The following is a 53,156-nucleotide window of genomic DNA, read 5'->3' as shown; positions in this document are numbered from 1 at the left end:
ATTCTATGTGGTGGTTAAAGATATAGTCATGAGCTTAGAGATTTTTAGGTGATCATAGATGTGCTCTTTGGCTTTCTTTTTGGATGCTCTTATGAGAGACTAATGGTATCACATAAACTCTGCTTGTGAGTGGAAACGAGGGTGTCCTTGTTTGTCACATTGATTTCTTCTATCCTGATATAATTCTTCATTGTTTGTTTGATACTTTGAAGACTCTAGTCAATGAGAGTTTATAACATTTCTCATAAGAAATAGTTATAGACTTTATTAATCAAGACTTATATGGAAATAGGCTCGATGAGTTTTTCATGTTGAACACCTCTTCGTTGAATCTTTGGAAAAAAGCCTTAATGCTCTCATCCTCTACTGTATGATAGCAAAAAGCTATGTTGTGATTTTTCTAGTTGGAATGCTTGAGCTTAAGTCGATGATGAGTTTAAATTTAAGATCATAAAAGTAGATAATAGAGTCAGACTTTAGATTGTGGTACCATGCTCATGCAAATTCATGAAATATTGTTGAAAGTTTTTTGCACATAACATCAATATCTTATATGATCAGTTCTATGATACTTTTCATATTTTATATGTGTTCTTGAGTGTCTGTAAGTACTTTGTAGTTGTCCAAGCTAGGTTTTACAAAGACTCAATCTTTAGAGAGTCGAGAGAGCAATTAACTATGACAAAGTACAGATTCTTCTACTTAGTAGGGGTTGTGTTCTTGTTCACGAATTCTAGAAGTTATAAAGCTTGTCTCACACCTAGATCTTTTTTTTTATCCATGAGTGAGACTCGAATGTAGATCAATGATGACTGTATTGTTTAGAGTGTCTCGTGTGACAATAATTTTTATAGCTCATTCTAAATGTAAGAGTATTAGTGTTACTTGCTTGCATGTAATTATACCTTGTCTTTTTAGGGAATTGGAGTTGCCATTGCACATTTACTGGTGTGTTGTTGTATAGAAGGAAGAGTAAGAAGATGCAGTTGTATCACTGTGACAACATAATTGAGCATCTGCTCCTAATGAGAAAGTTATTGAAGACATAAAGGAGATGGAGCACTTGTAGTAGGGAGATTAATTATTCTCCCTTGACTTGGAGTTTCTTCAGCCATGGAAAGAGTAATGAAAGAGAATGAATTGTTTTTTTATTTAGTTTCCAATAAACGACGTTAATAATGAAGTCAAGAAGAAATTCACAAATAAATTAGGTTTTTCATTTTTTGTTGGCCAGACGTGTGAGTTGAGCTTCAAGTTTGGACTTAGGTATTCCTAAAAAAATAAGTCTCTCATAGAACGACAAACTCTTTAATACTTAAGTTAGTAATGACATGAGAGAAACAATATAAAAAAAAACTTGAAAGTAAGTGTAATACAAAAAAAAAATTGAGTCTTATGACATCAAACAAAGTTGAGAGAACATGTAAAGAATAGTTGGGTAGAGATCTATGATCTGAGAAGAATATTTTTAACTAATGACCTAAGATATTTGTAGACTTGGGTCATATCGGCTCACCTCGAACATGAAGAGTGATGTTATGATTGATTGATGAAAATATTGGTGTTCATTTTTGATTGTAGTGTTTGACATTGTTATTAGTAGGATGATTAGTGAACGTTAGTAATATATTGACTAAAAATAGCTATTGATCAAGAAAAAAATTCCAACTATACATGGAGAGTGGTGAACACATGTATAACACGTGTCAAGAATTAACATTTAATTAAGCCGACATTTAATGGAAAAACTATATTATAGTATTTTTTTTCCAGCTAAACTAACTAAATAAATAAATATCAAAGATTGTTCGTTGATTTTATATAATTTTATTCTAAGATTGTGTTTAGTATGAGGTTAGGATCAAAGATGAATTATTAAAAAAAATAATCATTACTTTAGTAATTTTTAAAAATGTGAAGTTTTTTTGTCAATCTAAATTTAAGCATATGTATCATGGTATATTTATTATTACGCTTATTCTTTTAGATTGTTTAATGGAACACTACTTTCAAAAAAATTTTAATTGATTTTTTCAGTTTTAATGATAAAAGTACATTATTATTATGCGACTATTATATGATTTTATTTTTTATATCTTTTTTTTTTAAGTTTAAAGCACTTCTTTATATTATTTATCATTAAATCTTAATCTAAAGGAATCTAAAAACAATATGGTTCCTTTAATTTTATGATTGTAATTTTAAATTCATGGTGTTATCGCCTGTTGCCATTAAAGACTGTTTTCAAGCTTAAAATCCACACTAAAGATCCATTTATGGGCTTTTTTTATTTTTTGAATGTGCAGAATATCATCTTGGATTTCTCCTGTTTAGGAATTAAGAATTTCTCGTTTTTTTCCTTATTTTTTGTATTTATATTATTAATTTTGAATTTCTAGCCTATTTTATTTTCTAGTTATTTTCTAGTTTAGCCTTAACTAGAGTAACTATTTATTTTGTTCGTAGTCTTTTGGCCTCTATTATTATATTATTCAAAAACATTCAAATTTGGAGTTTTTTTATATATATAGTTTACTGTGTTTTATTTTGTAGAATCTTTGAATACTGAATAACCTGGTATCTTCCTATTCACTGCATCACAATCAATCATTGTTCAACTCACTAATTACTAGTTTACTGTGTGTTTGTAGCAGTTATTATTTAAAATATTTTTTATTTATAAATAGTTTAAAATAATTTTTTTTAAAAAAAATATTTTTAAAATTAACATATGAAAATAATCTAAAAATATATAATAAAATAATTAATTTTAAATAAAATAATTAAAATTTTAAAAATCACGATTTCAAAACATACTCGACCGCACATGGCGAGCCCTTGCAACTAAAGATTTATAGCTGCCGAGTATAGGGGAGCCCTTTGAAACTTCACAGCATACCCCTGGCTGGCCACTCAGTCGTCGGAACTCGGAAGGTACTCCTCGATATATAGTCATGGTTAAAAGAAATTTTTAACTTGTGACTGAATTATTTTCAATCAATATTTTAATTATTTTAAGTAATAAAATTTTTATACTATATTTTAAAAATATTAAAAAATAAATTATTTCTTATTAATTTTATAATAACTAACCAAGATTCAGAGGAGCAAAACATCTGGACAAAGATACAAGGATTTCAATTTTAAAGAGACTAAGGGGTGGTTCGGGATAGTTGTAATAATTATTTTTTAAAATATTTTTTATTTTAATATATATTAAAATAGTATTTTTTTATTTTTTTAAATTTATTTTAATATTAGCACTTCAAAATAATTTAAAATAATAAAAAATCAAAATTTGAAAAAAAATCAAAATTTTTTAACATTCCGGTTGAAAGAATCACATTCTATTTGTTTTTTTTTAAAAAAAAAAGCGAAAAATCATTTGTTGTCCTTTGCATGCTAATCTTTATCAACAAGACGTGTTGGGACGCTATTAGTGGTTAGCCCACCGACAAGAGAGGCTGTCGGCCACTACAAGCCACGCATGGCTTGGGTAGGCTCGCTGTCGCTGTTATTATCCTTCGTTTTTTTTAAAAACAATATTTTTTATTTAAAAATATATTAAAATAATATTTTTTTTATTTTTTTTAAAATAATTCTTAATATTACTATATCAATTTAAAAATATCAAAAAAATATTAATTTTAAATAAAAAATTTAAAATTATTTTTAAAATATAAAAATAGTTAAAAGAGGGTTTGGATTTATCATAAGCCCTCCCTCCCGTAATCATGCTTTTGTTGACATTACGCTTTCTCAAAAAAACCTCGTGGAGGGTTTGGATTTATCCAAGTATCGTAGCATACCTGATTTTTTTTTAATCCATTTTAGAGTTTTCCCTGCCTTTGGGCATATATAATTCTCTTAAATTAGTGGATAAGAGGACACTGTTCCATGGAGTTTTTCTAAACTTACTTTTTAAAATAGTATAAAATAAAAAAGTTGTCCATGCAGGATCAAATAAGCGTGAAGATTGTTAAAAATATTTTATAAAAACTATAATATAAATTGAAATTGTAAATTTGAATCATAAAATTGTAGGTAAATTTTTTAATTATTTTTATATTGACAATTTCAGTTGAGAAATTAAATTATATTAAAATTTGACAAAATTGATCAACAATATTATAATTAATGATTAGAAATAAAATAAAAGAAATAAAAAGTAGAGAAATAACACCCTAAATAATATTAAGTTTTGTTCTGAGATTTTTTGTTTTTCTATGTCATTAATTTATTGATTCATACTATCTCTCATTTTATTTCGAGCATTATTTAGTGATTCCTTTATATTGAAAAGTTTTATTCTGAAACTTTTTATTTCTCTATGTCATTAATTTATTGATTTATACTATCTCTATTCATTAAAACTTCTCAATATAAAAGAATCACATAATGGTAGGAAATACACATTAACTTTGTGACAACTTGGTTGTTGACTCACTTTATTAAATTTTAATGCAATTTAATTCAACTTGGTTGTTCCCATCATAATTAATCTTGATGGATCCTTTTTGCGCTGCAAGCTAATGAGCCTAAACTAGTAATTAACTACTATACATTCAATAATGAAATAACTCTCTAAACAATGTTTATTACGCTAGAAAAAAATTCAAATTCAAAATTAAATAAATAAATAAATAGAATAATAAAAAAAATCTTCATGTTAAAATTCTTCCATGTAGCTCGAATATCTAATTTCCGCATATTCTTGACAGATTTGAGTATTAATTTCAAATATGTCATTCTTTCTCATCTGGATGAATTACCGGGCCTATGATATATGGTTGGAAAGTTTTAAATGTCTAGTTTCCAGCTCAACTTTAATTGTAGTAAAATTCAACTGGTAGCTTCATATACATCCTAAACAATATACGAAGGTTTAGTTTGACAGATTTAACAAGATTCATCTACTAACTATGACCCTTTGAAATATTATATTCTCGAGCTTTATTTGACCTCAGCATTTACTACAATATATTTTCACGTGTATAATTTTTTCATGTAAAATTTCAGCTCTATCCAATGCACGGTTTGAAAGATATGTTCAATCTCGAAAAACTGATAAGCAAACATTTTAAGGCCAATTATATACCTAACTTGGTTTATATCATAAATTTAGTACACTCATAAAATCGGACAGATTTTATCAATTTTGCATGAGTTAAATTTGATTTTACTGGTTTTTGAGTTTTTAGTCTGATTTTACATGTTAGATACATGTTAACTCGTAAAATCATACGATTTTATGAGTTAACTCACGATTTTAATAATTATGATATGTGCAACCAATTATAAAAACTTGAAAAAATAGTATTTATTACCATAATTTTATGGTTGTACACAGGTCATGCAGGCATGGTCGTTTCATAAAATTATGCTATTTTAGAAAATAAATTTTTAATTGTTTTATTTTTTTATATATTTTTTACTAACCATGTTCTTTTTTGAAGAAAAAAAAACCTCTTGTCTCATGCTACATGAATTTAGTTTATTTGTGACATCATGGAATCATAATATGAAGACCATCGTTTGTTTGAATTGAATTCCTTATAGCATATCCTGCCTTGTAACTTGATTTTTACCTTTATTAATGTAACTCTTTTTACTGTTAAAAAAACCTTGGTACTGTGAGTATATAATTTTCGTGAAACCGTCATGATGATGAATCAAAATTTTATCGGTATATTTTTATAAAAAAAATATTAAATCAAGCAAAATATATGAATATAATTTTAATAAAATTTTGGGTGAGTTAGACTAGAACATGTTAGCACAAACACGTCCCGATGTAGATGTACTGGGTCTGATGCTAGCCTATGATTTATAATATCTAAATTATTTGATTTTGGTGAGTTAGAGTAGAGTGAAATAATACAAATATTACTCTTTTTTTAAGCACCTCTAGAAAATGCTCATCACATCTTAAATACCAAACGCTGTCATTTCATGGAGATGCTCTTATAACGGATGAAAAGATGCAGAAAACTCGTGGAAAAATAACATGATCAGAATAATAATTAGGGTTCGGGGAGAGAGTCTAATACCATAATAACAACAAAGAGAGTATCAAGAATTGTATGTATGTATTATGTCAAGGGTTACAGGGCTATCACTGATCAGATTAGCAGCAGTGATGTCCTGGAGCAGCCTCTTATCTCATTACAAGACACTTCGTGCTGGTGCCCCTTTGCACGCGAATGTCTAATCCAAGAGTTGCCTCATTCGATAGACTATCTCTCGATCAGGAAGATAATGATGCTTCAAATCTTCAATAAGACAAACCTAAAGCAATAAGAGCATCTTGGCATCTCGTAGCTAGGGCCTAGGAGACCTTGTATGGTGGCTGAAAATGCTTCAAGAGTCGAAACCAATGTGCTTGCTCCCTTTTTCTTTCTTTTGAACTGTGTGTGTACTCCTTGGTATGGCAATATAGTAGCTAGAGTGTGCGCACTACATGGAACAATAGTGAAAAAAACAGTATGTTTTAAGATTAAACCAAGTTATCCAGTAAACAGCAACAAAGAACACTGTGCTTCCCAGCAAAGATGCACAGTATAAAATATGTCAATAAACACAAAAAATAAAATCAGAATAATAGAAAAAAAACAAACACCAGAACAGTAAACATGCAGCAACCTTCAACCATTCTCAAATTAAATTCATTCTAGCTATTATCATTCTCGACATAAAAATACAATGATTAAGTAGTACATTCTAGAGCCAACAAAGCCAAAAAAAAATTCTTGTTTTCAAGAAACCCATCACCCAAATATATATAAAAGAAAAATTAATAACATGGGTAAGAAAACTAATATCCACATTAATAATTATTTACCTTTATCAACAATCAAACAAAACATTAATCTTTCATTTTTTTTAATTAATTTCAGCACAAAATCATCCATCAAAAGCATATGAAATATAGACTAATTTCTGAACCACCGAACATGACCAATACTCTCAACTAAAAATGATAGATTTAATTTTCAAGACAGAAAGAAATAACCAAACATAATCATAAAAAAAAAAAACCACTCTAACTTACCTCAACCATCTTCAAGACCAAAAAAATAATACATAATTTCATTAACTATGATGAAAAGGTGTAAAATTATATAGCAAACATAGCCATAAAATTGATCAAAGGACTTCTACAAAACTAACTATTCACTTTCATCAACAATCAAACCAAACCCCAATCCTTAATTATTATTATTTTAAGTGGTTTCGAGAAAAGATCATCCAACAAAAGCACATGAAAAAAAAACAAGCATCTGAATCACTAAACATGAGAAACAATATTTAAAAAAATTTGTAACTTAATCAACAAGAATAATCTATGAAAGCTGATGTGCAAACCAACCTCAAGAACCAAACACAAAAGGATTGTGAGAACCCAAGAAAAGAAATGTCAGTTGTAATCCATAACAACCAAGAAAAAAGAATGGTTGAATCCAAACTGTAATGCTTTATAACCTATAAGTATACAATATTTTTTCCTATACACTCTGCAATTACTCCTTTTTGTCAATTGATGTGGCTCATAAAAAGAAGGTATGGGTAGAAAAAAACTAGAACCAAAATGACAAAAAACAAATGTGACAAAAAAAACCACCACATGAAGATAAAAAAAAGAACCACCATCAAAAACCCACAATTAAACAAGCAAACCTTAAATACCCTTCATAAAGCATCTATGATCCAACACCCCAAAACAAACCAAAGGGCAAAACAACCTTTTCACAATTAAATTTATTGGACAATTAGAATTCACATGTGAAAGCTATTACATGCCAAAAAGCTCAATACTTGATCTCATACACCTGATAAGCCTTCAACCAACCAAAACAAAGGATAGAATAACTATTCAACTATTGAAATCTACAGTCAAAAGCTCTCACACGCTACAGTGCAGAGCTGATCTCCTTTAGTATATTACTAGTTACATGCCCCGCGCAATGCCGCGGGTCAATTATTTTTTGTATTTCATAAAAAGTTAAGATCTAAAAGTATTAGGTTTTTTTTGTAAAGTTATACCCAAGAGTCTTAGGTTTAGTTGCAACACCTAATTCAAAAGTAATATTTATAATATTAATAATAACATTAAACTTGCATGGCCTAAATTTAAGTGGGTTTGACTGCAATACCAGACCCAATAGCATTGGACATGGGTCTAGCTGCAAGGTCGTGTCATAAATATATGTTAATTAAATAGATTAGTTAAAAAGAAAAAAAAAAGAAAAAAAAACCAACAGGAAAATAAAAACTAATGAAGAAAAAAAAAATATGAATTAACTGGGTTAACCCTTCAAACCAGGTTAATTCGTCATACCTTGAATTCACATCGTGAAAGTTTGATAATTAAAAAGGAAAAAAAACAAACTAATGGGTTAACCCAGAATTAACTGGGCTAACTCGTCAAACCAGGTTAACCTGTCAAACCCGGAATCCGTGTCATGAAAGTTTGATAACTAAATAGAAAAAAAATTAACATTAACAATTTAAATTAAACAAAAAAAATTAATTAAAAAGAAAAAAAAACAAAAGGATGAGCCTTTTCACTATGGACTGCACTGTGCAGTCCACAGTCAAATGCATAAAAACAACAAAAACACAAAAAGAAAAACTAAAGGCATCAGCCGAGAACTACTTAGAAAAAAATTTAATATTAATAAACTAAATTAATTAAATAAAATTAATTAAAAATAAAAAATAAAAGAAAAAAAACCTCTAAGAAGAAAAAAAACTAAATAGAAATAAATTTAACATTAACAAACTAAACAAAACAAAAAAAATAATTAAAAAGAAAAAAAAAGCAAAAAAAAAATTACAGGTTAACTCGTCAAACCAGGTTAACCCGTTAAACCAGGGATCCGTGTCATGAATGTCTGGTAACTAAATAAAAAAGTGAACATTAACAAACTAAACTAAACGAAAAAAATTTAAAAAAATCCGGGTTAACTCGTCAAATCATATTAACCCGTTAAACCTAGGATCCGTTTCATGAAAGTCTGATAACTAAATAAAAAAAATTTAACATTAACAAACTAAATTAATCAAAAAAAATTATGAAAATAAAAAAACAAAAAAAAATTAACGGGTTAACCCATAATTAACTGGATTCACCCGTGAAACCAGGTTAACCTGTGAAACTCGAGATATGTGTCATGAAAGTCTGATAACTAAATAGAAAGAAATTTAACATTAACAAACTAAACTAAATGAAAAAAATTAATTAAAAAAAAGCAAAAAAAATATATTTCTAGGTTAACTTGTCAAATCAGGTTAACTTGTTAAATCCGAAAAACGTGTCATGAAAGTCTGATAACTAAATAAAAAAATTTAACATTAATAAACCAAATTAAACAAAAAACTTTTCTTAGAAGAAAAAAATAAAGAAAGAAGCAAAAAAAAATCCCGAAAGGCATAAAAAACAGCTAAAAAAATAAGACAACTTAAAAAAAAAAACCAAAAACGGATCAGTGTTTTACTATGGACTGCACTGTGCAGTCCACAGTAAAACACTGATCCGTTTTAGTATATGTTACAATTAATTAAAAAGAAAAGAAAAAAATTCGGGTTAACTCGTCAAATCAGGTTAACCCGTCAAACCCGGGATCCGTGTTATGAAAATTTAATAACTAAATAAAAAAATTAACATTAACAAACTAAATTAAACAAAAAAAATTCATTAAAAGAAAAATACACAAAGAAAAAAGCAAAAAAAAAACCAATAAAGGCAATAGAAAACCAAAAAAAATAAAAACAGAAAAAATAAAAAATAAAAAATAAAAACAGGAAAAAATGGGAAAAAAAAACAAAAGAAAAAGAAAAAGAAGAAGACAAAAAAATGGGAAAAAAATAAAAGCAGAAAAAAAATGGGAAAAAAAAACAAAAAAAAAAGAAGAGGACTGCTCAGCGTTTCACTGTGGACTTACACAGTGAAACACTAAGCAGTTTTAGTTTTTTCTTAATATATACTAGTTAATAATTGCTTCACTGTGGGTTGATAATTCTTTTAGTAAAAAATAAATATACAAAGTTTTTCAAACATGTTTTCGAATAAAAAAAAATCTCAATTATAAATAAAAAAACTTATACACCAATCTAATTAATTAAATTGATATTTAATTAAAAAAACTAAGATTAAGATATTTAATCTTGCAATACGAATATTAGGTCATGTTTAATAACTTTGTTTCTTATAATAATTCTTTTATTTAAGCAAACAATTATTCATGTTAATAAAAGGTAAAAAAAACAATTTATCAACAAAAAAAATTAGATAGAACTATGAAACTCAACTATAAAACAATTCAATATTGAATGAAAAACTAAAAATATAATAATTTAAAATCAATTTAATATTGCAGGATGGAATCGAAAAAAAATTAAAATTAAAAAATATGCCGAATTAAATTACAATAAAAAAACCAAGATAACTTGGATCATTTTCAAAATTAGTGAAACATTCTATAAAAAAAAATAAAAAAATAACAAAGATCAATCTCTAGTTGAATAAATACTGAAGTCTGAAATTAAAAAAAAAACAATAACTTTAAAAAAACAAGACAACCCGAGCAAATCTTCTAAACCTAGATTAATCTTTAAAACTCACAACTTATAAAATTCTAGACCCGAGCTCAATTCAAAAACTTAATTGCAAACCAATTTAATGTTGATGTATGAAATCGAAAAAAAATAAAGATCAAATTTGATCAAATATAGGAATCAAAAAGAATAAAGATCAAATTTGATAAAAAAAAAACATAAGGATGAAATTGTGAAAAAACAAATTTGAAAAATTATCCCAAACAAAACAAATAGTAATTAAAAAAATATGGACCAAACTTAAAAGATGAAAATAAAAGAACAAGATTGAAATTGAAAAAGAATTTCAATTTTATAAATTATTCTGAATAAAACAAATAGTAATAAAAATGAATAAAAACCAAATTCAATGGAATAACAAATTAAAGGATTTCTTTGAGATTTTGAAGAGACAGACATGAAAATTAAGGATAAAAGATAATATAAGAGGAAAAAGGTTGTTGATGCCAAACTAGATGTCCATTGGCCACACGCACCGCCACACCACGGAGATGACACCAAAATGATCCAAACACCGTTGCAAAATGCAGTATTTGGTGCATAGACAACCCCACATGCATCACCCGAATGATGCAATGATCACCCATGTGCTAAGGCACTATTTTTTTTAATAATATTTGTATATATTAAATTATAAATTTGTTCATAAACCAACTTGATAATATATATAAAAAATCATGAGTGCAAATACAAAAATACTCTCGAATATAAGCTATAAAAATTCAATTTTATTTTTAAAAGCATATAAGTCATTTTACTGTTCTTTAAATATGAAAAAGACAAAAAAGTCTTGCATGTAAGCTTTAAGAGAGTTTGCATCTTAGGGTATATTAATCATTTTACTATGTATTATAAAAGCAAAAGGATGTAATTGTCCCTTTTAAAGTTGACAATGATAAATGAATTATTGTAGAGTTACTAAATTACCCTTGATAACATGCTTTTGGTTTTGTTTTTTAAAGGAAAAATGAATATTTCACCCCTAAAGTCTCAAAAAACCACCTATTTTCTTTGTTTTTTTTTAACCTGTCTTTCAATCTTACCCTATCATGATAAATTAACGGCTTATAATTTAGTTTTATAATAAGCTAAATGAAAAAAATTAAAAAAAAAACACTTGTGAATAATGAGTACATCATATTTTATGAGGAGATATACAGTAATTAGTGTTTTACTTGATTAATATTAACGGCGTAGCATCCAATATCATCCACTCTCTTTTTCACTTCAGCAGAAATTAGCAGTCGAAGAGAGAATCCTATAAAGGCATCAACCTATTTCATATAGAGAACAATTATTCCGTGATAGTTGAAAGTGTTTTCTGTATAAAAATATATTAAAATAAATATTTTTAGTTTTTAAAAATTATTTTTAACATCAGCATATCTAAACAATCTAAAAGTATAAAAAAATATTTTATTTTAAATTAAAAAATTAAAATTTTTTAAAAATACAGTTTGCACCGCAATCCCAAATACATTTATGATTTTACATGCTCTGGAGTCCGGTAGTGCTCAATTGTTCTAAAGTTAAAATGGTATTTTTATTTTCTATTAATAATTTAATTATTAGAAACACTACGAAGCAATCTATCTAATTTTTTTTCTTTATTAGTCGATTTTTTTTAATAACAAGTCACTTGAATTGCCCTTTTTTTTTAAGGAAAAATATGAATGTCTATATGATGCTAGCACGTGTATTTGAAGTTATTATAGTATTGAATTATTACTTAGAATTCAATTATTATTTGATTTATTTTAAAAAAATGAAAGCAAGCACTAGTTATAAGTAAAAATTAGAGAGAATGAGTATTAATTTAAATAAAAATTATAAAAAAATATTAATTAAAACAAAAAAAATAAAAAAAATAAAAAAATTAGGTGTTGATGACTTGTTGGGCTAGTCTAGCAAGTGCTCTAGCCTATCTGTGGAGGGGGGGTCCTTTGATTCCTTAATTAGTAATGGGGTGCATGACATGTTGTTGACCACAATTTTGTTTTCGAAAAAGTTGAAGGCAAACAATGTTTCACTCATTTTTTTATATATTCTAACCATAACTATAGTGATGACTTGAGAACTAGGGTTGATGATTTTTTAATCTAATTTTTTTTTAACTCATTTGATTTTATTTAAAATATTTATAAAATACTTTAAAAACCTTGATAAAAATGATCCCATGTGGCATCACATTCCATTTATATTTTAAAAATTAAACTCTACACACTAGTATTTATATAGTTAATTTCACTTTACATATCCAGTGGTGAACTTATTCAATAAAAGAATTTGAATTATTACAAGTTTATCATATATATATAATATATACGTATGTGTATTTTATTAAAATCAATAATAGAAAAAATAATAAATTTAATTAAGATCTTATTCATTTTCTTCTTCTCCACCATATACCAAACCATTTCAACAATGTAAATTAATTTTAAATGGCATGCTTTTAAAAAACAGAAAAACCTCTAATGAGCAATTACCGAGACCCAACAACTAACATATTTGGATGAATAATATATCATTGATTCAGTAACAACAAGCAATAATGATTTTATAATTGAAATTAAATAAAAAAAATTCGGATAATTTCTACACAAATCACAAATCTCTTGTATTTGTATATCTCACTCTCATGCTTTAGAAAATAAATACAATAAGTCAAGTTTTAAGTTTGCTTTTTAAAAATTATAAATTCGAGTTTCATAAATCTTAGAATCATTAAAAATTTATATAATTATTAATTTTAAAATTTATAAAATTAATTAAAATACTTGAAAGTTAACTTTAATATTCATCTTCATTCAAAAAAAATAAAAAATAAAAAGAAAATGAGACAAGAAACCACGAGGTGAGGTGGATCATAACAGTATGACCTATTACACTCTCTCTCTCTCTCTCTCTCTCCCCCTCTCCCTCTCTCTCTCCCCCCTAAATCACAACTTTTTCTTCCACCAACACGACAACGGACGACCTTTTGAATCCAGCAGCCTCCCTAATGCCACACCAATAGCAACCATCACTGGACTGCAACTACATAACCATCTTTTCTACCATAAACAAGAAACGCGCATAAACCAAATTCCTCACCCCTCTATCCAATGTCGATTATCTCCCCCTTTCCATCACACCAACACCACCACATAGCACCAGCCACCACTAAACTGCCACCACACAACCATCTCCTTTGTCATAAACCTAGTAACACCCATAGAGCAAACCCTCACCCATGTCTCCCTCCGTTTTCTGTTGATCTTTCATTTTCCTCACACTAGCGCCCCCCATAAAGCCATTGACTGCTGAAAAGATTGGTCCGTCCCTTCCTATTCCAGAAGGCAATAACTGACCCACAACAGTGTTTTAATAGAAAAAAGTTGGAGAGCAGAAAGCATTTGTATTCATTGAATGTGTCGTTTGTTTATAAATGTAGTTTACAAAGTCAACTTTTGAACTATTAGTTAGAATATTAAAATAAGTGACCATTGTTTTCTAATTAATTTTTGTTAATATTAAATTGATGTTTATAAAAAAATAATATTTTTTCATATTCCTGTAAAATTTAAGGGCTACCCTTATAAAATATATATATATATATATATATATATATATATATATATATATATATATATATATATATAGATAAGTTGCAACAAAACATCTTGTCATTTCAGAGTAAAGTAGAATAAAGTTCTCTGTATTCAAGCTAACATAAAGTGGTACTAGATTACATCATGCTAGATTGCACAATCCTTGAGAGGCCCTACTGCATATATAAAGACCCGCAGCACTGAGGCCTCTGCGAATGGCTGTGAATTGATCGCTTGTGCTAGGTCAACTTTACACATACTATAGTTTCGTCTCCGGCCAGTTAATTAGTGCATTTCTGTCATATCCCACCTAAAAAAACCTTTGCGGCTTGAGATGATATCCTAAGATTTCATCCCTGATTCAATTAATCCGAATCCATGAATGATTATCAGATTATAATCTTTTCTCTTGTTGGACAAACCAGAAACCCAGATTATGGATTTTTCTTCTTTAGTCAAATCAGATCAGTGACAGACCAAAGAAATTGCAGACGACGTATGTGCAACGTTACTTTTACATGTTAGGTGGGGGCAATGCCTACTGCCTGCCTGAAGGTTGCATAAGGGGACATGTGTCTTGGCATCTATCTAAGAACCAAACTCCGTAATTCATGTGATTTGTGTCCATATATAAGCACAGGAAGTTCAAGCCAGGGCCTCGTCCTTTTCTTTTGCGTCCGTCTAAAAGTGGATGAGGATTGGAAACAGTGCATGCGCAGGTGAGACCGTAACAAGACAGGACATAGTTTTCGTGAGCTTGGCTTATCTAGGAGGGTTCAATTCAAAGGCATGCACCATCATCTGTACAGACACCATGTGATGTGAATTGCGTAGGTTTTCCTACCAGTCCCACCACAATAATTCTGCTGTGTCATTTACCTTCGGAAACCAAATTGACGTTGTATATGCACACAGCGAGCAACTCCGAATAACAATTTTTTTTACTTCCAATTGAAGCGCAGCAAACCAGCTAAACATAAATTTTCCTTTGATTATCTACATCTTCTTTTTCTAGTGAATGGATCTCTATATATATATTATGCATTATCATGCATATGGTCTTAGTTGATTAGTATTCAATAAAATTAATCCGCTAATTAATTGCCATGTATCTTTTATAGTTGAAAACTAAACAGGAGGCTTATGCTACGTTTGAGTCCGGGCTAAATTTTTTTAACATAAAAGATTAATGCTAAGGTGTCGCAAGAATTTTTAAAAAAACAAAGAAAAATCCAAGACTTGAATTATTTACGAGATTAAGTTTAATATGCTGGATTAATTTAATAACATGAATAAAATAAACACAATGATAATGAATAAAACTACAAACAAAATTGAAAGTGATCAATTCAAAAAATAAATGTTTTTCAATATCATAAAAATATATCATCCAAATATTTTTTTTAAATATCTCCGTGATTTTATTTGATAATAAAATAAAAATTAAACGAAAATATAAAAAAAAATGAGTAGTTTAAAAAAGTTAAATGTTGAAAAATAAAATAAAATAAAAAAATAATATAATTTTAAAAAGATAAGAAGAACTCAACCCGAACGCACCAAACTAGCATGTAAAATTCACAATCTAAAACAAGGACAAACCAAAATACCAAACAGAACTGTGCAAAAAAAAAGTTGGATTTAGACTACGCCTCGTGCACCAAAGCTCACTTAGTTACCTAACACCAGTAATGGATGGCTAATCACATATATAACACGAAGGAAGGCTCGGAGATGTCTGCCAGATGCTCGGATCAAATCCCACCGTCATGGGGTTCTAAGGATCGAGCGAAAGATTGCTAGGCGTATCACTGAACAAAAAGACGATGTTGAGGGAATAACAATGCTGCTGGTTACACGGATTAAATTGTATTTTATTCACAAGGTAGAATTTACAGTCTTGCACAGGGAAAAGCAGCATCTACAATACTTTCACAGTCTCACATATATGCCTTTCAAGTGTAGGAAACCAGCCACAAGGCCCCAGAATCCAATCTCCACAATTACAAAAACAAGGGTGCCCCACTTCTTTGAATGGAGCATGACTTGGAACAGCGATTCTGTATCATCAACCTGCAAGTCATATTTACTTGAAAGTCAGTCTATAAACTGTATTAAGCATCAAATCATTCAGGCCATAGACTATTGGTTCAGTAAGCCATACACCTTTATAAAAGTAACTTCGGCATGTTCTAATTTCCTTCAAGGACATACAAAGTCATATATATACATATATCCAGATAGTGAACGTGTATTAGCCATTAGATTGAAGAAAATTAATGGTTGAAAAATTGTGATAATAACAGTTTTAAGCATGTAAGCTGGTTCATCCTCTATCTGTGAGTGCGTGTGTGAGTGTGCCTCTGCGTGCGGGTTCACCAGCCGAGTTAGCACAGAAACTTGCACTAATAATCAGAAAGCGAGCCATTACACGAACAAATATTTATTTTGGGGAGGGATTCGGTGGAGAAGGAATAACACAGAACAGGGCTGGCAGCCAAATAGAAAACAGAGTCTTACCAAGTTGTTTTCTGGTGAACCCCAATAGAAACCTTGAATGGCTGCTGGGAAAAGGTCACAGGCAGCCAGCGCATAAATGATGAGTGCATTCATTCCCATCCACTGAAGTATCATCGTGGGCTTTCTAAAATGCTTGACATCAACCTGCATAAAATTGTTTGAATTGAAACAATTCTTTCACGCCATTCTCCTTTTAGTTTTCAATAACCTCTCAATTGCATACAATACACATCCCCCGAGCAGGGTCAAAATAGGAAAAGAAAAGGATGGGGATAACAAAACGAATAGGACTGAGAGTTGTAAAGTTCCAACATCTCCATGGCATGAAAAGCACGCCGTGTCATAAGAAAAGATTAAAACTCTGATATTGTCAACCACCCAAAAATGATCCAAGATTTAGCCAATCCCCTATAGCTGGCATGGAAATTCGCTACATCCTCATAAAGCTATTTCTTCCCCGATCTTAAAAGCCAAGATAATTCCAAAGCTCTACATGAGAATCAAATTTACCAAGTTCCATGAATTTGAGGATAGGAAGATGCCTAGAAATTATAACAAGAAAAATCAAGCTCTCTTGATCTACTTATGTTCCCTGTTGGTGGTGAGTTGATAAAAAGCCATGTCCATGTATCCAAAAAGAGTATTAAGAACACAGATAAAACTACACTAAAACTGAGTCAAAGCTTTCAGTCCATAGACATGACATGTCAAGAAGAAACTGCCTGTTTCTATTATCATAATTTCCTTGACTTTAACCCAATTAAATTATATGAATAGCTCAGGCTACGTGATTTGAGTCAATAAGATCTCCTCTTTTAACAAATGAAAGCAAGTAAATTGTATATCAATTTAATATCATGAGTTTTGCTGAACAACCAGAAAACCACCCAATGCAATGATAAAAGTCTTTTATTCATTATTTATCTGTATGTTTATTAGGTAGTACTCAAATGATAAACTTACTATATAAAAGATGATTGTTAAAGCCAAGCCTGATGCTCCAGCTGTAATGCACATATAGCTCAATGTATATAATGGTTTACAAAGAGGAACGCCTGAAATATTCACTAACATTATTTAGTGGAAACAGAGAGGATCCTGGAAGAAATCATTAGTGTTTAAAACAGTTAAAAATAGGAAATCTACCCAGAAGCTCAAAAACATATCCAGTAATTAGCATGATGAAAGAACACACAGACCACAAACACAGCCTTTGCATGTGGCCCTGCAGCAAAGAAGCAAGATAAACACAGATTGGTGTAAAAGACACGTAGTAAAGAACAAAAGGTAAACATCCATAAAAGCACTACAATGTGTCATACCTTGAAATGAACAAGGATATGACCAAACTGCAATCCAAGAAAACATGTAATAGCAGCCATCAAAGAACTGAAAAGGGTTGTAAACAAAAGAAATCAACACTATTCATCGTGGTTTCCTATGGTTAACAAGGTTGTTAAACAAAATAAATCGACATGATTAAAAAATTGGCAGAAAAAAAGTCAATGATATGCTGACATGTTAACAGATTTATCACCATTCTTTTGTACAGTGAAGCATTTGAAGGCGGTACTTGGCTTTAATGAGTGTTATTATAATGGAGCAATAATCTGTGATAATTCATAAATATGAGCAAGAGAAAGCGCTGCAGTTATCTGACCTCAAGATGCCCTCTGGGTCAAATGGAGCAAGGCACCACCCAGGTGAATTTGGTGGCAGAGGTCCATAGTCAGGAGAATTAACACTACAATGCTGTGAAACAATTAATGTCAAGATCCTTTCGGCCAAATGATTATGTGGAGAATTGAAGCCCTGATGAAGGAAAGAAAGCAATTGTTACTTGTTAGGGAGCAACATCACCTTTGTTCTTCTATACACAGGATGTTGATATAGATGATGTTCACCAAGAAAAAATCGGTCAATCAGACCAACTGCATTACAAGGAGGTTCAAGACTGCCCCTCACTCCACAATTCACCTATGAAACATGATACGGAGGTTTGAATCAGTTCCATAAACGAGAGGGAGAATAATAGAATTAAAGCTTGACATTAGCAAGAATTCCGTTAGAAAAAAATGGTAATAGCATGAAAGGGAAATAATTATTGCCATAGCATGTTACTTCACATTGATAAAACCATAAATACATTCTGATGAAAGAAAATCAGGTTTTAACTTGCATCTTTTGAAAATAGAGTTCAGTTCAATAGTCACCTGGTTATTAAACTTAACCATAAAGAAAGGGCAGTCAACTGAACACACCAGCTTAGCTGTCATGTCTAGTTTGACAGTTCTTCCTGATAACTTTCTTCATTGATTGCAGTTCAATATATTTAAAAGTTGTGACAGTGTTCAATAGATTCATGGGACTTGGTTTCATTTGGAGCAAAAAGCTGAAAGTAAAGAAGAGATGAAAGACCGTCACACTGATAACCAGAAATCAAATAAGACATCCATTATATATTTCAAGAAAATGGGTTCTCAACTATTTGATTGCTGTCTGGATTCCCTTGGAAAGAGAATCTTAAATGATATGTCAAAAAAAATATATGCAAACAGCGATGGAGAAAAAGGACATTGTTTGAGAAGAAAGTGGTTGTTAAATCAACAGAAATTAAACTTCCAGTGAAAAATGGCCCAGTAACAAAGTTTACCGAGCAAAGCCTAATCCCAGAAACAATAAAAACTAATCATTATGCGACAGATTGAAAAAAGAAAAATATCATGTCATCTCCTTTGCTGATATAACCAAACTTTTACTGGATAGTGCCGCGTTACATGGTAGATGAACTGCTAAAAAATGAACAACTCAACTCACAATTTTAGTACCGAATTCATATCCAAACAGATTTGTGCTTGGAACTTCGAATTGCCAGTCTGGAACATAAAGGCCATACAGCAAGCACATGTAAAATGTGCAAAATAAGAAAGCAACCATCCTGCAAAACAAAACAAAAAAAAAATTGAACACTCGCAGAAAATTAGAAGCGATGTACAAGACCTTTATCATCAAAATCATTAAAGTAACGATCTTTTTAACTAAATTTACTTTGCCACTGATATGTATAAAACTATCTTATCTAGCATTCAGATTATGGTTGGACAATAAGCTAAACCTTGAATTTAGGTATAATGATGCAAAAATGGAATTAAAATTCTTATAAAATCATGTTATTCTTGAAAACAACAGCATGATTATATTATAAAAAATCACAGAAGAAAATGCTCCTCTGATCCAGAAAGATCATGCCAGCATGGTATTGATGTAAAAAGGGAGAAAATTGGCAGTCTGATGCAGACAGAAAGACTTGTAAAAGGAATCTTGAACTTTTGGTCTAAATTTGACTTGAGCCCTATTAGGACTTCATATTTCCTCAACTGCTGGTTCAGAGTATTCGGAACAATTAAATAAAAGTTAAGACACTTAGTAATTTCAGATTCACCGGAAATAGGCAGTCTTGAGCACGCAAACTTATCCAAGGTCTACTGGTGCTAATGAGTGCTTGAACTTATTGTTGTTTAAATGAACAAACCAAGAAAAAGAGGCCAAGTGACTTGAACCAGAGGCATCAAGTCCCATTGCTTCTCATCTCTGCTAAGATCTAAGCTATTTTAAAAGGGGGTAATGCCTTATTCACTGATCTCTACAATTCTCTCTACCATAACCAGCTTGTGGCAGTAAGATGTCTATCTGCATTCAAATTTTCCTGTCTAGGAAGAGATGGGTAATCTATAAGCTTTATTTTAGATCAAGGGATGGTAATATAAGGAATTGTAGCACTATTATGTTCTTTCTTGTTCTCTTACCTAGATGTGATCGCTTATGAAAACCTAAAGAAGATTAACTGTATTTTACCTTTCTCCCTTATCTTTTCCTTTCTCTATCACTCAAACCGTTGCAAGATTCCTGCGCCTGTCACAGACCTCCATCTTTTCAATCCCAGTGCACAATTACTAAATGAGTTCTACCACATAAAATACTAAAATATTTATTATTTTTTCCCAATCAAGCTTGCCCTTGTTGTGTCAAAAGTCTTCTTGCACAAGAACAGCACGAGTATAGAAAATGGTATAGATCCTAGAAAGGGGAACCAACCATTGGATGTAGTATTTCTTCACAAAAGCCATAGGTGAGTCGACCGTGATACTGTCCACAAGCCAGATCTCTGACATTGCAGCAAAGAGATATCCAATGGATATCCTCTACAATTAACAAAAGGATGTCAAAGTTTAGTGACTGTATTGGAATATGAAGTCTGCAACAGTATACCAGTTATGAATTTGTCAACCATTACAAAAAGAAATTTTATTGAGGTGAAACAAGTGAGTCTTACAGGCTTCACAATCATATGATGAAATTCTTAGAAGTTACATAATACATGTCAAAGAATCATCCCAACCCAATAGCTTAAGGTATTGGGTTGAATTGATTTTTGAACATGGTATCAGAGCCTTGATGACCAAGTAGTTACAAGTTTGAATCTCACCATCCTCATTTGTTTAATAAAAAATTAAACACAAAGTAATATGGGCATGTGCAAGTTTCAAGCTCAAAGTGTTTTCACTTGACGGGGTGTGTTAGAGAATAATATAAATCATATCTTGAGACCCTCACCTAATAGCTTAAGCTATTGGGTTGAATTGGTTCTTTAACAATGCAGAACCAGCTATAACAGTCTATGATGGATGAAGTTCTATAAAATCAAAGTTCTCCTATTCATGCATGTTGAGCCGCTAATTCACGAACTCAAAAATCAGTAAGGTTTCCTTTAATCAATCCATCTTAATTTCTAATTCCAGTAGCCAATTCCACTGCAAATTTTGTGGATCTGAACATCTAACATGCCATATATGAATGGTGCTTGCATGCATGTTGGTATACAAGCATGTGCTGGCATAGCTATTCTAGGTAAACTGTGACATAATGCCAACATGTCGGTAGGGTCCAACGGAAGAATGTATGGTAGATGCCATGCAATAGAAGTTTGATAAAAAAAAAGTATTGCCTGATATCAATGCTTATTCAGGAAAACTACCTGTAGCACGCCCATCCAACGTATCTTGCCCACATCAACCCCGTATGTTAAATCGTGGCGTCCATGGAAATACCCACCTATGCAAATTTCCAAGAAGATATACACTATCAGTTCCTATTATCGAAACTACAAACTGGTTATCCACAATGCACGTGAAATATTCAAATGCCTATCAAATAGCAAACTGAAAATGCTAATTTCAGGAATTTAAGGAACGGGCATGGTAACATACCTTGCAACAATAATCCCAAAAGAAATAGTTTGATAGTCCTCAGTATGACTTTCTTTGTGGCCATTGGTTTGCTAGATACTTTCTGCTTGGTGACACAAATTACTCACGACTCAAAGATATAAAATAACTTATTTCTAAAAAAACAAATTGTTATGAAGTATACAGAACTACAACAAAGGAATGAAAGAGCAGAAAAGAAGCAAGGCAACAGTTGAAGAGACTTTTTGTTACCTTAAAAACTAAACTGATAGAGACACCAACAACAAAGAGGAAAAAAGGCATCACAAAATCGGCAAGCGTCACACCAAACCACGGAGAGTGATTAATACAAGGAAAAGCTCCACCAGCATCATCAACTAAAATCATGAGCTGTCGAACAACTTAATCATCAAATATATACAAATGAAACAAAAATTGTTAAAATGGAAATGAGAAATTGAGCTTAATTACAGCGACGGTAAGGCCACGGAAAACGTCGAGAGAAAGGAGACGTTGAGTTGGTGGTGGCGATGCGTTGGATGATGAGGTTGAAGGCGTGTTGGTGATCTCTTCTTCTTCTTCATTGGAAAGCGAACGGGGATTGTGTAGAAGGGGTTCTCGTTGTCGTTCATCTAATTGTGTTGTCGTAACTGCGATCATACTAGACATTAATTCTTCCCTTTCTGCTGTTGTTTTTTGTTTTTGCGTGTTCGATCGGTTCCAGTCGAATCACTTGAAGAGCTGCTGCTGTTGACCGCTGGAATTTAACAATTCGACTGGAGTGTGTTATAAAATGACCTGACACGTGTCAGACAGCAGGAAATGCTTGCCCTGAATAACCAGGGGGCAACTTAAGTGACAGCAAAAACCTGAAAATTATATAAGCCAGCTAGGAAATGCTTCGTGGTCTATCGATTTTTTTTTCCGTAAAAAAATGGGCAGGTATTTTCAATATATATTTTTTTTAATAGTAAAAAAAAATTATTTGTTAATTTAAAATTTAATATATATATATATATATATATATTTGGATTTCTTATTAGGATTATTTTATATTTTTTTTAGAAATTTTTATTTAGCAGGTTATAAATCTTGATTGTTTTAAAATTTTAATATTTATAATTAAATTTTTTTCCGCACTTACTTTTGAATAATTTGTAAATGTCACATTCCTTCCTCCTTCAACTCTCTCTCTCTCTCTCTCTCTCTCTCTCTCTCTCTCTCTCTCTATATATATATATATATATATATATATATATATATATATATAGATTTTTTGTCCCATTTTCTTCAGCTTTTCACATTATATCGGGTAAAATAATTTATTAATATTTTATTTTTTAAAATTTATTAAAATAATAAAAAAACAAATCTTAAAAATTAAAAAGTTGAATGAGAATGAAATTAAAAAAATTTTAATTTTGTAAAGAATTTCAAATAAAATAAATAATAATCAAAATAATAAAGATCAAATATAACAGATAAAAAAATAAAAAGATGATGAAATTAAAATAATAATAATAATAATAATTTCATAAATTATTTCAAATAAAATAAGTAACAATAAAAAAAATAGGGACCAAATTTGATAGATAAAAAATTTTAATTAAAAAAATGATAAGAAAAAAGCAAATAAAAATCATAAAATTAAGGACCAAAGTTAATATAAAAATCAAATTTTAAAGGATAAAATTGAAAAAAAAGATTCAAAATAAAATATATAGCAATCAAAAGTTTGAGGATCAAATTTGATATATTAAGCAAATAATATAACATTTCTAAAATTTTTACAACTTTTGAAAAGTGTTTTCCGCTCAAAATAAAAGAAAAACACTTTCCTGAAAATCAAACTAAATTTTTCTTTGACTGAAAAGTGTTTTCCATTGACTAGATTGTCTAATAACAAATAAACACAAAAAAATTTAAAAAGTGATTTTCAGAGAATCAATTTTCGTAAAAACAAACGGGGGCTTTGTTTCACATCATTAACTCTCTAATTAAAACCTCTCAATCTTATAAACATGCTCAATTGTTTTATGACAATTTTTGCCATAACATCTATCATTTTTTAGACAACATCTTCTCATAATTATAAATGCAAGTTGTAATTAGAAAAATAATATTCTAATATTTTTTACATGAATATATTAAAAAACACAAGAATAATATTTCAATAATATATAGTTTACGAGTTGCCATGGAAAATTCTTTGACAGTATCATTAAACTTAATTCAGTCTGGCGGGTCAAGCTGGAGACCCCTACACATCTCTTTATTTATCTCAAGTTTTAAATTAAATCATGTGAAAGTTAACTCAATTAATTTGATGATTCCAAACACGACTCAATCAATCTGGTCAAAACCCAGTTCACTTTTAAAAAAATTTCAAGTCGTCATTGTTTTATTTTTTTAAAATATTAAAACAATAATATTCTGATCAAGATAAGTCTTCAAGATACCATTGTATTAGATGTTTAAAAAAATATTAAAAAGACTATTTTTTATCAATGCAGGTTAATCTACCATTATTGCAACTCAGTTCATGAATCTAATTAAGTTTGATAACTTTATTTTTTTTTTCAAACTATTTTTTATTTAATTATATGATAATAAAAAAAAACATATACACTAGAGCCACCTAAATAAATTTTTAAAAAATATTCACGATGAGGTATACAAAAATAGCGTTGGCTAATATTTTTTAAAAAATGTTATAATCTTATTCAAAACAAAGTAAGAATTAAATGTATTTAATAAACAAATATATTTATGATTAATTTAATGATTTTATATTAAAATTGATGGAAAATATAAAAACCAATACATAAAGACCAAAAAAAGATCAAATGCTTGGGCTTGGTTGGATTCGACCCGAGGACATTTACAATTCCTATCTAACCTGGTTAAATAATGACAACAAGCTTCCTTGGAGATCCGAATCGGGGGGGGTTGGGAGGTATTTAGTTGGGACAACGAGCTTGCTGGTGCCCAGTTGCTTCCGAGCCGAGTGAGAATTTTCTTGGACTTCGGTTATCCACATGAAGAGATGCTGAGCACATTTCAAAGGCACGTAGAAAACATAATGTGCTCGTACTCACCAGTTTTCCAAACCTTCAATAGAACAAAGGGAAGGTTGATTAAATTAAACCGTGGAAGACCACGGCCTCTTCAACAAATGGAGAAAGCGGCTTTCATGGCTACGAAATACAACGAGTCTCTCGAAGGTAAAATGCCGCCAGGATGGCATTGCAGATCTAAATTTCACTCAAATGAAGCTTTGTGAAATCTTGCAAGGAGTCAGATTGATTACATCCTAAGCAAAACCCCTTATAGCATGAGCTATCTTGTAGGCTTTGTGATCATTTCTCATAGAGGCTCTTCAATTCCAAAAAACACGGTCAAGTATGGATGCAAAGGACGGAAATGAAGGGACAGTCCTGATTCCTAAACCAAATCCAAATACTATTGTTGGAGCCATGGTTGCTGTCCCCTGATAACTGGAATGGTTTCCAGGATGTCCGCTCCAATAATTATACGGAGCCAGCCATTGCAGGAAATGCAGGTTTGGCAGCTGCACTGGTGGCCTTGTCTGGTGGAAGCACTTCCAAGCTTGACAGGAACACCACATTCTATGCAACCCATCCATTGTAAACATATGATATGGACCCCCAACACCAGCACCTTGGACACAATGATCAGATTGCTTCTGAACACATCTCTCAAGCACGAAAAAAAAAGTAACTATGATAAGATGAATTTTTTTCAATTGTCTGATAAGATGACAGACAGTGAGTCTTCACCATTTGAAAGAATACTTCCCCATACCAACACTTTCGTAGGACTTCGATTAGTTAAAATATAAAATTAGCCTGATCGTCATTCACAATAGGTCCACAAAAGTTACATTGCCTCCCGGTAACTTTAGATCCATGGAACATCATGCATTCTTCCCACCAATGACACCCCCCATAGCATCTGAAAGCTCAGCAAGTTTTTGTGCTGCAGCAGCCAATGTAGCACTGCTTTTACAAAAAGCAAACCTGATGTATCTCTCCTGGTAACTGCAACCTACCCGAGATAATTTCTCTGTAGACAAAGTTGTGTGAAAAAATCCACAACCTGGTACTGCCACCACCCCTGCTTGTTTTATTAATTCCTTGACATATTCTACCTGAAACAATCCAAATGGAAGATTAACACTTCATAGGATAACAGATGGGAGAACACCACTTACAAATATTTGCTCATGTGAGGCCTACGAGTAATGGACACTCACAAAGAACTTACTAAAAAGAAAGAGCGAGTGAAGAGTGCACTTACATCAGAAAGCAAGTAATTTTCAGGAAGTTCTGCAAATAAAAAGACTGCACCCCGAGGCTTAAACTTAATCTGAAAACCAATTCCTGCAATCAAGTGAACAATGTAGTCTCTTTTTGATTCGTATTCCTGTGCGTCAAAAGATATGTTTTGTCAGCATAAATTACAATAAATAGAAAAATCCATATGCTAACATTCTTGTACTGAAAACTTAGCGGTTGCGGGAACCACTTTCATGAAACCAGGTGTAACAGAAGCTTGTAAGGGACCACTCTTTGGATTTATTCAAACAGATATTGTGGCACTCATTTCACCAGAACCAAGTACAGTTAAAGCTTGTAAGTACCCACCCTTCTCAATTTTTCAAAGTATTCTGGGGGGCTTCTCAAAGCAGTCAAGGCAGCTTCTTGGAAAGGCGCTGGAGCAGAATCTGTAATTTTAATATGAATGTTTCTTATTGCAGAGGCAAAGAAAGCTGGAGCAATTGCCCAACCCACTCTCCATCCTAATAAACAGCATACAGAAGTAAGAGTGCAAATCTATGACATAATTGAACTTGATGTAGAGAGCACAGAGGACGATAAATAAAATGAGATGTTTTTAATCCTACACATATTAAAGAATTGGATATTCCAGCATGAACTAATTCTGAGGATAACTTAATTGAGTAGGATGGCAGCTTTGACCTGTGACACTGAAAGTTTTTGATAAGGAAGATGTAATGATAGTCCGCTCTTGCATTCCTGGAAGAGAGGCAAGGGACATATGCTTTATGTTGTCATATGTAATATGCTCATATACCTGCAGGAGACAAACAATCCTTCTGACATAGGAGGAACAATGCATTCTTGCTTCTAGTCGTTTTGACTAACACTAGCAGCAAAATACAATGATAATTTAAGAGAAAAACTTCTGAACTTTTCAAAACATGTTGAACGTCATATGCATAGTTAACATATGTCTTGAACATTTTTAGCTTCAAGCATAGTTAACATATGTCTTGAACATTTTTAGCTTCAAGAACCTTAACATCCTCAACAAATCAAAGCCTGTTCAAATGTCTACAAGGGTCAAGATGATAAATCATGCCGTAGCTTCATATATTAGCCAAAAGGCCCAAAACCACACCTGTTCAAACAAGTTCAAATCACTATTATAAACAAGGCAAAATAGTAACCTAAAAGGCAATGCTATCTCCTCCTTTTTGCATCAGTCTCATAATTACGGAAGGGGAAGAGATATGGAAAAAAAAAAGCATTGCCAGAGATACAAAACCTTTACATGTTTTATTACTTAAAGATTATGCAAGGGATCAAATCAACTGGGGGGAAGAACTGTGCAAATTGGGTTTTCACAGAGATGGTGAAGGAGCAGGAACTAGTAGCACCAATTAATGAATGACTATCCTATAGCCAATCAATTTAATTTTCCCAGGAATAAGCAAAAGGATTATCATACTTCATCTGTTATAGCCATGCAATCCCTTCTGCAGCAAGCTCCAGCAATAGTCTCAAGCTCATCTTTAGTGAAAACTTTGCCAGTTGGATTATGAGGGCTGTGCCACTTCATGTTAGTAAGTCTCTAAATCCGAAAGTATTGTAACTTGAAATAAATGGTGAACAAATTAAATAATCACACGTTTAACACGCTAAAATTTTGATTGAGTTTCTTTATAGCTAAATATCAATTGTGAGGTTATAACAATAGTTATGGACTCAAAGTGTGCTATTGATCAAGCAATTTCTTGGGTGATCTATCAAATAATCCAAGAGAACTTTTTTCCATCTGTGACTTTGCAAGCAATTAATGTGAGGTTTTTGGGCAGAGCATTTGCCTGGATTTCATTCAGTTAGGCCAATTGTTGTCCTGGCATTGTCTATCACTTTTCAATTTATATCTCTCTTGATTTCGCTCTTATTCTCATCATGGTAACAAACAACGCATTCAAATATGCAAGACAGACAACTTTTCAGACAGTAAGAAATTCTTTCGAGGAATAGTTTACGAGAATATGACCAACTTTTTTACTCAAAATCAATGAAAAGTTGCCAATTGAACCTCCATTTTGAAACAAATAGACCCTTTTAAAAAATAAAAAGACAATATTGTCCCCTTGATTGGAATTTCTAACCTGTTTAATATTACAGCTTTTGTTCTTGCAGTAAAAGAATTGATGAATCTGTCAGGATCCAATGTCCAATGAGGTGGTTCAAGTGCAACATACACCTGCGAATAATTTTCAATTATTCAAAACTCTTTAACCATGATAATACAGTTCAGAACCAATTTATTTTTTTAAAAAAAAAAAACACTTACAGGTATTCCCCCAGCCATCCTAATGCATCCCTCGTATGTTTCATATGAAGGGTCAAATAGCACAACCTCATCGCCCGGGTCTATTACTGTCCAAACAGAACAATAATTTAGTAAGCGAAACATCTGGATAAGTTACTACCATTTACAAAGAATTAGAGTGCACAACATACTAGCAAACACTGCGGCTGCAAATGCCTCGGTTTGTCCACAGCAAATAGCCATATCAGTCCGAGGATCAAAATCTAAACCATGCATTTCCTTCATAATATTCGCCAAGTGGTCACAAATTCCTTGCACATGCCTTAATTCACAAAACAGCTAGGCTCTCTCGGTTGATATTACCAAGAAATAAAAAAATCTTCCAGAAAATTGAAAAAGCAATCACCTGTACTGGTTGAAGTCAGAATTGATGGCGGAAATTGCAGCGTTTTTTAGGTGGGAAGGAGCAGGGAAGTCAGGGAATCCTTCTGCGAGGTTGATAGCGTTGCTTCTCTGAGCTAAATGCGAGAGTTCTTGAATTGGTGAAGGAGTAAAAGTCTTCGCCACTGAGGACAACTTCTGCTCCATTGCCTTGATTTTGTACCCCCTCTCTTATCTTCTCTTGTCTTCTGCTATTCTAGTTCTCCGATTTATCTTCTGTGCTCTCCCGGTTAAATGTAACGTAAGATTTTGGGGCTAGGCAACTGGCATGGGCTTAATTCAGGTCGAACGTGGGCCCATTTAAAATAGTTCGATCCAATCAGGATGCGCGTTCACCACTTCCACGGTTGCTCCTGGAGTTATCATAACTTGGTCATTGTTTTAGTTAGTCCTTGCGGTTTCAAAAGAATTTATGGTTAATCCTTGTAGTGTTAAATTTATTTGTAACCTACTTCGTTTCATCAATTTCTTTCATTCATGTTATGTTCTAGTTCATTTTTTTTTAATAGTGAAGAAAAAAGATAGGAAAATTAGGGAATTTTATTGAATTTAATAAGAAAAGGAAGGCATTTTGGAATAATCAATTACTAAAATAGGATGTGAATTGTTGGTCAAGGGACTAATTTATAATTTTTTATATTTTACGGGACAATTAAATTGATTTGTATAAACTAAGGGAGTGCGATACATTTTACTCCATCTCTTGAGAGTTTCCAGGTAGGGATAGTTTGAGTATCTTTGGCAACGCGTTGTCGTGTTTTTTGAAAAAACAAATTGAAATTAATTATATATATATATATATATATTAAATAGTTTTGATACACTATATTAAAAATAAATTTTAAAAATAAAAAATATTATTTTTACATATTTTAAAATAAAAAATATTTTAGAAAACAACCGTTATTACAATACTAAACAACCTCATATCACATGACAAGGCTAACACGAACCTAGGCTGTAAAATCTACAATTATCATTTTATTTTGCATTGTGTCTAACTAGAGTTCTTTGTTTATTTTTAGAAAATAATATAAATTATATATTGAGATTTTATTCAACAGCTTGAGCTACTGAGATAATTTTTTGACATAGTATCAGAGTTTTAATGACCAAACGATTGCGAGTTCGAATCTTACAATTCTTGTTTATTTAATAAAAATTAAGCACAATATAATATGAGTCTGGACAAGTTTCAAGTTTAAAGAACTTTCACTTTAAAAGGTGTGTTGGAAAATAATATAAATTATATATTAGAATTTCATCTAACAACTTAAACTATTAGGTTGAGAATTGAGATGGTTCTTTGATATTTACCAATATAATCACTCAACCTGTTATTTAAAAAAATATCATTAATGAAAATCACATAAAATTATATCCCAAAATAATAAAACATGAAATTAATAAATCTCATCCATGAATCACAAGAACAAAAATAAAATCTGAAATGCAAAACATAACATACAAATTTTTATGTGAATAAACATATTAGGTTATGACTGTTTGAAGTCTTTTTAATTTAGATTTAAGTGTTTGTTTGAAAGTGCAGTTAATACTATTTTTTAAAATATTTTTTACTTAAAATGTATTAAAATATATTTTTTAAAATATTTTTGATATTAATATATCAAAAAAAAATGATATAAAAAAATTTAATTTAAAGTATTTTTTTTCTTTGTTGAAACTCAATGCAAACGCAACTCCAAGTATTTTAACCACTGAATATAGATTGTCATTTCAACTATTAACTTTTCTTTTAAAAAATTAAATAAAATATTAGCATCTCATGATTCAGAGTCCAAAACAATTCCACATCTTTTTAAATGGTAATTATGATATTATTGTGTGGCAGATACACAACCGATTCTTTGATAAATAGGTTGCCATTGAGATGTTATATTTATTATCGAAGAGAACTTATCACTTAATCTATAACAATCAACAAAAAAATAAAATAAAAAATAAATCACGTGTATAACATGATTCAAATCTTACCATGATGTTCATATGTTTTGTATTTTTTTTATCGATTACGTGTAGCAAAACAATTTGATTTCATAATCTCCTATAATATTCAAAACGTAACAAAATCAGAAAAAAAATTAATTGTCGTGTCCATTGTAAGTAATATGATTGAATTTTAAAATCCTTGGTTTACCTTCCTTTTACATTTTATAAATTTATACTTTTTAAATTTATGAGATATTTAAATGACAGTGTAAGGATAAATCCAATTAAAATTAATAAAGATATTTTTAAGAGGTGTTTGAAGGCGTGATAACGATTGTTAATTATCGTGTTTAACGGGAATAATATGGTTGAATTCTAAAATCCTTGGTTTACCTTCCTTTTACATTTTATAAATTTATAATTTTTAAATTTATGAGATATTTAATTGATGATGTCAAGATAATTCCAATTAAAATTGACTAAGATATCCTTAAGGAATGTTTGAGAGTGTAGTAACGATTGTTTTTTAAAGTATTTTTTATTCAAAAATGTATCGAAATAATATTTTTTTTAAAAAAATTATTTTTGACACTAACACATCTAAACGATATAAAAATATTAAAAAAAAATATTTGAAATAAATAAAAAATTTAATTTAAAAAAAAACACTTCTTGAAACAAAAAAAACAAAAAAAAAACTTTAATATTCATTTATACAAACCCTTGTTCAACCCCAACTTTGACATGTGAGGCAAAAGGTTAATGCAAGATTTTTTAATTTAAAGTAATCATAATTATATCATTACCAATAAGAACAAGATTCCTCGACAGAAATTGAAACTTGTTAGGATGATCAATTAACCACCAAAAGTGTATTTGTTTTTACAATAAAAAAAATATGTTTTTGAATATTTTTATTTTTTTTGTTTTAATTTTATTTTTTCTATATATTTAGATTACTTTTACATATTTTTTTTTCTTATAATTTTTTAATAAATAATGGTTGGTCGTATAAATATAAAAATGTGAAATTTTAAAAGTATCGTCAAAAATATTTTCCAATTTATTTGTTTATTTGCTGCCAATTCTTAAAATTTTTTTTTTGAATAAAAATACACGACTTAAGCTATATTGGATTTATTTTTTATCTTTAACTATTTTGAAATTTAGTAACGAACACAATACTTAATTAAAATCCAATTTCCCTTTAAATGCATCTCTCTCCATCTCTATTGAAATATCATAGATTACTCCTACTGATTTAATTTGTCCACCCATTTTATTTTAATTTCATTTTCTTTTCACATACTATTTTTATCGTATACAAAATTAATAAAATATAATATTATTACAGGGGCAGAAAAGGAATAAAGATTGACGGCGGCGGAGGTCCGTTAGAGCTCCCTCTCCTTCAAATTCGAAAAAACCAATGGTGGTCTCGTTAATAAGAACAAAATCCAAGCCCTGTTTCCCAAGCGTCGGTAGTTGAAAAACCTCTATAATAGCACCACCCTTCTGGCTCCAAGTCCATTCAAATAGAAATCCCAAAACCCCCCCTCCACATTCCTCACTTTTACCACTCCTCTTCTTCCCTTCCCTTCGCTTCCCTCACTGTAACATCCACATTACAGTGCTAATCAAAACGACATGTCGTTGAGGCCGAACGCGAGAGTGGAGGTGAGGAGGAACAAGTACAAGGTGGCGGTGGATGCAGATGAAGGGAGGAGAAGAAGGGAAGACAACCTGGTGGAGATCCGAAAGAATAAGAGGGAAGAAAGCTTGCTTAAGAAGCGACGTGAGGGACTTCAGGCCCAGCAGCAACAGCAACAAGTTACCTCTTCTCTTAACATTTCCGCTTCTGATAAGCCGGTATTCTTTGTTTCTTTACTTTACCTTTTTTTCATTAATTTTTGTGGATAGTTAGGTTGAATTGCTCCCTGATTTAATAATTTGTTGGATCAATCCTGAATCATCATTTGTTACCGATAATTATTAAATAAAAAAAATATTTTTTTAATGGAGCTGATGGTTTTGTTAAATTAATCTGATGGCAGCTAGAAACTCTTCCAGCAATGATTGCTGGTGTTTGGTCAGATGACAAGAATATACAGTTTGAGGGAACAACTCATTTCCGAAAGCTGCTCTCAATAGAACGCAGTCCTCCCATCAATGAAGTTATACAATCAGGGGTTGTCCCCCGCTTCATCGAGTTTCTTGCAAGGGATGATTTTCCACAGCTTCAGGTTTGGATTCGTGCTAGATCTTTGTTGCTTTATGTTTTCGACAGGGCTTCATTATAGCTGCTGCTGTATCTATTATACCTGCCGGTTTAGTTTTTTTCTTTTCTTTTTAATTGTCGTGTTGTATATTTTTTTAATGTTATATTTTAGTTCGAGGCGGCTTGGGCGCTCACGAATATTGCTTCTGGGACATCAGAAAACACCAGGGTTGTAATTGACCATGGGGCAATCCCGATTTTTGTCAAACTTTTAAGTTCTCCAGCTGAAGATGTCAGGGAACAGGTAGATGTTATTATTATTTTATGTAATCTATTTTTCTTTCAAGTAATGTCAAGGGGCCATCGTAATTATTTCTTGATTGGTTCGATAATGGCAAACTTACATTTTGCTGGGATTATAGGCTGTTTGGGCATTAGGAAATGTTGCTGGTGACTCACCAAAATGCCGTGATCTAGTCCTTGGTCATGGGGCTTTGATGCCTTTGCTTGCACAATTCAATGAACATGCAAAGCTTTCTATGTTAAGAAATGCAACTTGGACATTATCGAACTTCTGCAGGGGCAAGCCCCAACCTTTGTTTGACCAGGTTTGACTTTCAAGATAGACTGTTTAAATGCAGTTCCAGTACTTTATTCCCCAATTTGTTAATTGCTGCTAGTGTATGTGCTGTTGAAATTCAATGAGCAGACAAAACCTGCTCTCCCAGCTCTTGAGCGTCTTATACATTCAAATGACAACGAAGTCCTCACAGATGCATGCTGGGCACTGTCATATCTCTCAGATGGATCCAATGAGAAAATCCAAGCTGTTATTGAGGCTGGGGTCTGCCCCCGTCTCGTTGAACTTTTACGGTGAGTTATAAACTCTGTTTGCTCTTCATATGTGTCAGATGATTCTTTTTCCTGGCATTTGCTTCTGAAAGTTGAAACGCTCTGTACATTTTCTGTTTTCAGTCATCAATCTCCAACAGTGCTCATCCCTGCGCTACGTGCAGTTGGAAATATTGTTACTGGAGATGACATGCAGACTCAGGTATTGGTTATACTTATACCTTTATTTTTCTAATTACCCCAAACCCCTCCTATTTATTTATCTTACTGCTTAATTTCTCTTCCCCTGGTTTTAGTCATGAGTTCATAACTGGCATGGTTTTGTTTATTTTAAAACCAATCACATACTCCTCCGACAGTTTTGTACTGATCTTGGAAGATGGAAATACTTGTACGTGCCTGCATTGCTCATTTTAGATGCACAGGTTGAAAATATAGATGGACATGCTTTTTTTTCTTTAATGCTTTAATATTCTAGAATATTTGGCATTTTCTATACAATTTCACAACTTATCATTACAACCTGGCATGCTGTTTTGCACTAATTCTGATAGCATGTAATGGGTTTGTTTCAGCTGTTGCTTATGGTTTTCTGGTTTTGAAATCAATACTTGTCACATTTTATAGTTTTCAAGTCAATACTTGTCATGTATTCATATTTGATGGCTATTGATAAGGATGGGTCTAAAGGTTCTATGGTGTCTACACCCACAACCACCCTCCTCCAGCTTTTGACTAGCCATTTAATAGATGAGATTCCAAACAGTACAGAGTAGGGTTTTTTTTTTCATTGACTTGAGTCTGAGTGAAACTTCCTGTACGTGAAGGTCTCAATTGGATGGAGACCAACTTGAGAGATTTGATAAAATTTCCAAATTTACAAAACATCAGATGGTTTCCTTCCCCAACAATGTGGACATGCTTCAGACAAACTTTAATTTTAGCTGTGAAGTGGAAGAATTAGTATAAACTCATGACTAGGAAAGATTATGAAATCAATCTTTTTTCTAATCTCTCGATTGAGTATGTAGTCTAATTCTTGTTAGGAGGTTATTTTATGGTGTTATGGAATTCATGTCTCGCTTTTGTTTTGAGATGTGTGCAGACATGCCTTAATTTTTTAGGAAGTGACTATTTGTTTCTGTTTTCTGAAAGAAACATGCTTGAACGAGTAGTGGTTTTTGGTTGAGATGAAGTCTGCATTTATGTCTTGGCAGAGCTAATGATCTTGCATGTTAACTAGGAAAAAAAAATTGGAACCCATTCAGAAATGAAATTCTAGAGATTTGAAAAGCTCAAAGGCGTGTAACATTCCCCAACTGCCTGCTTGCCAAATGGCACTATGAAATGAGACAACTCAAATAAACTTATCCAAAAATATCCCAGAGGAGAAAAAGGGCTCAATAATTTTTTTTTTTTGAGAATTACTTAGATGATATCATTTATAATTTTCAGCATACCTCGATTAATCATCTGATGATATCTACAGCGTGTCTTAGTGGTCTGATATGTTGCATGTATGACATGTTTGCATGACTTGAAAATATGTTGGCTTCTGAGCCAATGATGTAATGCTTTGTGTCATTCCTAATTTCAGTGTATGATAAACCATCAAGCTCTCCCATGTCTTTTGAACTTGCTGACAAATAATTACAAGAAAAGCATCAAGAAGGAAGCATGCTGGACAATTTCAAACGTCACAGCTGGAAATGCAAATCAGATACAGGTGAGCAAGACTACTCATTAAATATCATCAGTGGATCCCTGGTTTGGATGAAAATTAGTATGTCCTTAAATTTTGTCACAATGTCTGTAATCTTCTGATTATTTAAAGCTTAGATATTTTGTGGGATACAGGAATTTACAGAAAGTTTTTTGGAGCTATTTTGTTGTTTTCTAGCCCATCTGGTAAAATGGAGTTATTTGTCCCCCGTCTCAATTGCTTTAAAATTCTGAGTTGATGATGGTTTTATGTACCCTCAGTTTGTTTACATCCAATGATTGTTTTGAAGTGAGGATATCTTGAGGATGGCTACAGATAATCTACCAAAAAAAAGACTTTCAACTCTGTATTAGATGTTTTTATCGCCTATTTGTTGTAATGTTCATTGCATGAGACTTGCATTTGCAAATTGCGCAGGCTGTACTTGAAGCAGGTATTATTGGCCCTCTTGTCCAATTGCTTCAAAATGCTGAATTTGAGATCAAGAAAGAGGCTGCTTGGGCAATTTCAAATGCAACTTCTGGTGGAAGCCATGAACAAATCAAGTATGTTTTTTCTCTTTCATGACATTCTTCTCCATTAATTGGTTAATTTGATTTATGTGTAAGTTAAAAGATTCAATTCTATTTGCGCATTGTAGGTTTCTGGTGGACCAGGGGTGCATCAAGCCATTATGTGATCTTTTGATTTGTCCTGACCCAAGAATTGTCACGGTTTGCTTAGAAGGGCTAGAGAACATTCTAAAGGTTGGGGAAGCTAAAAAGAATTTGGGCAACACAGGAAATGCAAATCTGTATACCCAAATGATTGAAGATGTTGAGGGCTTAGAAAAGATTGAGAACCTTCAGAGTCATGACAACAATGAAATATATGAGAAAGCAGTGAAGATTCTTGAGACATATTGGGTGGAAGATGGTGATGACTTTGAGGCATTTCCTCCAGGTGATGCTTCCCAATCTGGATTTCAGTTTGGTGGGACCGAAGTTCCTGTTTCCTCTAATGGATTTAAATTCACTTAAGGTATGCAACTTCTCTCACCTAGTTCGTAAGTTCGAGGTACAATTTCTCTTTACAAGTGACAAAGGCACCTCCTGGACAGTTAACTTTCACACCGAGGCTGAGCAATTCCTGTTTAATAGGGATTGCTTGTTTGTGCTTGTTTTTCTATCGATATTCTTGCAAAGATCGAGGTCTGGCATTTCCCAATTAGTTGGCTGGGAATGTGTAAGTTTGTGGATATTAGTTCTGAATTTACCTGTCTTGTGCTCTCATTTGTTTAGTTTCTACACATGCGGGGGGATGCCTTCAACTTTTTACCCTGTGTTAACTGAACTAATAGAAGTCACATGTGAAACTACATACCTGTTTTGATATCCGATTGAAATGAAAAATCTATAGATAGTCTTGATATTTGCAGTTGATTGCTTCTCTATATTTCGTAAAACATCATCATAGAGAGTAAATTATCATTTTATAAAGCTCTACAATTTATTGTAACTTTACCGCGTTCTTCCAATTTTATTGTAGTCTTGGGATTATTTCCTTAATCACTTTTTTATACACACTAATTTATGGCAAAGGTTAATTTGTACTGTCACTTTTTCTGTGCCAGACATTTGCAGCACCTAAAGTTCATGGTGGAATGAAGCTGAGTGTCCAGGTTTAAATCAATGATTGTTATTTTTGGATAGGGAAGTCACATGCCATAGGATCGTTCTCTGGCTATGCGGTTCAAAAGATGCTCTGTTACAGAGATGCTTTATGTTTGTGAAGAGTCGAGAATTGCCATTGCTGGTGGAATCTACAGAAAGTTTCGAGTCTTTTTTTTACTTTTTCTCATTTTTATTTTGCTGGGCATTATTTTGTCATGCCTTGGATGAAGCTGCTCATCACAGCTTGCATCCGTCTGTCGGGTTTACAAGTTAGAGCGATGATTGGAAGGATACGCGTTGCTATATGTTCTTCTTCTTAAGGTCAGAACAGTTTGGAATCTAAGGATTGCCTTTCTATTAGAAAATGTTTCTATTTTCAGTTTTGAGGGGGCAATTTTTGTTGTCCGTGAAACAAAAACAAGAATTTATGATATAAAATTTACCATTATTGCATTCTGATTCGCGGCAAAACTTGATTTATCCTTCTGCATGGTTTTCTTTTCTCTGAAGAAAGATGATATCCCTTGCGCACTGTGCTCATTTTGCTTGTGCTTGTGGTCATTTTAACACACGCCAGTAGGCATGTGTTTAACATATGCACACAAGCGCATTTGAGAGAACCAGGAAGTACATTTTTCGAAATTAGCCTAATCCGCATGGCTGCTTAATTATTGACAGAATCCTTGCAAGAATCTAAAATGGCAAAGGCATGTGCGAAACCACTAAATGTGCAGGAAGAGCTTTGGTTGAATATGGATTACAAGCCACGTGTTAAGCTGAAAGCGACATGATTGATTGGACAAGAGAAGGAACGTCCATCCTGTGACCGTCTGCTATGTATATAACGTCCAAGTTTTTATCTAGACGTAGCGCTGTAGCAGTACGCTGCCCATTCCCTAGCATTACAGGGTCGTTGCCTCGTTGGGACTAAAATACCTTCCTATCCAGCAAGTCTGATGGTATTGAACGGCAGGAACGTGGGTATTTCGGTAATATGGGATGCCATTTCTCAAGCTGCTCCACCACAAGTGCCAGAAAGTCTGGAAATAGCCCTTCGCAACAGCCAACTAGTGGAAAACCCGTGAGCAAAATAGTACTCATTTGGACACACAAAGCCTTGTGGTAGAAAATTCCCTTGTCCCTTTGATTCGTATCTCTCTTTTGCAATAGAGCCTTCATGGTAGAAAGATCAAACTGTTCAATTTCAAAAGTCCAAAATAAAATAAAATTACTGCCACCTTTTTCGCTGAAGTTGAGTCCCAAAGACATGAAGAGTCAGCTCTCTTCCAATGATGAAGATGAGTGCCAATTGTCAAGACTGGGCTACTGTTGGTGGAGATCGGCAGCAAAGTTCGATGAATGTGTTAGGCTTAAGCTTGACCTCCCTCACATCGCAAGCCTTACACCAAGAGTCAGAGTTCTTAAAGAGTTGGAGAGACTGGCTTTGATTGCTCATGAAGGACTCAATGAGCTCAGATACAAGCTACAAATGTATCGTTCAGGTGATTTCTGGGTGCCCACAGGAGGTCTCAAGAAGGAAGAGATGGACATTCCACCTGTAATCACTATTCTCTTGGTGGGTTTCTCTGGCTCTGGCAAGAGCTCACTTGTGAACCTTATGTACAGTGTTTTTGGTCGGTCTGGACTCATACCTTTTGCTCGAACTTCATCTGGTAAGTTTATTGTGCAGAGCATAGCACAGCCATGAGTTTGCATTTATACTCCAAAGAGTTGCAAAACTGTGGAGTATGAAACATTTCTGGCAGCACAACTATTAATTTGATTTTGTATTTGTAGGCGGTGCTACCAAATACACCACCATGTACATGGAAGAGCACAATGTAATGAGATCAATGCAAGGTGGGTTTTGTGTGTACGATTCTAGGGGGTTTAATTATGGTAAAATTGGTGATGCTCTCGAGGAATTGTCAAGTTGGATGAGTGATGGGATTCACCATAACCAGCTGTGCCTGAGATCAGGTGATGATGTATTGCTGGAAGCCGACACAGAAACTGTTGATTTGAGGTCATCTTCAAAGTTTGTACACAGGACAGTAAATATTCCTATGGTGGTGGTTAACATAGCAGAGGTCCATAAAGCCTCAAAAGCTAGTGATTCGAAGCCATTAGAAGCCACAAGAGAACTCTTCCTCTCCCCTGCTTTGAGAAAATGCAGTAAGTAAGCTTTAGTCTTTACCATCAATTGTTCGTTTAAGGTGCTATACTGCTATCATTTTGACATTCAGCCACGACAGCTCGGAGTTTTTTTTAATTCCTGTCATTATAATAAATGGACCAATACACATAGACTCGTGAAGCATCAAACATCATATCAAAGCTTTTTTGTACATGCACTTTACGCTACTGTACTTCCTAGAGCTATTGTAATTATTAATCTGCACTAAGCTTCGACTGCTGCAGCTCATGATGGTCTTGAAATTTACATCATAGCAGAAAGAGAACTTAGTTTTTTCTTTCAATTTCAGTACATTTAATTACCTATCTATTTGAGTACATGGTGTGGATTGTCAAACATGTTTTAATCAGTTTTTTCTTCTTTTTTTACTGGTCTTGACTCAGAAGAGTTTGAATTCATTCTGCAGTTTGCCTTGCCCCTACCTGCTTGCACCATAGCTTTAATACTCTCTGCTGCATTTATTTCTTATCCCGTTACTGTTTGAGTGAATTTTCAATCATACTTAAACATAACCATGCTGCTCAAAATAAAGCATTGCCACAGACACAGAAGTAGGCTCATTTGGTTGTGCGTAAAATTAAATATAAATTCTAAGCCTTTTGTGACAGTACAATTAAGCAAGAACGAACAACTTCATATGGGAATGCTTAACATGCAAAATAACGCAAGTAATTGGCTCCATTTTGCTCGCAGACGAGAATCCTATCTTGATCCTGACACATGGTGACTTGTTGACAACCGAAGAGAGGATCGACATGAGGCTCAGATTATGCGAGCGTCTAGGAATATCAGAGACTAATGGAGTGTATGACATTGTTTGCCTCACAGAATATGGATTTCTCGCAGAAGAATCTGATCCGGTTACAGCGTATGCCTTAGCTGAAGCTGTATACAGGGCATTGCTCATCTCAGACAGGGGGCATTCTCCAAAGAAAAACCTCCAGGACTGGGCATTGTTCGTATTGTCATGGTTAATGTGCTTCATGGGTGCTCTCTTCTCCTTCCTCGCTGATCTTTGCTCAAAACTTGGACAGAGGGATAGGTTGAAGCACTGAAAGCAAGAAGCGTCTAATTTGCTCAATCTGTTGTGTATCACTCTAACTAGTACAGATTTTATTTTATTTTATTTTGCACCCAAGACTCTCTCCATGAGACTTTAGATGGCCTGACTAAAATATTTGATGTAAATTACTAATGACAGAGGCTGAAGCAGTGAGCTGATCTTTTAATTTAGTTTTGCAGCCATTAATTAGTATTTCACTCTTACATTCCAAAAGAGAGTCCATACAATTTGAACACAGTAGAGGACAATACCACTGCTCATAAATTTCTTAAGAATTTGAATTTCAAAAGAGAAGTGTTCCTGTTTGCCATCCACAATACAACAAAGGACAGTAGCAAGTGTTTGGTCCCTTATGCAAGAAGAACAAGTATTTTGCACATCCTAGTGATCTATGCTACCGTTCATGTTATTTCCGAAGGCGGAACTCAATGAAATGGTTGCAGACATGGTTCCGTGTTATCGAGGAGCATGCAGCTTTCTGCCGCGACACAAACACCGTTTCGGCCTTTTGCATGGCTTGTGGACTCGTGATACTTCGAAGGACAGTTCTTTTTCCGCAGTATGAGTGGGAGTTCAATGTCGTGACTCAATCATTCAATTATTATCGGTAAAGCCAATAATTATTTAGGCATCTCATAGAGAAAAATCAGCAATAGCATCAACATACAGCGACGTTTGGTATTGACATTATATATATATATATATATATATATATATATATATATATATATATATATATATGTGTGTGTGTTTAATATTGTGATAATGATTGTTTTTTTAAAATTTTAATTTAAAAATATATTGAAATAATATATATATATTTTTTAAAAAATTATTTTTGATATTAAAATATAAAAAATATTTAAAAATACCAAAAATCAGGAATCTCATAAAGAAAAATCAGCAATAACATCAACATACCGCGGCGTGTTTGGAATTGTTATGTTATATGTTATGTTGATATTGCGATAACGGTTGTTTTTTAAAGTATTTTTTATTTACAAATATATTGAAATAATATATTTTTTTTAAAAAAATTATTTTTAACATTAATATATCAAAACGATATAAAAATACTAAAAAATATTAATTTTAAGTAAAAAAAATTAATATTTTTTCAAAAACATTTTTGAAACATAAAAACAAATAATTAAGCTCTCATTCTGTGACGATTTCATTTTTATATTAAGGTGAGCTGTGATATAAAAACAGTATTTACTGAATGACTGGTTATTGTATTATACTTATAAATAATTAATTAGTACTTGGTTAAATTTTATTATTATTAATTTTGATAAATGAAATGACCAGCAAGAACTGTACTGATTATTTAAACAAATACATTTAATTTATATTAAATATTTTACGACTTCTTAAACTTATACAGCATATGAACATGTTTTTTTATAAAAGTAATTCTTAAGTTTCAACACAAAAGAAATAAATAGGATGACAATATTTATAGGCATATCATTTTAATATAATGACTAATATATAAAAAATGAAATATAATTATGTAAAACACTAGCATAATTGGTATGTATAATAAAAAAAAATGACGGAGAAATTTTTATTTTAATTAAAAAAATCCTTTTTTGTTAAAAAAAGATAAAAATGTTTATTTTTAAAGGGACAACTGCTTCTATTTCAAAGCAAGATATTATATTGATCAAACATCTTAAGATAAAAAAAAAACAATTATTTTTATTTATTTATCTCATCCCTGACTAAGTACATATTTATTCTTATTAAATATATTTTTGTGGTATAAGACACGAATAAAACCAAGCGGCTAGCGCAATCTAAAAAACCATCAATAGCAAACAATCACAGGATGTTCCTTCCTTTCGTTTTATCAAGCTAAGGACAAAAACGATGAAGGCATGGCTGGCTGGCTGCGTCTGGTCCAGAATCGGTGCCCTGGGTTTTTGTCTCTTCTTCCATCGTTATCTCTTCATTACAACCTCAAGCTTTGCCATAACCTTTTCTTTTCCCTCCCACTGCTCATCTACAACTGCTAAGAAACAAAGGTGGCATCTTGTCTTGATTCTGCTTCATCTCACTGTCTCTGTCACAGCCCATTTACCAAAATGTCCATCTACACCTTTCGCTTGGAGCCATGGGCATTTCTTGCTTTCAATCCTTAATTCCTTCTGTGCAGTGATTTGATAGTGTGGTCTGTGCTTTATTCATCGAAGTTCAAGCGTCTCTTGATTTTGGCATTTGGGGTCCCAATACAAAAAAAAAAAAAAAAACTGTGTGATCAGTGCAGAAGGGTATCATTCTTGTTGCACAAAATCGAGTATTTTAATGGAAAACAAAGCAAAATAGAACTTATTTCTTTGCTGTAATATTCTTCCTTCAACTTCACGTTCACCTCCGAATTGTATCTTTATTGGAAAATTTTTCTTTTTCGCATTTAGGGAAAATATTAACTGAGAAATAATCACCAAATCATTTCTTAAAAGTTTTCAAATATTGAATTTATAAATCTATTAATGGAATCTATCATTTTATGAGATTTTCTCAAGAGAAAAAAAATCATATATATGTATATATATTAAAAATACATGTCGTGAATGATAAATGGGTAATTGTAGACATTAAAGTTATTAAATGATAAATCAACGCTAAAAAAACAATAATTTCCACGTTATTTCATATGAAATGCACAACATTGCTCAAAAAAAACTATTTTGAAAACAACTATTATCAAAAGGGTAGAAGAAAATCTTTGGATTATGGAGGGTGACTAAACTTTCTGTTACTGATTGTGATCATAAAATGTTTGTAATTGTTATAATAATTATTTTTTAAAATATTTTTTATTTGAAAATATATTAAGATAATATATATTTATTTTTTAAATATTATTTTTAATATCAGTACTGATTATAAAAAAAATTTAACAATTTAAAAAATAATTTTAAATAATGTTTTTAAAAATTTTCATGAAATGTTATTTAGAATACAATTTTTTTAATTAATGAATTCTAAACTTGTCATAAAAAAACGTTATGGTCCTGGAATCAACCACATATGGGTATTTTAGTCTATTAAAGAAAATTTGAATTAGGGTTTCTGCGCCGCAGCCCCCACGGTAGAAAACTAGCCGTCTTGATTCTTGAACGAGGCAGCTGTTATTATATTTGCAAGCCTCTTCAAGTGCCCTGTTTCCCATTCCCATGTTTCTTCTGCTTCTTTCCTATTAACACCTCCCTCGCTGCATTTATATCTCTCCTTCAATACCTAATGAGAATGTTTTTTTGTATGCTGTTGCTCTCTTCGCTATAGGTCTCTTTGAGTTGAGACACACTTGCCTCTCTCTTCTTTCTCCAAGTCTCATGTCTGTTGAATCTTAACTTATCTCATATAGCACTTATTTTGAAGTGCTTGTCTTCAGTCTCTAGCATAACCTGTTTGCACTGATCATGGATTTCAACACCAAAGTGAGTGATCTTATCCTTTTCCCATAGCTTTTCGTTTTTTAATTTAGTGATGGTTATTGTTCGGTTTACTTGTTACTTAATGTCCTCGATTTTTTTAAACAGGGATCAGAGTCAGAGGACATGGATAGTACTCAATCAAGCAAGGGTAACGAGATCAAAAGAAGATGCATGGATTGCCAAACTACAAGAACCCCATGTTGGCGAGGCGGTCCGGCTGGTCCCAGGGTGTGTGTAATTATTCACTTTGCAATGATCATCTTCCTTAAGTTTCTGGATTGTGATTCTGATTAGCTTTATTAATAATGTATACTTTTATTATTTGCAGACACTGTGCAATGCATGTGGGATCAGACAGAGGAAGAAGAGGAGAGCACTTCTTGGGTCGGACAAAGGAGGAGCGGAGAGGAGTAAAAGTAAGATTGCTAAAAGTAGCAATAGTAGTAAGCTAGGAGTTTCATTGAAGCTAGATTTGATGGGTTTTAGAAGAGATGGGATATTGCAGGAAGATTGGAAGAGAAAACTGGGAGAGGAAGAACAGGCTGCCATACTCTTGATGGCCTTATCTTGTGGCTTGGTCCGTGCTTAGGATAAGATAAAGGAAAGCATTTTTCTTCTGCGTAGCTTTCTAGTTGTCTTCAAGTTTTAACCCCAATCAATATTCAATGTTTTTTTATGGGGAAATTGCAACGTGTAAAATTGCAAAATGATCAAGCAATTACATGAATACAAACAATGATTTCTTTTCACATTAGATTCTTTTGTTCATCGTTAAACATTCGGGATACCGAACGAAATCCAGCAGTTTGAACAAGGATTAACCTTTGATGGCAGTAAAACTCAGTTCCTGCGGAGGCAGACAATCTTTCATTGCTAGCAGACTACAAGATGCCTGCCAATGCCCAAATGATTGAAACTCTCTAAAGAATATAAATTTACGGTAGCCCAAGAGCTCCTTCCATTAGCATCGAGACTGAAAAGATGTGATTTGGTTTCTTCGGCCGATTTCTTCTAAATAGATGAGAGGACATGAAACGCCATTTGAGTCATGATTTTACATGATTCACTTCTAGCAGCGGGCGACACTTGCCAAATAATTCATTTCATATTTAAAAGCAACAATCTTTAGATAATGGATATTATTAGAACTTAAAAGCTACATGAGATCTGCAACATTGAATAAAATGCGATCGAGCACTCTCAAGTTCAATTCATTGACTTCTCTTTAGCGCTTGGATGCATGGTTTTAAAACCCGGCTGATTTGGGCTGGAACTAAGTTGAGTTTGTGAAAAAATAAAGTTTGTTAAAAACCTGGCTGTTAAAAACCTGGTTACAACCTGTTAATTATTTTTTTTATTTTTTTTTAAAATAATATCATTTTGATTTATAAAAAATATTAAGGTTGATTCAGATAACCTAGTCAAAATTCGATGACTTGCCTTAGATTGGGTTGACTCTTGGCTTAAAAACACTGCTTGGATGTGCCCCGTTTAAGCTAATGGCTATTTAAGCAATGATTAAAGACCTTATTTAACAAAGATCCCAAGAATAGATGAAGATTGCTTTTATTTAAGAAAGAGGTAAAGTATAAAATAAAAATTATACATGGCTTCACTTGTCAAGTATATGTAAAATATCTATATTTTAAATATTTTAAAAAATCTCATTTATATTTCTTTATAATTTTTATTCTCCTGAGCCCGCTGAATAGATCCATCAAACACATGCTGAGGACCCAACATGCTTACGCGAGGGGAAGAACAGGCAGGCTTCATGGGCCTCTACTTGTTAATCATCTCACGCTAAAAACCAACCCTAGAGGATTGGATCGACCCCACTTCTACTAGAGAATTCGAGTGGATGCCTTACTTCCTCCAAATGCAGAAGCAGGAAGAAACTTCTGAATGCTTCGAGGTGCCTCTCTCACAATGGATACACAAAGAAAAGATGACTTTTAAAAAGTGACACGTAAAATACAGCAAGGCGACAAGCTATTGCCACGTCAATAGTTTAAGACACGTGTCCCCACGTAAACATATTCTCTTCTCTAGAAAGTCCCCCTCGCTTCTTTTTCTTGGTTGGAGCTTGCCTTTGTTCTTGGTTCTGAACTTCGAAACAATTAAAAGAGATAACTAACTGTATAATTCAAGCATCAGGGAGCGAATTTGAAGATGATCCAGTCAAGACTAGCTGCAACCGCAACAAGATCGTATAGGTCCCTCTCTTTAGCCTACAATCTAGCTCGAGTTCGAGGATTTGCTACAGGACCAACTGGTCGCCCTGCTGATCCTGAGGTTTACGCTGACCGTGAACATGAAATTCAACATGCTGTTCCCCCTGGAAAACCTGAAGTAAGATTTTCGTTCTCTTTTATCTTTTTTAGAAGTCATTTGATTGCAGTGAAAAGTGATATCCACAGAGACCAATTTATATATAATTTGCAGGAAATGGCAGGAAAGTACGAGCCTGAAACCGGCAAGCGACAAACAGAAGCAGAATGCAGACTCAGTAAAGATACCGAAACATTGGCACCACCCAAACCGCCACATGTGCCTACTACAAAGCTGGAAAATGCTGGAGTTCACAATCCAGCAGAACCCATTGTCCAACAAAGGCGAAAGAACTCAACATTGACACTAGAAGCAGTTAGCTGCGCTGGACTTGATGGCGCGCCATGGCCAAAGGATGAGAGAAGCACCAAAGAACAAGTAGAAGATGACAAGGAATATTTCAGGCGTCGCAAGGCGTCGCCGTTGTCAGAAACTCAGGTGGCGGATACTAGAAAGCCGATAACAAGGGCAACCGATGGCACTGCTTGTGAAGAAATTTATAAAGAACCTGGAGACGTGATTGGGTGGTTGCCAGAGCAACTTGACACGGCTGAGCAGGCACTCGAGAGAGCTCGAAGGATTTGGATGGAGAATGCTATGCGTGGTGATCCTGATACACCACATGGTCGGGTTTTAAGAGAGCTTCGAGGAGAGTGGTTTTGACCTCTAAAGACGGAGATTAATACTTGGTTGTGTTTGAGTAGAAACAATAGAAGCATGGTTTTGAATTGTGCTAGATTTCAAATTTAAGTGTTATAATTTCAGGAATTGAAATTATATTTTGTAATGTAATACAAATAAGAATATACACTGTAATAGTAAGTTCAGCGGTCACACTTTCTAGTAGTAGTGTGTCATGATTTTTGTTTTTAAAAATGGTTTTTTTTTTTTGAAAATATATTTAAATAATATATATTTTTAAAAATTATTTTCATACCAGAACATTAAAATAATTTTAAAATATAAAAAATTAATTTTAAACAAAAAAAATTTAATTTTTTTACAAATATTTTTTGCCCTGAAAAATTATTTCGTCATGGTATGGAATGTTATAATATGGCTGATGTAAGTTGCATGGAATAAGTGTTTAATGTAACAATTTATCTGATAATGATTTTTTGCCTTTCTGTTTCCCAGACAAACTACGAATGCGACCCTCAATCCCATTTCTTCTTACAATTTTCCTTCTGGTAAAAGTTAAATTAAAAGAACAAAAAAAAAATTTAACTCAGAATTCCTACTTAGTGGTAAGACAGTCTGTTAACTAATTAGTGGTAAAACGGCCGGTTTCTAGTTATATTCATCACTGTTGTTTTAGCAATCGTTCATCCCTGACAAACTAATTTACTGTTCTGTAAATTTCTGCAATTGATATTTGATAGGCCGCCTACTAGAGGTGATGTGATCGATGAAAAACGTTGATATAAGAAGACGATGTCTAAAAATCCAATCAGTTTTTGAATATGGATTCTGAGTTGGATGATGATCGATTAATTAGTTATAATAATTTTATCTATTTTTTTTTTTGCTAAAATAATATTTAATATTTAGTGTGTCAAGATTACTTGTGGTTAATATTACATCTTATTTGATAGAGGTTAGAGATTCATCAATATTTAAATAAGTATATTTTTAGAAAGAGGTATACTAACAATATATATATATACTGTAGAGAATAAAGATTGTGAACTTCTGTTTTAAAGGTCTCATGGTATATTTATAACTTATGAGTCTTGTTATTTTATTAAAAGAAAGGTCTCGAGTGTAATTTTATCCTGGTAACATTTAATGAGAGATAAATATCTTTTATATCTGTATTCATGTTTGATGAAAATATAATGGGTCTCTGAAGGACTTTTTATATACCTAAAAGTCATAGAAAGATTAAGATCCAAGATGTTAAATATAGTTGAACTTATGGAGGTTAAGCTCTTCTCCTGGGCTAGACTTAAGAGAGGTAAGTCCTTCCTTTAGTGAGCCTAAGGGAGGTTGAGTTCGTCTCTTAAGTGAGTCAAAAGAAGGTTGAGTTTGTTCATTGGGCATACTCTAAGGAGAATATTTATTTCTTTAGACTTGCTTAGAGAAGATGATTATTTTTTTGGGCGTGCATGAGATTTGACACATTGTCAACCCCAGCATACTCGAGACTTAATATATTGCCACACTCAATTGTGGTTAGATTTGACCAGTACCAAACCCAGTGTGTCTTTACTGGAATGTGCTTGTGTTAAAAAAAAAATTAATTTTGTAAATCTTTTTAATTTAATGTTTTTTTTTAAATGTACTGATAAAAATTTAGTTAATTATAAGAAATAAGGACCACGTTCTTATTTTTCCAATTCTAATTTCATTGTCGACGATAAATATAACAAAAATGGTGTGGTCGCCAGTACACTTGCTCTAAATTTTGGTTCTTTCCTCCCGTCTTTAAAAACCATTAAAAGTTCATGATTTGCTACCCTTCTCTTATCTCCGGCCTCCATCTTTCACTATTCTTTATTCACCAATTATGATAGTAATGGCAAACCGCATGAGAATGCTGCTATTAACCCTTTCCACTATCATAACAATCAACTTCTCATTATCATCAACAATTTCTAAAGTTTCTAAAGAACAAATACCATGCACAATGTGCTATTCCTGTGACAATCCTTGTCAGCCTTTACCATCGCCGCCTCCACCTGCTATCCCTGAGTGTCCACCGCCTCCTCCCCCACCTTCTCCACCTCCACCTGCTATCCCTGAGTGTCCACCGCCTGCTCCCCCACCTTCTCCACCGCCACCAGCTATCCCCGAGTGTCCACCGCCACCAGCTCCTATTAATGAGTGCCCTGCGTGTCCAACACCACCGACACCATTTCCGCCTGTGCTACCGCCTAAGCAGTCGTATTGGCCGGGTGCTGGCTATTCCTTTAATGGACCACCAGCTGGTTACGGGAACAATCCAGTGCCTTACTTTCCATTTGACAATAACAACCCACCACCTTCTTTCTCTTTCAAATCCGTTCATTTGAAGCTGCAGTCCATTGTTCTCTGTATTTTTCTTTCGCTTACTTTTATATGCTTCTTCTAAAATTAACCTCTTAGGCAGCTTGGAACTCAGAGGAGAGGAAATTCCATTTAACAAAGCAGCAGGCCCCGGAACTGCTAATCTAAAAGAAGAAATATGGCTTAGCGCTTGGCAGTCAATTCTATATATGAAGGATTTTTCTGTTTCCTGCCCCCTGTAATTGTTCAATAAATATTCATGCATGTTATACATATTTAAGATAGTGAAATACATAAATCTGTAATCCCAAATGCGAATTTAGCATGTAATTTTCATTCCTCACATCAATCCAGTTCATGCGTGTGTTTGACTGTAACATCTAGACGCTTGTCTTGTCTTTGATTAGTTTAAACTCTTCCTTCAATCATTTCTTTCCTTAATTTCCTTTCGGCTGATCTAAGAAAAATATTCTATCAGTCATTTCTGACCGAAATAGCGATAGAATACTTAAAAACTAAATTAATTAAAATTTCATAAAAAATTTCAACGGTAATTTGACATGTTAGTAATACTGACAAAATTTCTAACGAAATTTCTATCAATGATTTTAAATGAATTAAAACCTAGCAGTTTTTTATTCCCTCCATTTCTTTATAGCTTCATTTCTTAAAAAACCCACCAGCAACCTCTTAAATTCTCCTTAAATTTCAGCCTTCCTCTTACAAATCTGACCACCCAATCTGCGTGCATCGACCACTATTTTTTAGTAGTGTCTGTTTCCATCTATTGGTTCCATTTTATGTTAAGTTTAACACCATCAAGTTAGTAATTCATCTATTTTTTTTAGCACATTTATGTTTTAAATTAATTTATTGAAATTTATTTTTAATTTTTTCAGTTACTTGTATATTTAAGTGTTTTATAGCTTTTTCCTAGATAATTTTGTTGTATTAATGCATGATTTATATGTTAAGGTATGTTTAAAATTTGGAGAAAATTAATTTTATATGTCATTTGATGAAAATAAAATTGATTTTATAATTTATGTGTTTTATAATCAAAGAAATAATAGATAATTTAAAGGGTATCAATTATAGATTTGGAGAAAAATAATTTTATTTGTTATTTGATGAAATTGAATTTGATTTTATAATGTATATGTCTTATAATTAAAGAAATAATAGGTAATTTAAAGGGTATCAATTATATGTTGGAAATTTAGGAAAAAATGATTTTTATGGAATTAATAATAATTAAAATGTATTAATTTAGGTTGAACAAGTTTGAATTGAATAAATGATGGATAACTAGTTTGATGCTAATTATTTTTTGTTAATTTTTTTTGTTTAGTTCACATATTGATGGAAAATAAAATTTGTGTAGAATTGATAATTAGCTAGTTATTGGATGACAAATTCATTTTTAATAAAAAGTTGTCATCAAAATTTTATATAGGTTTCATGAGCAATGGATAATTGTTCTTGGATATTTCAAGATTCTAAAGAAGGGTTGTATAAGCAAGATTATCTTAAAATGTTTGGGGGTTTTATTATTTTTATACTTTCTAATTCAAAGAATATTAGCGGGAGTGTGATTAGATGTCTATATGCGAAGTGAAAAAATAAAAATATTCATCATAACAATGTTGTGACGATGCATATATTTAAAAAATAATTTATTGAGAAATATTTATATTGGTTTGTACACGAACAGCCCTATGTTTCTTACAAAATCATATTAGAAAGAATGGTTGACTCAACTTTAACTTTCAATAGCATACAAGGTTCATGTACCATTCTTTTATAAGTTAATTTAAAGATGATTATGAAAAAGCACATAATGTAGAAGTTATCAATCAATGCTATGATTATATTGGGCTCAACTAAGTACAACTATAAATTTATCTCTTTGTCTTCTTCTGGACCTTCTAGTTGAGGATTTCCTCCTACATGTTTTTAACACATTTGATGTGATGTACTGGGTATATATATTTTATATTAATTATTTGATTGTATTTTAATTATAATTTTAATGGTTTCTTGCTTGAATCTTAATATATTATTCATTTCTATTTTTTAAAATATTTATGTATGAAATTCTGCCTATTTTATTATTATATACTACTATTCATATGAATTTATTACTTAAATCTTCTAACCGTGAAAACTCATATGTCTATTTTTGTGTAATCGATCCATTTAACATTATTTACAGTAACAAGTTTTGTATTCAACCACCAATTTATAATAACAATGAAAACTTCTTAAATATCGATCAAATATTTTGGTGGCATCGTGCAATTTGTGTAGTAGTGGCTCTATCATTGCGTTGTCACGATGATGTTTTTCTGGTGCCGTTGTTATTTGTTCGGAAAGGAGGACACATGGGAGGGGATGAACCGGCCTCAGTTCCCTTTTGCACTCGTAATACTTACTGGCTACCCTAGTGGGCGGATTGACTCAAAATATGGAAGGAATAAGGGCTGCCATTTTTAAATTTGTTCTTGTTCGTCTTTTGATAATGGTGGCGTAGAAGATTAAAAAAACCAGGTCATAGTACAGTCACCAATACATTTACACATGGCCGGTGTGCCCTTCTTCATTGCTAAATACCAACCACCACCATTTTGTTTCAGCGCCATTCTCCCCATCCTCAGTCCTTTTTCCCTCCCTCAAAAATCTTATGAACAACAACACCAGTTTCTAAGGATCCTATCACCATCATTAGAAATTAAAATGATTAACCCCAACTCCCTATCAGTATCATTCTTAATTCTCTTCATTTTGCACACCGATTACTTTTCATCAACCACACCGAACATTACAGGAGTTTCCAAGGACCAAATACAATGTACAATGTGCTCTGCCTGTGAAAACCCATGTCAACCCCTTCCATCTACTCCTCCACCACCACCCCCTGTCTCCACTTGTCCGCCTCCGCCAGCGGTTGTCTCGGGCTCCCCACCGCCACCATCAATGCCAAATTCAGGCACAATTTACTACTCGCCACCGCCACCTAATTCAGTGCCCACGTACGCGTACTCCCCTCCGCCACCACCTGCTGATGTTGCTGGATTTTATCCGCCGCCAAGATATGGTAACTATCCAGCGCCTCCGCCACCGAACCCTATACTTCCGTACTTTCCATACTATTATTATAACCCTCCACCATCGTCTTCTCCTAACTCTGTTCTCTTGAAAATGAACCCCATTGTTTTTTTCATTTTTCTTCTTCTTTCTTTCTTTCCTCTGTTGCTTCTAAATTGATCAGAAACTCATTGACCGATAAATGCAGAGGTTTTTCTTTTCTTTTCCTTATTAAAAAATAAAAATTTCAGTTATATTTCTGTACTTACATATAATTTTTTAGAAAGTCATCCAATTTATTGTCCCTTTTTTTATAAAAACAAATCTACTTAGAATTTAGAAATGCATGATGAGACGCAAAAGCTTTGCTTTTGCTACGGGCTAGACCGCTAGAAGAAGCAGGATAAATGAAGGCTGCGGGGATCAGAGAAATGTCTACCACCATGCTACATGTGTAATTCTCGAAAGATGTATTTTTTTGTTGCTCAAAGAAAAAAAATAATGCAGAGTTGGGATTTTCATGTGAAAAGAAGCATTCTCCTTGAGATACAAAAGATGGAAAGATTGTTTGTATTTGCTGTGAAACAGTGTATTGTAATTTTTTAAAAATTTATTTT

At 32.4% G+C, this 53,156-nt stretch overlaps 7 protein-coding genes and 1 pseudogene across 11 annotated transcripts; 6 read left to right on the top strand and 2 right to left on the bottom strand.

Moving 5' to 3' along the window:
• Window positions 1-16,039: 16,039 nt before the first annotated feature.
• LOC133681743 (uncharacterized) lies at window positions 16,040-22,818 on the bottom strand. Of its 4 annotated transcripts, none has more exons than XM_062104865.1 (13): window positions 22,448-22,815; window positions 22,229-22,366; window positions 21,998-22,079; window positions 21,766-21,842; window positions 20,826-20,932; window positions 19,548-19,668; window positions 18,591-18,707; window positions 18,391-18,482; window positions 18,053-18,119; window positions 17,877-17,955; window positions 17,694-17,797; window positions 16,731-16,874; window positions 16,040-16,283 (listed from the first exon to the last, which is right to left on the bottom strand). In XM_062104865.1, exons 1-13 carry the CDS (start codon window positions 22,643-22,645, stop codon window positions 16,143-16,145), a joined length of 1,467 nt encoding a protein of 488 aa, XP_061960849.1. In that variant the 5' UTR covers window positions 22,646-22,815; the 3' UTR covers window positions 16,040-16,142. The 4 variants fall into 4 exon arrangements, with proteins under 4 accessions (XP_061960849.1, XP_061960850.1, XP_061960851.1 ...); XM_062104866.1 differs by having other exon boundaries at window positions 17,694-17,785; window positions 22,448-22,814; XM_062104867.1 differs by lacking the exons at window positions 16,040-16,283; window positions 16,731-16,874 and adding an exon at window positions 16,903-17,219 and having other exon boundaries at window positions 22,448-22,818.
• Window positions 22,819-24,822: 2,004 nt separating this feature from the next.
• Window positions 24,823-25,627, top strand: LOC133682975 (endoglucanase 25-like; annotated as a pseudogene).
• A 71-nt stretch (window positions 25,628-25,698) lies between these two features.
• LOC133681731 (uncharacterized) lies at window positions 25,699-29,264 on the bottom strand. 2 transcript variants are annotated; one of them, XM_062104849.1, is made up of 9 exons: window positions 28,995-29,264; window positions 28,780-28,910; window positions 28,610-28,695; window positions 28,425-28,519; window positions 27,752-27,848; window positions 26,980-27,094; window positions 26,644-26,798; window positions 26,297-26,422; window positions 25,699-26,147 (listed from the first exon to the last, which is right to left on the bottom strand). In XM_062104849.1, the coding sequence occupies exons 1-9, from the start codon at window positions 29,174-29,176 to the stop codon at window positions 25,914-25,916; spliced, it is 1,221 nt and encodes a 406-aa protein (XP_061960833.1). In that variant the 5' UTR covers window positions 29,177-29,264; the 3' UTR covers window positions 25,699-25,913. The 2 variants fall into 2 exon arrangements, with proteins under 2 accessions (XP_061960833.1, XP_061960834.1); XM_062104850.1 differs by having other exon boundaries at window positions 26,644-26,723.
• A 3,201-nt stretch (window positions 29,265-32,465) lies between these two features.
• On the top strand, window positions 32,466-37,880 carry LOC133681566 (importin subunit alpha-like). Its single transcript, XM_062104648.1, has 10 exons — window positions 32,466-32,851; window positions 33,037-33,225; window positions 33,373-33,504; window positions 33,623-33,808; window positions 33,910-34,073; window positions 34,176-34,254; window positions 35,650-35,778; window positions 36,193-36,320; window positions 36,416-36,795; window positions 37,388-37,880. The coding sequence occupies exons 1-9, from the start codon at window positions 32,630-32,632 to the stop codon at window positions 36,792-36,794; spliced, it is 1,608 nt and encodes a 535-aa protein (XP_061960632.1). The 5' UTR covers window positions 32,466-32,629; the 3' UTR covers window position 36,795; window positions 37,388-37,880.
• Window positions 37,881-38,300: 420 nt separating this feature from the next.
• LOC133681930 (uncharacterized) lies at window positions 38,301-40,857 on the top strand. The gene is made up of 3 exons (XM_062105136.1): window positions 38,301-39,100; window positions 39,225-39,602; window positions 40,318-40,857. The coding sequence occupies exons 1-3, from the start codon at window positions 38,605-38,607 to the stop codon at window positions 40,677-40,679; spliced, it is 1,236 nt and encodes a 411-aa protein (XP_061961120.1). The 5' UTR covers window positions 38,301-38,604; the 3' UTR covers window positions 40,680-40,857.
• Window positions 40,858-43,778: 2,921 nt separating this feature from the next.
• LOC133681972 (GATA transcription factor 16-like) lies at window positions 43,779-44,887 on the top strand. The gene is made up of 3 exons (XM_062105183.1): window positions 43,779-44,136; window positions 44,239-44,361; window positions 44,462-44,887. Exons 1-3 carry the CDS (start codon window positions 44,119-44,121, stop codon window positions 44,720-44,722), a joined length of 402 nt encoding a protein of 133 aa, XP_061961167.1. The 5' UTR covers window positions 43,779-44,118; the 3' UTR covers window positions 44,723-44,887.
• A 1,184-nt stretch (window positions 44,888-46,071) lies between these two features.
• On the top strand, window positions 46,072-47,310 carry LOC133681381 (uncharacterized). Its single transcript, XM_062104415.1, has 2 exons — window positions 46,072-46,485; window positions 46,579-47,310. Exons 1-2 carry the CDS (start codon window positions 46,306-46,308, stop codon window positions 47,125-47,127), a joined length of 729 nt encoding a protein of 242 aa, XP_061960399.1. The 5' UTR covers window positions 46,072-46,305; the 3' UTR covers window positions 47,128-47,310.
• Window positions 47,311-48,902: 1,592 nt separating this feature from the next.
• LOC133682009 (leucine-rich repeat extensin-like protein 3) lies at window positions 48,903-49,829 on the top strand. Its single transcript, XM_062105236.1, has 2 exons — window positions 48,903-49,190; window positions 49,242-49,829. Exons 1-2 carry the CDS (start codon window positions 48,974-48,976, stop codon window positions 49,535-49,537), a joined length of 513 nt encoding a protein of 170 aa, XP_061961220.1. The 5' UTR covers window positions 48,903-48,973; the 3' UTR covers window positions 49,538-49,829.
• Window positions 49,830-53,156: the final 3,327 nt, after the last annotated feature.

This window comes from Populus nigra, chromosome 2 (genome assembly GCF_951802175.1).
Source record: "Populus nigra chromosome 2, ddPopNigr1.1, whole genome shotgun sequence".
Classification (NCBI taxonomy): domain Eukaryota; kingdom Viridiplantae; phylum Streptophyta; class Magnoliopsida; order Malpighiales; family Salicaceae; genus Populus; species Populus nigra.
Note: the sequence above shows the minus strand (reverse complement) of the source record. Positions and strands in the feature narration are given on the sequence as shown.

What these genes read in the sequence shown, in the direction of transcription:
- LOC133681743 (XM_062104865.1), bottom strand. Translation starts at nt 22,645, where the DNA reads ATGTCTAGTATGATCGCAGTTACGACAACACAATTAGATGAACGACAA. An exon ending in GTTGGATGGGCGTGCTACAG is followed by an intron (nt 20,933 to 21,765) that starts GTAGTTTTCCTG and finishes TGTTAATTGTAG; the next exon opens with AGGATATCCATTGGATATCT. An exon ending in ATATGTTTTTGAGCTTCTGG is followed by an intron (nt 17,798 to 17,876) that starts GTAGATTTCCTA and finishes AAATAATGTTAG; the next exon opens with TGAATATTTCAGGCGTTCCT.
- LOC133681731 (XM_062104849.1), bottom strand. Translation starts at nt 29,176, where the DNA reads ATGGAGCAGAAGTTGTCCTCAGTGGCGAAGACTTTTACTCCTTCACCA. An exon ending in TGCAGCCGCAGTGTTTGCTA is followed by an intron (nt 28,696 to 28,779) that starts GTATGTTGTGCA and finishes CTGTTTGGACAG; the next exon opens with TAATAGACCCGGGCGATGAG. An exon ending in AAAATTACTTGCTTTCTGAT is followed by an intron (nt 26,148 to 26,296) that starts GTAAGTGCACTC and finishes GGATTGTTTCAG; the next exon opens with GTAGAATATGTCAAGGAATT.
- LOC133681566 (XM_062104648.1), top strand. Translation starts at nt 32,630, where the DNA reads ATGTCGTTGAGGCCGAACGCGAGAGTGGAGGTGAGGAGGAACAAGTAC. An exon ending in CCCAACCTTTGTTTGACCAG is followed by an intron (nt 33,809 to 33,909) that starts GTTTGACTTTCA and finishes TTCAATGAGCAG; the next exon opens with ACAAAACCTGCTCTCCCAGC. An exon ending in GAGATGACATGCAGACTCAG is followed by an intron (nt 34,255 to 35,649) that starts GTATTGGTTATA and finishes TCCTAATTTCAG; the next exon opens with TGTATGATAAACCATCAAGC.
- LOC133681930 (XM_062105136.1), top strand. Translation starts at nt 38,605, where the DNA reads ATGGTAGAAAGATCAAACTGTTCAATTTCAAAAGTCCAAAATAAAATA. An exon ending in TTTTGCTCGAACTTCATCTG is followed by an intron (nt 39,101 to 39,224) that starts GTAAGTTTATTG and finishes TTGTATTTGTAG; the next exon opens with GCGGTGCTACCAAATACACC. An exon ending in CCCTGCTTTGAGAAAATGCA is followed by an intron (nt 39,603 to 40,317) that starts GTAAGTAAGCTT and finishes TTTTGCTCGCAG; the next exon opens with ACGAGAATCCTATCTTGATC.
- LOC133681972 (XM_062105183.1), top strand. An exon ending in GCGGTCCGGCTGGTCCCAGG is followed by an intron (nt 44,362 to 44,461) that starts GTGTGTGTAATT and finishes TATTATTTGCAG; the next exon opens with ACACTGTGCAATGCATGTGG.
- LOC133681381 (XM_062104415.1), top strand. Translation starts at nt 46,306, where the DNA reads ATGATCCAGTCAAGACTAGCTGCAACCGCAACAAGATCGTATAGGTCC. An exon ending in TTCCCCCTGGAAAACCTGAA is followed by an intron (nt 46,486 to 46,578) that starts GTAAGATTTTCG and finishes TATAATTTGCAG; the next exon opens with GAAATGGCAGGAAAGTACGA.
- LOC133682009 (XM_062105236.1), top strand. Translation starts at nt 48,974, where the DNA reads ATGATAGTAATGGCAAACCGCATGAGAATGCTGCTATTAACCCTTTCC. An exon ending in TCCTCCCCCACCTTCTCCAC is followed by an intron (nt 49,191 to 49,241) that starts CTCCACCTGCTA and finishes CACCTTCTCCAC; the next exon opens with CGCCACCAGCTATCCCCGAG.